Source organism: Vigna unguiculata, chromosome 2 (assembly GCF_004118075.2).
Source record: "Vigna unguiculata cultivar IT97K-499-35 chromosome 2, ASM411807v1, whole genome shotgun sequence".
Lineage (NCBI taxonomy): Eukaryota > Viridiplantae > Streptophyta > Magnoliopsida > Fabales > Fabaceae > Vigna > Vigna unguiculata.
The window spans coordinates 16,570,696-16,642,784 of NC_040280.1; the positions used below are offsets into that span (position 1 = coordinate 16,570,696).

At 30.9% G+C, this 72,089-nt stretch overlaps 3 protein-coding genes across 6 annotated transcripts; all 3 read right to left on the reverse strand.

Annotated features, from left to right (window-relative positions):
* Positions 1 to 12,600: 12,600 nt before the first annotated feature.
* Positions 12,601 to 14,296, reverse strand: LOC114166505. The gene is made up of 3 exons (XM_028051250.1): positions 14,096 to 14,296; positions 13,924 to 14,005; positions 12,601 to 13,012 (listed from the first exon to the last, which is right to left on the reverse strand). Exons 1-3 carry the CDS (start codon positions 14,105 to 14,107, stop codon positions 12,849 to 12,851), a joined length of 258 nt encoding a protein of 85 aa, XP_027907051.1. The 5' UTR covers positions 14,108 to 14,296; the 3' UTR covers positions 12,601 to 12,848.
* A 1,234-nt stretch (positions 14,297 to 15,530) lies between these two features.
* Positions 15,531 to 27,888, reverse strand: LOC114166477. 4 transcript variants are annotated; one of them, XM_028051217.1, is made up of 3 exons: positions 27,505 to 27,888; positions 27,351 to 27,432; positions 15,531 to 15,901 (listed from the first exon to the last, which is right to left on the reverse strand). In XM_028051217.1, the coding sequence occupies exons 1-3, from the start codon at positions 27,628 to 27,630 to the stop codon at positions 15,702 to 15,704; spliced, it is 408 nt and encodes a 135-aa protein (XP_027907018.1). In that variant the 5' UTR covers positions 27,631 to 27,888; the 3' UTR covers positions 15,531 to 15,701. The 4 variants fall into 4 exon arrangements, with proteins under 4 accessions (XP_027907018.1, XP_027907032.1, XP_027907026.1 ...); XM_028051231.1 differs by having other exon boundaries at positions 15,531 to 15,880; positions 27,505 to 27,882; XM_028051225.1 differs by having other exon boundaries at positions 15,531 to 15,883; positions 27,505 to 27,872.
* A 4,151-nt stretch (positions 27,889 to 32,039) lies between these two features.
* On the reverse strand, positions 32,040 to 35,676 carry LOC114168490. The gene is made up of 6 exons (XM_028053331.1): positions 35,252 to 35,676; positions 34,599 to 34,666; positions 34,356 to 34,478; positions 33,422 to 34,246; positions 33,101 to 33,317; positions 32,040 to 32,972 (listed from the first exon to the last, which is right to left on the reverse strand). The coding sequence occupies exons 1-6, from the start codon at positions 35,526 to 35,528 to the stop codon at positions 32,443 to 32,445; spliced, it is 2,040 nt and encodes a 679-aa protein (XP_027909132.1). The 5' UTR covers positions 35,529 to 35,676; the 3' UTR covers positions 32,040 to 32,442.
* Between the last annotated feature and the right edge of the window lie 36,413 nt (positions 35,677 to 72,089).

The window sequence follows — 72,089 nt, forward strand, 5'->3', positions numbered from 1 at the left end:
TAAAGAAGACATGGATATCTTGCAATATTCGAATATTTGAGTGACAAGAACAAGAAAACTCTAAATGAACATATGACAAAAGACTCAAAATCAAAGCTAAGCACATTTAAAGACACTTTCAACATCTGAGGAACAATTTCGGCATGGTAACATTTAGCTCTCGATTTTGGACCAAAATGGTAACAAACAACATGCTCACAACTTCACAAGGCAACCAAAATCATGAGGATGAGACTTAGATACTTAAACCTCCAAGTGAAGTGGGAAAATGGGCACACCAACTTGAAATCTCCAAAAAAGCACAAGAACATCAATGTTAGCACAAGAAAACACCATATTTTAGACAACTTAGGCTCTAGATACCAAATGATGTAGCTTCATTTTAGTTTTATGAAATATGGTGTTTGATATTATAAAGAAAACATAGAGAAAATCTCCACTGGATATTAAGATAGCCTATCTATCTAGATGTAAATGTTCACTTCTAGAGGTTCTAAAGAAGGAGAGTGAAGGCTTGGTCAAAGAAACAACATAAAATGGATAACATAACACATAAACTGAATGAAAATGAGATAAACAAAGAAGAAAGTGAAAGCAAGAGAAGATGAAAATGGAGCAAGAGGAAGCACACAACTCTTAGGTGAGGACACAAAGGCCAATCTTTCCTAGAGATGAGTGATTGATGCCGCCACTTGATTGCTCAAGATAAGGCTAAGAAGAGTCTCCACTCCTTAGAGGGGAGCTCATGGAAATAGGTTGAAACAATATAAAAGCTACTCAAATTAATCAACCTTGTACTTGTTTAGGAGAGTTCTAGGGACCTCTAGGCAAAAACTAAAAGATAAAAAAGGTATTTAAACAATTACAAAGTCGTAGCTTCTAGAAGCTAGGTTAAACTTAATGCATAAGATGACAAAAATGGAGTAGACAAGGTGGACTCCATGTGTGAATTTTGTCGAATCACATGGAGGACCACATGGTACATGTGCTTTTTACTTTATGATTTATGCTTTTCTTTCTCTTCCACATCATGCTTGTTATATGCTTTCCATGTAGACATGCCTTAATATACTTAAATTAGTGTTCACCCTCTCCTAATTACCATAAGCAAACCTACAAAACAAATCAACAAGGATTAGCATGTCAACTTAGGTTAAGTCAACCCTAGTCAAAGGTCAACAAATCAACCAAAGTTAAGTCAACCAAGTCAACTTAGGGAAAATCAAATATAATAAAAGCTAAGACAATGGAAGGGATTAGATAAATCTGTTTGTAAACTTATGGGTACTTGGGCCACCATCCTTGGTACGGGTAAGCCTACATCAAAATGTATAAATTATAATTATATTTGTTGGCACAAGCAAGCTTGAAGCAAAGAATTGATAAAGCCATGTACTTGAAGATCACATGTGTTTGATGAAGATTGATGAAGATCCACTTGAAGATTAAGTTTTTAGTGTGTTAAATATGGAAATAATATGTTAAATGTAATGTTTTGATGTTATATCATGTTGGTAGGCTATGATGTCTTGTTAGTCTTGGTGTGTCTCTTTTAATCTATTAAAATGAGTTTTAACAAGTTAAAAGGCTTGAAGTATATAGCTTCTGGTATGAATGTATTCAATTAGTTGAATTATTTTTCAATCGACTGATTTCATTTAAGTCAAGTGAAATCAGTTGACTGTACAAAAAATTCAACTGATATTAATTAAACCAAACTATATATGTTGTGTTTTCGAGAGCAGAGCTAAGTTTCTGAGTTTTTGAGCACGAAATCTTGTCATTCTTCTAAGAAAAACTCTCTCTCTTTGTAATACCCAGTCGCAATGTGAAGTTTGAAGATCTTGGTTGATCTTGGAGGCATTTTGGCTTGTGAGTAGCTTGAAGAACACATGTATGGTTGGCTAGGGAGAGCCACCATCAGGTTTGGATGTTCTTGTGCCTCTAGTTTTTTTGCCTGATGTGATTTCAGGTCTGTAAGTATGATTCTTGCAGGGTAGTTGTCTAGATTTTTGTGTGATTCAAAAATCTTGTGAGGTTCTTTGTTCAAAAGTCTAATCTTGGTGTTTGATTTGTAAAACTTTTGAATATAGTGGAAACCAGGCTTAGGTTGTCCTGGTAAATTGGATGTAGCTATGTGATTGAGTGAACCAGTATAAAAACAACTGTGTAATTCTCTTTCCCTCATCTCACTCACTTTGAATCACTTTAAAACTCAAGAAAATCAAGTAATCCACTCTTTGTTATGTTTTAATACGTTCTTGTGTAATCTGAGGTTGTATAATAGTTAGAAATATTGATTGGAACAAGTCTTGTATGTAAAAGATTGTTGTTTTATTTTTTGACCGATTGAAAGTGTACTGGTATGCAACTTTTCCATTCTAACTTTCCAGTCTATTTGATTCAATTGAAAAGAGTTTTATCCTTTCGAAAAAGTTTTAAATAGTCAATTCAACCCCCCCTCTTTTCTTGGCTAAAATCACCATTTCAAACCTACAATGTTTGATTTAAGATTTGGGTTTAAGATATGAATTTATATACCTGGAATTAAGGATGACATATATTAATTGATTTCATTTACTATCTCAATTCTGCTTGTCAATATTGCTATACACTTAAAAAAGGACTCATATGTGTAGTTCTGTATTAAATTTGGATAGGTGGTTGACACAATGGCTTGTATAGGATCATTGAACTCTAAAATTGGAATTTTTTTCCGTATTTCAACTTCTACTAAGTTGTTGTTAGGTTCTAGTAACTTACCATCATCAATTTTAAGTATCCAATTTGATAATTCTTGAATCTTGGATGCAATACTGGTTTGTAGTACTTCTTTTAGCAAACACATATTTTTGGTCAATGTTAACACTTGAAAGTGGTCCTATAGATAAGAGACAATAATTGTGGCATGGACAATATCAGATCTAGTCCCTCCAAGTATAATAGGTAGAATTTGCCTAAAGTCACCTCCGAATACTATGACTTTTCCTCCAAAACCTAAATTTGGTTTTGTCATACAGTTCATTATGTCTTTCAGAGTTCTATTTAAAGCTTTAAAACAAAATTTGTGTGTCATTGGAGCTTCATCCTAAATAATAAGCTCGACTTTCTTTAACAACTCTGACGCTTTAAATCCTTGTTCAATGTTACAAACCGATTTTTCTAGTGTTGGAGTTGGTATTTTGAATTTAGAATGTGATGTTCTTCCCCCTAATAATAATAATAGAGAAAGTAATTGCACTTGAAGCTACCTTGAATACAATTTTACCTTTAGATCGTAATGTCGATAACAGGGTTTTCCACATGAAAATTTTTCCTATTCCTCCATAGCCATACAGAAAGAACTCACCTCCTTGTTTATTAATGACTACCTGGTTGATCTTTTTTAAAAAAAAGATTATGTTCACCTATAATAGAATTGTTATTGAAACTTCTTAAATAGTGTAATTTTGGTTTAAATTCCAACAGTAAGAAGGGATAATAATCCTTAACTTGTCATGAATTTGAAGTTTGATTGAAATAAATCTCGATGGTCACCAATGTTATTATTCAATTATGCATATATGAATCTATTTCCACAATTTTATGTAAGAAAGTCGTTTGGGTATGGCATTGTTGGATAGAATTTTAAATTGCTTTTGTTAGATTGCAACAATTTTTCTATCTTTAGTAAAGTTAGATTTTGTAGGACTTATGTACTAATATTTAGTTCTTATAAAAAAAACAATTTAGGATAATAGTTTGTTAGTGCTTCAAGACATAAATGATGTGCTCATGTTATGGATAAAGTTATAACTATTATTGAATGGAGATTACCTAGAAATCCTATTGTATTTCTCTCTCGGTATAGAATTCCATCTGCCAGACACCCCTAAGTTTTGTCCAAAGTTCTTCCGGTTGATTAACACTATTAGATAACATAATGGTAACAAATAGTTTTCTTAGATAATGTCCAGAACTCCAATCTTTGGCTTCTTTTATAACTTCCACATATTTTGCATCTACTAAGATACCTAAAGCTAAGCAAGCTTCTCTAAATGTATAATATACTACATTGTTAAGTGTTCTGATATCTATGTAAGATGTTAGGCCTTTTATGATACTTAGCATTCATCTTAGATAAAATACTTCACCAGTACTTGGAGGCACCCAAATAAATCAACATATGTTAATTGTCTTGCTTCTTGGTATTTTTTATTACATTCCATCCAACATGTAAACATTGATTCTAAAATTGTTGGCTTTGCCATGATATCATCAATTTGGTTGTCATCCTTAAAGTAGATTGTTTGTTCTCCTGGAACATGGAAAGATAGTCTTTCTACTACTAGATTTATTCTATGAATATGAAACAAAAGTATTCTCTAGCATGGTTCACATGGAGATACGTATCTGCAATCAAGATATTGTTTGATTTCATCTATTGGTTCTTTGTTAAAAAAGGATTCATTTTCATTTGGAATTATGGTAGTTGTTATTCTTTCATAACCCTTGTTGATGTATTTGAATAAGTACTTCATTGAAGTACTATGATTACACCATTCAACATTTATATGTGTTTGGTACTTCAACAACAATTATAGGTTGTAAGGAATCACAAAACAATTGTCTAAGGAAACACCATTCTTAGTTATATTTGATAATTGCTCCTTCTACATAACAACAATAATTTCCTTCTAATATGGTAATGGTGCCTTGAATTTTTTTTTGGATATAACTATGAGCATTTTCCATTTTTCATGCAAGGTAGTGATTTGTTTGTTGTTCCACATGGACCGTGAATCATGTTATCTTAAACACATTGATGTTATTCTCGATTATTTATTGAACAAACGATTTCAATAGACATTACCCTATCAATTTCCTTTGCAGTTTTTCTAGTGGGATGCAAAAAGATCAACAAGTGTGCATGAGGTAGATCACGCTTATAGTATGCATGACTGCAAATGAAACATAAAACCTTTATTTTCATAGAAAAAATTATTGAAGAATTATGATTTTAAAGGTACGACTTACATGTAATAGTTTTCCCCAATAAATGATCCCAAGTTAAGTCTGTTAGAAGTTATTCAAAATTTATTTTGAAGACCCTTGAAACTATAGTTGGTTGGTTTGTTGGTGATAACTTTAATTGGCCAGTAATTATTTCTTGCCATTTAGGATTGCATGTGAAAGTTATAAAAAGATCTGGGAATCCTATATAACTACAAATTGTCATTCCATCAAAATATAGTTGGTCCATGAATCTTCTGTTACCGATAAAAGATGAAGGAAGAACCCTTTTTTCCTTTATGTGAGCCTTGATTTTGTGTGTTGTATGCTTCATAGAGGTTAGTATATTTGTCAACTTTTAACTTTTAATGATTATATTTAATGAATGATAATCTTTTAGACTTCATCATTGTATATCCATCAACAATGAATTGTTGAAACAATTGTCTAGATCTAAGCAAAGTTAAGGCTTTTGAGTGTCTTATTTCTAATTTGAAACAGATTCATTCCCTAATTGTTAGTCGGATCCTTTTCTTGTTGTTGAATCCTGAATTATCATAATGATTAACATCATATCTATAACCATCCTCCCCATATGGAAAGAGTAAAGGATATTGAAATCTTAAATAATTGGTGTGCAATTCATTTATTCTTTGTATTTTGCCAGATCGGTTTTTCATTAAGATGCCTCTAGGTAAAACAGTGTCTACTTCATCGACTATGAGAGTTGCTACTTCTGAAACATTGGGGCCATTATATACCTTTGCATCTTTAGTCATGTCTACAATAAATCTCAGTTTCAAGTCATCAAATGCTAGTGTTGGTATCTATCCATTGCCATTCTAAATGATTTGGCATGAACATTAAAGTCATCTAGCATCTTTGTTATTTTGTGACAATTTCTAAATCAATATTTTCTTGATTTCTGAAAAGCGTAAACAATTCAATGAGTACTTATTGGGTTGGATTTACAATAGTAGAAGAAAAATAGTGATGTACCTTAAAGATTGCATCATATTTTGAATATTATTTTCAGTGTCGTAAATATAAAGTTGGGAAAACTTTGGAAGCCCTCCTAGTAGTGGTAAAAGCCTCCCTATTCTATGACAAGATTGACTTTGGATTCGTAAATTAGGGGGTCCTTTTCCATTGTTAAAAGTTGTATCAACTTTTGCTTCAGGTGACGTAAATGCAAACATCATATTATATATTCTAATATGATTTTCATAGTTATTGCTCTCCTTCGATTCGTTATCAAATAAAAGAAGTTGTAAAACAATTGGTGGTTCTAACTAGGCACACACTTCTTGACATAATGGTTGCAGTCTGCTTCCATCGTTGGACAAAAGTATCCAGCTCACATGATTCGAGTGGCCATGCTCCGAGATCTATAATGGTTCTCACATATCCCTTCATGTATTTCCTTATAACATATTTCGCTTGTTTCTTTGTGAACATTTCATAATGCATGGTTGAAGCCCCTCTTGTATAGTTCTTCACCTACTAGGGTATATCATGTTGCCTTTCTTACCCATTTGCTGTCTTTTGAGTTTGGTATATTTTTAGTTTCAAGGTAACAGATGTACGGGTCCATCCATGTTTCTCTGTCGCTATCAATGTTCATGCATGTGTTAGTTTTATAAGTGGAAAGGGTCGACAAGGTTTGCTAGAGTAAGGATCTATATTTCCCCTTCTTTTTGGTACTAGCCAGCTTTGATAGTACATTGGCTTTAATGTTGTCCCCTCTTGGCACATGATCTACTTTTATTTCATCAAAATCATCCACTATGTTACGAACCAAACGATAATATTGAAGCAAAAAGAGGTCTTTGACTTGGTACTCGTTGTTTAAATGGCCTACAGTAAGTCTGGAATCCATTTGACACATCACTCTTTACACTCCCACTTCTTTGGCTAATGTTAACTCGGTAATGATGGCTTCATACTCTGCTTGATTACTTGATGTTTTGAACCCAAAGTGTAGGGAGTTTTCTATCAACACACATGATTAGGTCCTTCTAATACCATTAAGCCCCTGCTTCTTTTGGGTTTGATGACCCATCAACATATAGTGTCCACCACTCTTTTTATGGCATATGTTGTCCCTGTAATTTGCTTGCAACATCTGCCAGACATTGGGCTTTTATCGGTCCTTTGGGTTCATACTGAATATTAAACTCGAATAGTTCTACGAACCACGAGGACATCCTTCCTATCAAGTCAGGTTTCTATAATATCTTCTGGGTGGGGTAATCTATTTTAACGATGACATGATGATTCTAGAAGTATGGTCTCAATCTTCTGACTGTGGTGACAAGAGAAAGGGCCACTTTCTCGACCATTTGATACTGTGTTTCTGGGTCCTGTAGGGTTTTGCTAACGAAATACATTGGTGTTACTTCCCCTCCTTGTGTTGGACGAGGGTCACGCTTACTGCGTCCTCGATTGTGGTGATGTATACAACTAGGGTCAAAGTGGTATCTGACTTGCATAATACGGGAAGGGATGTAAGTATCTGTTTCAACTTATCGAATCTTTCTTGACATTTCGTTCCCCAGATAAAGACAATTGACTTCTTTAGGAGCTTGATCATTGGTTGTGTTTTGTTTGCTAAACGTGGTAATAACCATGATATTATCTTAAGTCGACCTATGAGGTGTTGTACCTCTTTAATGTTGTCGGGGCTTCTCATTCCAATGATTACTTGACATTTTTCTGGATTTGCTTCGATTCCCTTTTGGGTTAGCATAAATCCTAGAAATTTACCATCGTCCACCCCGAAGACACATTTATCCGAGTGAAGGCGCAAATTGTAAGCTCTTAAGGTCGAAGACACCTCGGCCAAATCTTGGGAATGTTGTGTTAAGGTGGGGGACATGACTACAATATCATCCACATACACTTTTACGCTCCTATCAATAAGGTGTTTGAAGACCTTATCCATTAGACGTTGATTACTAGCCCCGACATTCTTAACGCCAAAGGCCATGACCTTGTAATAATAGTTAGTTTCCTCCGTGATAAAAGTTATTTTAAGCATGTTTGACTCTGCCATTAGGATCTGATTGTATCCGGAATAGGAATCTAAGAAACTCAAGATTTTGTAGTTGGCAGCTTTGTCAAAAAGTTGGTCTATATGGGATAGAGGGTAGGCGTATGAGGAGTTTATATTTTTGCCCTCATTTAATATTTAATTTTGGGGATTTAATTGAATTTTTGTTCTTAAAAATTGATTTAATTGAGATTTTTTTATAATTGGGTTTATTGTGCATGAGATACAAAAACATGTTAAAAATTGATTAAAGTTTTATGACACCTTAAAGATAAATCAAAGAATACAAAATTATCAAAGTCACAAAAATACAAGTCTAGCATTGCATGAAGAAGGCAAGAAAAGCTTGAAAAAGTGAAGAAGTTTGGCTAAGCTAAGAAGAGGGAACGAGCAATAAAAATTGGACCTTACGGGTTTCTCTATGTTTTTCCAGAAAAAAGGCTTTGATAATTCATAAATATTCATGATAAAAGATAATTTGGGAAAAATATATTTTTAGATATTTTATTTGATGTTTTTAAATAATCTTATTTAATTATATCATAAAATATCAAAAGATAATAACTACTAAATCTTTTTAAATATGCAAGATCTTCTTAAATCTTTTAAGATCTCTATAACAAACAAATATATCTTGAAGATATTGTATTATTTAGAAGATAATTGGAGGAGGTTACAAATGATTGATTTGGGAAAAGTAATGCAAATATTAGTTGGTGATAATTTATCAAATATCTTTAAATAATTTATTTATTTAATTATATGAGATACTAATATTATCAACCAACTATATTTGTCAAACAGTCTATATCTCTCCAAATATTTTTAAATATTCATAATCACTATAAAGATAAATGATATTTATCTTTATCTTTATTTTAGAAGATATTTGAGAGATTTTAGTAACATAAAAGCCTAGTCCAAGTCCTATATAAAGAGACTAAGAGGAGATAGAAAGAGGAAGCTCGACATTTCGGAGTTTAGGAACCCTTTAGGGGGCCTAATTTCATCATCCATCTCTACTATCTCTTCTTCTATTTTTATTTTATTTTGCATTCCATGGAGGGTTAAGCTTCAAGGGTTAGTTCCACTGTAATTTCTTAACTGGATTATGAGGTTAGATGAATAAATTTGTTTATTCTTTTGATTCTTGTTGTTTCATCTATGCCTTTTGGTTCTTAATAGTAAAAGTACTGATTTTTACATTGTAACAAGTTGACACAGTGTTAAGTCTATATAACATAACAATCATATGAGTCCAAGGATTTTTAAATTTTAATTGATAAGTTACTTTAATTAAATTTAGAAATTTTCATATGATTGAATGGGGGTTTTTACTAATAATTGAGAAATTACTTTGATTAAAACTGAAAACCTTGATTAAAATTAATCAAAAGTTACTTTCGATAATTAGCTTTTTACTATATATAAGTTCTAAAAGAACAGACATGATTATTATTAGTAATATTTAATTAAGAAGTTATTGGTTAAATTTACTATGATTAATCTATAAAGTTCGTGCTTTTGATTGAGAAGTTACTTTGATTAATAGTGAGGACGCCAATAAATTAATTGAGAAGTTACATTGATTAATTTGAAATCTTAAACAAAAAATCAATAACAATAACCTTTAGGAAACCAATGATGAATCCTATTTTGAAAAAGCAGTGGAATCAACCTATTTTCTTACTATTGTTTTTATCTCTTTTCAATTCTATTTCTTTCTTTCATTTACCTTAATCCTCTTATAATTTGACTAACTCTTTTGTATAGTCTTTATAAGAACTAATTTGTTAAAAAGCAATTTTGTGTTCATTGGGAGACGACTTTTAGTTACTTTACCATTTCTATTTTGTTTACTACTTTCTAAATAATACTGAAGTTGTTATAAATAAGTAGTATTAATTTGATCGCGTCAACGATAATGTTATCAGCGTCCTTGGGGCACATTTTGTTTAAATCATTGTAATCCACACATATTTGCCATTTTTTGTTGAATTTTTCACAAGTATGACATTGGCGAGCCAGGTTGTGTAATGGGCTTCTTCGACGAACCCGACATCTAAGAGTTTGGCGGCTTCAACCTTAATCGCATGTCGTATTTCTGCTCTTAATTTCCTCTTCTTCAGTGACACGGGGTGGGCCTCATGGAAGATGATGAAGCAATCTTTGGGTCCCTGGGAGGTCCATGATTGTCCAGGCAAACATGTATGCCTTATACATCAAGGCTCAGCCCATTTTTTCTTCATCCTCTTCGACCATCGTGGATTCTACCATCAAACTTCTTCCTTCTGGGAGAGTAAATTCTTTCATTTCTCCCACTGGTTATATTCGTTCGTCACTCCCTATCCAGGGACCCAAGTCTTCACCTATCATGGTGGTTATGCTACCAGGTGTATGTTCCACATTATTGATTTTTAAGACAAGGCTCGAGAGCCATAAAGGTGCTATGTAACATTCACTTGCCACCTTTTGATCCTATGCATGGTGACTATGTCTTCGAATGCTGATGGGAACTTCATTACGGGGTGAAGGGTAGACACCATGGATCCCAATGTATTTAAGGAAGGTCTTCCCAATAAGATTTTGTAAGATGTGTTGGCTTCAATGACAAGGTACCGAATAGGTAACGTCTTTGTTTGGTTACCCATTATATTTATTAATGGGTGCAAATTCATTAAGATACAAATTCATCACCATTATATTTATTAAATTCATTTTATAAGATACAAATAATAACATGGAACAATTTGGTAGATTTAAATGATGTAATTTGCTATGATTTTGCTACGAATTAGCTAGGGATAAGTTGTTACAATTTGTTATGGATTAACTAGGGATTAGTTAGAGATAAAATCTACTACGAATTAGTTAGGGATAAAATTTGCTATGGAACAACTAGGGATAAAATTTGGTACGGATCAGCTAGGAATTAGTTAGGGATAAACTCTGCTACGAATTAGCTAGGGATAAAATCTGTTATGGATCATTTAGGGATAAAATTTTGCTACGAATCAACTAGGGATTACCTATGAATAAAATTTGCTATGAATCAACTAATGATTAGGTAAGGATAAAATTTGTTAGGGATTAATTAAGGATAAAATGTGTTACGGGTTAGCAAGAGATTTGTTGTGGATATTAACATGTTTTCTTTTAATTCATTATCGAGGCTTTAAATAGTGATTTGCTATGAAAATTGTGAGCAATAGTGAGGGAATAATTCCCTTGCTATTAGACATGTCAAAGTGAGCCAATCGGCTCACACGGGTTGGCTCACCACGAGCCGGGTTGAAAATGAGTGAACCAAACCCGGCTCACTTTCTGGTGAGCTAGAAATTTTGTAACCCGGCTCAACCCACCACGGGTTGGTGGGTTAAGTAGGTTGGCTTACCAACTCACCTAATTTTTTTTTTGTATTCAAATATTTAAATAAATTTTTAAGTAACCCATGAGATGACAATCATAGTAAAATCAAGAATCAATGTTTTGATCATGCTCACCACCAATATATGAAGAATTATTTCCAAGAAATTATCCATTAGTCTAAGAAAGCATGGCTAATATTACAAATTTTCTTTCATGCTATTCAACAAAATATAAATAAAAAACTATACATTTTTTTCATGCTAATTTAGAAAAAATTGTTTATAAGACGGTTGGTTACTTGAGTAATTTACTATAAATATTATAGTTAAAGATTAAAGTATCAACATATATATAACTTGACAATCAAATTAATTAAACATTCAAACTATTCAAATATAATTAAGCAACATTCTAGCATTTAAAAATATGAAATTGTGAACAAATATAATAGGAGTAGTAAATAATTATTAAAAAAAATTAAAAGAAAATTAAAAAAAATTGTAAAAAAATTGTAAAAAAATGTTGGTGGGTTAAGTGGGCCAACCCACCTTCAACCTGACTCGAACCCGTTTAACCCGTGGGTTAAGTAAGTCGGGTTGAGTTCAACCCACTTTTGAAAAAATTGAATTTTTCTCAACCCAACCCGGCTCGAACCCATGGTGAGCCGGGTTGACTCACAGGTTAAAACCCATTTTGACATCTCTACTCGCTATTTAGGCACCTATGATTTGTTTACGAAATAATCTATAACTAATCTCTCGCAAAATCATTTTGCGAGGGATTAACTAGGAATTATTTCATCGCAAATTCGTTATTTTCTTGTAATGACATAAATAAATATTTTCTATTTTTATATTATCTCATGATAGACAACTCTTTAAAATTGATTCCTTAACTTCAAAGAATTTGAAAAGAAAAAAGGTTATTTGACATCGGTTATCACCATTTGACAATCCTTTGTAGGGATAAAATTATCTAAACAAAAGTGAATTTTTGTAATTTTAAAGGAAATGAAAAAGAGAAAGAAAGGCATTGTAATTAATGTGAAATGAGAGTAAAAAACATTGGTGTCAAAATATCATTATTTCTTTTAAAATAAATGAAACTAAATAAAATTATTTTCAATTTTAATGTTTACAATAATTACTCAGATTAGTTATCTGGTCTCTCCACCATGTCAATATATAGTATCACATAAATAGTGCAATAAACACCTTCTTATTACCACTTATTGTAAAAAAAAAAAAAAAATCCAAGAATTATACATGCAAATGGTTTATCTTTTTTTAATTATCCTATTTTAGCTCCTTCAAATTCAACAACTTCAATTTTGAAGTACAGTTTGAGAAGCAACCACATTTGCAAGTAATTAACCTATTATATACACTGTCTCATGCATGGCATGGTTGTTATTATTCTCTCTTCTATCTGCTTTCTATTCTCCTTCGTTTTCAACTTCAGCTTCCATTTCTTGAACTTCAAGGATCTCAACTCTTCTGTTCATCTTCTTCTTTATCTTTATTGCAACATCAGCAGGTTCAAATCTGCCAAACACACATACCCTACGCTGCTGCTTCTCTATCAAATGGTTCTCTATTACTTCAATATCAAATAACAAAGTGGATGTTAAAACATTTCATCTTTTCTTTAGTAATAGCAAGACTTTAATATATGTGCATTACCAATCTAAAAATATCATGGATTTTAATTTGAAATTAATTGTTGTAAAGAAAAAAAAAAGTGGTGATACTTCAAGTTTGGTATAAATAAGTTTAAAAGAAAATCCTCGATTCTTTCAATTTTCAAAATTATATTTTCAATCCCTTATAAGAAATTAACAAAGAGTTAGTAAATTATGAAAAGTGGTAACTCTTAAGTATGGATAATAATTGGTTTTGGAGTTTGTTAATATATATTTAATCTCGTTATATTTTGAAAAATGTTGATATTGTAAATATAATTGATGGGCTACTGTTTGTTGGGTTAAATATGTTTTTGTCCTTCAATTTTTAGTGAAAATTAAAATTAGTCCTTCTTAAAAACTTGAATTAATTTAGTCCCTCGTCGTTTTTTAAGTTTATTTGACGTTTCAAACGTGTTTCTCAGGTAACATTAATGCGAAAATGTGTCATACGGTGTAAACAAACTAAAATATTATACTGAAATGTGTTTGAAATATCAAATAAATTTAATAAATTTTTGTTAAAATGACTAAATCGACGCATTTACATAGTTGAGAGACTAAATTGGTTCAAAGTTTCCAAGAGAGACTAATTGCAATTTTTACTAAAAGTTGAAGAACCAAAACCATATTTAATCCTTGTTTATTTTATCTTCTAAAATGAATCTTCTAAATTTAATTTAAAAGATAGAAAAAAATACTTTAAAGATTAAAAATATTGAAGCCTTGAAGTATAAAAGTCACCACACATGCTGAATGAATATATATTATTTAGTGATAATAATAAAAAAATGATAATTAATTTACAGCATTCATTTAAGTCATTTACCTTTCATCCGTAGAATGATTCTCCTTAATTTTCTGCAACAAGAATTGCAGTCGACGTTGATTCTCATGATCATGCAACAATACTGCATTTGTATAAACAACATTAAAAAACCAAGAAAACCACTTGACCTAAAAACTGAATAATTTTTTTGTGGGGTAAAACAAAAACTTACCTTTTCCGACATGGGGTGGGAATTGATGGAACCCACGATTGATTTTTACTTAGGATGAGCCAAAAGGCAAATGAAAAAGAAGTTTGTAGAGTGCAAAAGAATATGAAACATGAAATTATGAATATGATGGTGATCTTGGATCAACTTATATTCATATTCATATTCATTTTTATTGTGTATTTTTGTGATGGAATCTGATTCCACATGGAGTTGGACTAAGCTATATAAGGTAGTTGTTTGTGTTATAAGACCTTTTATCCTTCACTTTGCCTTTACACTTAATTCATTTGAAAACAACATGGCAAGGGGAAGCATCTCTTCATGCACATGCTTTGCATACCCTTTTGAACAATGCTAATAAAATCTCCAAAGAATCTCTTTATTTGTTTCCTAAGTTATTTGATAAACAGCATTAAAGCAACACCTCACATATAAACAAACTATACTTTTGTTGCCTTTTTTGTAGAAAGTTGTGACCTTTACCCAATCGCAAGGTGCTATTTATGACTTACACAAGTTATATATTTAAATGTACAAATAATATTGTTGACTTGTTTCAATATGTAAATTTAATGTGAGAGATTATATTATAAAAATCATCTAAATATAGAAACTATACAAACTATTAAATCTGGAAGTGCTTATATTTTTTAAAATTATCAAATGGTTTATGTTTTGATCTTAAGTCTATTGGGATAACACTCTTAGAATTATTTAGTGCATCTAAAGTATTATATGTAACTCAATCATCTTCTGATTTGGTTCTTAAAAGTGTTTCATATGGAAGAAAATGTCTAAGATGATTGTAAAAGGAAAATCTATTTAAATTATCATATTTGGGAAGGAAAACTCTTTTAGCCATCAAGTGGAGATTTGCTCTGATACCTTAATAGTCTTACATTACTTAAGAGTCAAGATCAAAAGTAATTTAAAAATTTGAGGTCAGAACATTAACAATATTTGTGCGAAAGAAAACTTCCTTAATCTTTGAATTAGAGTTTCTTTCGATACACTCAATAATCTCACATTATTTAAGAGTCGAACTCAAACATAATTTTTAAATACATTTTCCTCCTCCAACCTTTTTATGTAACTTTTAATAAAAGAAAACTCTAACAAGATTTCCAAACTCCAAATGAGACAATATCTAATAATACTAAATCATCATCATTATGTTTTTTTAATCCACTGAAATTTCTTTTCATACCAAAATCTTAACCAAACTGTGAACACCAACAATACATTGATTCTAACCAAATCGATTCAAGAAATTAGTAATATATGCTAATATTGTATAAAGGCACATGCACATGAACAAGGTACGCAAAAAGGATGATTATTCTAAAAGAAAAAAAACGATTTAAGCTTTATGTGACCTAATTTCAACCCACAAGACAGAAAAAAGTATTAGAATAAAAAGTTGAATGAGGTCCTATTTGAATAAAAAATTAGTGATAATTTCTATACATTTAATAAAGAAATCGCAATCAGATTGAGTGATGAATACACTTCATCTGTGTCAAACTCATTATGCAATCAGCAAAGTAATTGAATCATGAACCCACAAATTTTTATCTGTACATTGTGAAATGAATCTACAAAAATATTATGAATATTTGTTCAAGCACCGGGAAGAACGAAAGATCCGTTTGATGATGGCAATTTTGGGGAGTGAATTCTTGTTGATCTGAGTAATTTGTCGAGTGCTAACTTTCCCCATAGATGCTGATTTGAAAGTAAGTGTCACTTTCTTTTCCAAAACATTAATCACTACGGACTCTGTTTCTGCTGAAGAACAAAAAAAACCTATCAAGTGTTAGTTAGAACCATAATTATTTATAAGAATTTAACAATTAAAAAGTATATTTAATTTTTCAATTATAAAACTTTTACTTAGTAGTATTGATTCAACACTTGGATAAAAAGTTAATTTTAAAAGTTATAAGTATGAAATTATTGTATTGTTTGATAATATAATGAAAATATAATGGTAGGTATAAACTTATTAGAAATTACGATAAGAATAATCTTTTTGTGATTAATCTGTTAGGGAATTGATGACAATTTTCGGGGTTTTTTTTTACCAGGCAATTCAGTTGGCCTAATTACGGGAATAGGCATTATTTTAAAAAATTACAATTATAGGCAAAATGTGTGGGGCTTGATATTTTCTCATGAAGAAATCGTTAGGTCCCATGCGTTTTTGGGTCAAATATGGTCAATGGATGAAATCGTGTGGGAGGACGACTTTAAATAAGAAATTGTGGGGGGTAGCACGTTTTCACTTGAAATCGTGCAGGGGGAACGTTTTTCTATTTGTAATCGATTACCTTCCTATGTAATCGATTACTGCATGCGTTGCAGTATTTCTGGGTTTAATGTAATCGATTACATAGGTATTATAATCAATTACAGTCGCAATTTAAAAAAAAAAAGTTTGATTAAATTTGAATTGGATTCAAAGGCAATCATAATAATTTTTATTGATTTTATAGAGTTTTATCGTCCATCAGAGAATAAAGTATATGAAATTGTAGTGGATGAACGCATAACATATGGTAGTCATAAGATTTATTTATGTAATTGAAAAGTAAATTCATTGAAATTAAAAATGAACAAATTATTGGTGAAATGGGCATTGGCTCCTATGATGACCCTCAGTCTGAAAATAAGAACATTTTATTGGTTTCTCTGTAATCAGTTGATCCATTTTGTTATGGATCCTTGTCGTTGTTGGTCATTTGAAAGCCTTGCACCTAGTTTGTGGGTCTTGAATGAAATTAGGACTTGTATATGTTGACCAACAGTCCTCATTTCGTAGTGGGTGAAATTGGACTTGATAAGCCTTATTTATGTAATTAAGGTTGTAAACTAGATCAATAAAATTTGTAAGTGGCATATGAGCAAAAGAACAAACAGTTATGACGTGATGACACGATAGCCGACTAGCTTGGAAGTGACCACAATCACACCACCAATCATTTAATCTGACAGTGAATGAGATTTGTTTTTGCTATATTGATAGGGGGTCGATATCTCTTGCACCTCGAATTCATAATTATCTCGATCGTAGCGTTGAACATGACAATATGCGAATTTTTAGTGATTTTGTTGGAGCAAAGCAATGACGTCTTCTAGATATTGATGACCAGCTCTTAACATAGAGTATGCCTTCAAGCCACGTTCAACAAACCAAGCATTTATGTTTTGAAATGTTATTTTTAATAGTGCACAAATAGGTAATGATCGAGCCCCCTTAAGCATAGAGTTCATGCACTCCGCCAAGTTTGTTGTCATGCGGGTGTACCTCCGCCCCCCATCATAAGCCTGAGACTAGTTATGTAAGGGGATTTTATCAATTCAAGCTACTCCTTGCTGGAATTGGGACCTCATAGCTGAAAGTTTTGCTTGCATTGTAGGTTATTTTACTTCGTAAGCTGTGAAAAAGAAATATAAAATTAAATGAAATAATTTTTCGTTTGAAGGGAAAAATTTATGCATGTGGAATGTAAGGTTAGGAAAATGTCGTACTCAAGTTAAGGAAATCTTTCTTGAGATCTGCATTTTTGAACCTGTTGTTGAAGTTGGAAGCCAAATAACGTATGCAGTAGACAGAGTGAAGATTGTCTGATTCCCAGTCAACTTCTTTCGAGCGTAAGGCTGACAAAATGTCCTTGCCTCTATTAGTAATTAGGCATAGATTTGGTTGAGGAGTTACGTGCTCTCGTAGTAGTTGAAAAAACCAAAGCAATGTCTCTTTTGTCTCACCTTCTACTATTGCAAATGCCAAAGGAAATATGTTTCTATTTCCATCCTAAGCAATTGTAGTTAGCAAGGTGACATGATATCTGCCTATTAAAAAAGTTCCATCGACTTGAACAACAGGTTTAGAATACTTAAAACCTTCAATGCATGGTCCAAATGCCCAGAAGCAACGTTCCATAATGTATTTGGATGTCGCATCCTCAACATCAACATTAACTGGAGGACCAGAAAGTTGGAAAATTGTCCCAGGATTTGTCTGTTGGGTAGGTTGTAACCATCTGGGAACTTCATTATAAGATTGGTCCCAATAGCCATACTCCATGGTAATTGTTTTTTCTTTCGCTATCCATGGTCTTCTATATCTCACCGTATATCCGTAACGACTTTTTATGTCTACGACCAAGCTTTTGATGTGAATGATTGGGTTTGTCAGGACCAAATGAAAAACAATGGAAGCAATTTGAGTGGAATCCAGATTGCAGTGATCCTGTGAAATTAAAGTAGAGAAACATGTATGTCTAACGTCAATGAACTTGATTTCCTAATGATGTCTGATTTTACTGTTACAAGCCCTCAAACACCATTGACATCCATCATTGTAATGGATGCATCATGCAACGTAAAGATGGGGTTTCGATTCTAAAACATTGAAGCTATATCCATTGGTGATGTGATCATGTTTTATTGAAGACATTGTTATCTCTTTTGAATCGAAGTGCATCTGTTCCCGCAGTTCGACTTCCCCATATGGATTGTAATCCATAGTAGGGACTGGAACAATTTCTTGATCGTGTGGATTGTCTTTATCAAAATCATCAGAAGTAAACCCGTCCACGATGTCTGGAATGACAGGCTTGTCTTCGATTGGATTAGACGAAGAAGATACTCCATAATTCCATGAACTCATTATTTTAACGTTGGTATGGAAATGTATTGTAAGAGGTTTGAGATGTGAAGCGAGTGGTGTATGCAAAGAAAAATTGGTACAAAACAAATGGTGGTGTTATTGTATATAAAAGGACTTGAAGGAGGTTGATATAGCATTATTTACGAAAAGCGTACGAGTATCCGGAACCGAAATAATGGGTTGGGGTGCGAATAGGAAAAAAAATTAAAACCTAAAAACGTGCTACCCCAAAACGTTTTCACTTTGAAAACGCCCAGCCCCCACACGTTTTCATATGGAAAACTTCACCCCATACGTTTTCTACTAGAAAACGTCTACCCCCTCACATTTTCTAATTTGAAAACGTTTGGTCCCAAGACGTTTTGTAAATGAAAAACGTTGGGCCCCTGCGTTTTCTTCTTACATGTTTATATTCCCATGCTTCAATGTGATTCCATGCACGTCTGCTGCACCATTTCTACTTCAAAGCTGCCATATTATTATTCCAAATTCACATTTCTTCACACATGTTATTCAAAATTCATGCTTGCTTTTATTCTCTTCCTCTGTATTCACATTACCTGCAACATTGAGAATTATGATGGGAATCTTTCAGACCACTATTATTGAAGAAAAAGTTATGTGCGGTCAAGAGAAGAAGGCGTGTGGGGGTATGCATGCACGGTAGAGTAGAATAGGTAGTCATGAGTGAGAGAAGTTATGCTTTACGTGAGAGAAAGAGAGAAAAGAAAAAAAATGTACCCATGTGAATGAATAGTTGATATAGTTGTTTAAATAGGCATGGTTGGTGCAGCACTAACTTCACATCAAAGAAGGCTTCATATCTTTGCATTTGTATTTGGAATTGCAGCACAATAACAAAAAATTCTCACTCGTCAATCTCACAGGTTTGGTCAAATTTATGAATTTATTTTTGTGTATGATTCTTATTGATTAAGTTTAAAAGATATTTTGTTAATGTTTTCATCTTCTTTTACGTAGTTCATTGTGACTGAAAATAACAACCTTCCAACAAACATGTCAGTCTTGCATCATCACGACGACCACATCACAAACCAGATTTGGGAATGAAACGAGAAAGTGCTACAGCCAAGACGCCATTCAATCTGGATTTTGAAACATACAGATCTGATTGACCATAGGGTTAGAATGTTAATTGATCAAACTGGTTTTGGCCACGTTTTGAAAGTTGATAATATGGAGATTAACCACCTCATGGTAACAGTGCTTTGTGAAAGGTGAAGAATTGAAACTCACACCTTCCACATACCACTAGGTGAAACAAATGTCACCCTGGAGGATGTTTCACTCCAATTGGGGGTGCCAATAGATGGCGAACTCGTTACCGATTCTAGTTCTGGAAACCTGTTGAAATTGTGCCAAGAATTATTAGGGGACATTCCACCCGAAAATATGTTCACAGGGAAATTGATAAAGTTGTCATGGCTAAATAGCAAATTTCGGGAATTACCAACGGACGCCAACCTAGGAACAATTGGACAGTATGCACGCGCTCACATCTTGATACTAATTGGCAGTATGTTGATGCCAGATACATCAGCTAGTCTCGTGCATTTTATGTATTTGCCATTGTTAAGAGACTTGGCTCATGTTTCAAACTTTAGTTGGGGATCCGCAGTGTTGGCATGTTTGTATCGTGCATTGGATTACGGTACTAAGCTTCAACAAGACAACATTGGTGGATGCATGTTACTGTTGTAGTGTTGGGCGTGGGAGAGATTCTCATGTATCTCTTCAGAAATACAAACACTCACGGATGACGAGATTGTGACTGGCCTTGCATTCCCCCTAAGCGTGAGGTCGTGTCGACAAACACGTTTTGTCTTCCATGACCAAACAACTGTGGTTTAGTTCCGCAAAAACTTTGATAAAATTCAACCAAAACAGGTTCATTATCACCAGTGCACTACTAATTTATTTGTACAAATTCGCTTTGTACAAATTAGTAGTGCACTGGTGATAATGAATCTGTTTTGGTTGAATTTTATCAATTTTTTTCCGGAACACAACCACGGTTATTTGGTCATGGAAGACAGAACGTCTTTGTCGACACCACCTCATGCTTAGGGGGAACGCAAGGCCAGTCACAATCTCGTCATCCGTGAGTGTTTGTATTTCTGGAGAGATACATGAGGATCTCTCCCACGCCCAACACTGCAACAGTAACATACATCTACCAATGTTATCTTGTTGAAACTTAATATCATGATCTAGTGTATGATACAAACATGTCAACACTACGAATCTTCAACTAAAGTTTGAAACATGAGCCAAATATCTTAACAATGGCAAATACATAAAATGCACGAGACTAGCTTATGTATCTGGCATCAACATAGTGTCAATTAGTATCAAGATGTGAGCGCGTGCATACTGTCCAATTGTTCCTAGGTTGGCGTCCGCTGGTAATTCCCAGAATCTGCTATTTAGCCACGACAACTTTATCCGGTTCCCTATGAACATATTTTCGGGTGGAATGTCCCCCAATAATTCTTGGCACAATTCCAGCAGGTTTCCAAAACTAGAACCGGTGACGAGTTCGCCATCTATTGGAACCCCCAATTGGAGTGAAACATCCTCCAGGGTGACATTTGTTTCGCCTAGTGGCACGTGGAAGGTGTGAGTTTCAATCCTCCACCTTTCACAAAGTACTGTTACCATGAGGTTGTTAATGTTCATGTTATCAACTTTCAAAACGTGGCCAAAACTAGTTTGATCAATTAACATTCTGACTCTAGGGTCAATCAAATCTGTATGTTTCAAAATCCAGATTGAATGGTGTCATGGCCGGAGCACTCTCTCGTTTCCTTCCCAAATCTGGTTCGTGATGTGGTCGTCTTATTGACGCAAGACTGACATGTTTGTTGGAAGGTTGTTGTTTTTAGCCATAATGAACTACGTAAAAGAAGATGAAAACATTAACAGAATATCTTTTAAACTTAATCAATAAGAAATCATACACAAAAATAAATTCATAAATTTGACCGACATGTTTGTTAGAAGGTTGTTGTTTTTAGCCATAATGAACTACGTAAAAGAAGATGAAAACATTAACAGAATATCTTTTAAACTTAATCAATAAGAAATCATACACAAAAATAAATTCATTAATTTAATCGAACCTATAAGATTGATGGGTGAGAATATTTTGATGTTGTGCTGCAATTCCAACTACAAATGCAAAGATATGAAGCCTTCTTTGATGTGAAGTCAGTGTTGCACCAACCATGCCTATTTAAACAACTATATCAACTATTCATTCACATGGGTACCTTTTTTTCTTTTCTCTCTTTCTCTCACGTAAAGCATAACTTCTCTCACTCATGACTACCTATTCTACTCTACCCCGCATGCATACCACCACATGCCTTCTTCTCTTGACCACAAATAGCTTTTTCTTCAATAATAGTGGTCTGAAAGATTCTCATAACAATTCTCAATGTTGCAGGTAACATGAATGTAGAGGAAGAGAATCAAAGCAAGCATGGATTATGAATAGCATTGTATGAAGAAGCGTGAATTTAAAATAGTAATATGGCAGCTTTAAAGCAGAAATGGTGCAGCAAACGTGTAGGGAATCACATTGAAGCATGGGAATATAAATATGTAAGAAGAAAACATAAGGGGCCCAATGTTTTTCATTTACAAAACGTCTTGGGGACAAACGTTTTCAAATTAGAAAATGTGAGGGGGTAGACGTTTTCTAGTAGAAAACGTATGGAGTGACGTTTTCCATATGAAAACGTGTGGGGGCTAGGCGTTTTCAAAGTGAAAACGTTTTGGGGTAGCATGTTTTTAGGTTTTAAATTTTTTTTCCTATTCGCACCCCCAACCCATTTATTTCGGTTCCGGATACTCATACGCTTTTCATAAATAATGATATGTCAACCTCCTTCAAGTCCTTATATATACAATAACACCACCATTTGTTTTTGTACCAATTTTTCTCTGCATACACTGCTCGCTTCACATCTCAAACCTCTTACAATACATTTCCATACCAACGTTAACATAATGAGTTCATGGAATTATGGAGCATCTTCTTCGTCTAATCCAATCGAAGACGAGTCTGTCATTCCAGACATCGTGGATGAGTTTACTTCTGATGATTTTAATGAAGACAATCCACACGATCAAGAAATTGTTTCGGTCCCTACTATGGATTACAATCCATATAGGGAAGTCGAACTGCGGGAATGGATGCACTTCGATTCAAAAGAGGCAACAATGTCTGCAATAAAACATTATCACATCACCAATGGATATAGCTTCAATGTTGTAGAATCAAAACCTCATCTTTACGTTGCACAATGCATCCATTACAACAATGGATGTCAATGACGTTTAAGGGCTAGTTACAGTAAAATCAGACATCATTGGGTAATTAAGTACATTGTCGGTAGACATACATGTTTCTTTACATTAATTTCACAGGATCACTACAATCTGGATTCCACTCAAATTGCTTCCATTGTTTTTCATTTGGTCTGGACAAACCCAAGCATTCACATCAAAAGCTTGGTCGCAGACATAAAAAGTCGTTACGGATATAGGGTGACATATAGAAGACCATGGATAGTGAAGGGAAAAGCAATTACCATGGAGTATGACGATTGGGACCAATCTTATAATGAAGTTCCCAAATGGTTACAAGCTGCCCAACAGACTAATCCAAGGGCAATTTTCCAACTTTCTGGTCCTCTAGTTAGTGTTGATGGTGAGGATGCGACATCCAAATACATTATGGAACGTTTCTTTTGGGCATTTGGACCATGCATTGAAGGTTTTAAGTATTGTAAACTTGTTGTTCAAGTCGATAGAACATTTTTAATAGGCAAATATCATGCCACCTTGCTAATTACAATTGCTTAGGATGGAAATAGAAACATATTTCCTTTGGCATTTGCAATAGTAGAAGGTGAGACAAAAAAGGCATTGATTTAGTTTTTTCAACTACTACGAGAGCATGTAACTCCTCAACCAAATCTATGCCTAATTACTAATAGAGGCAAGGACATTTTTTCAGCCCTACGCTCGGAAGAAGTTGACTGGGAATCAGACAATCTTCACTTTGTCTACTGCATACGCCATCTGGCTTCCAACTTCAACAACAGGTTCAAAAATATGGATCTCAAGAAAGATTTCCTTAACTTGAGTACGACATTTTTCTAACCTTACATTCCACAAACATAAATTTTTTTCCTTCAAATGAAATATTATTTCATTTTATTTTATATTTCTTTTTCACAGCTTACGAAGTAAAACAACCTACAATGCAAGCAAAACTTTCATCTATGAGGTCCCAATTCCCACAAGCAGTAGCTTGGATTGATAAAATCCCCTTACATAAGTGGTCTCAGGCTTATGATGGGGGCTGGAGGTACACCCACATGACAACAAACTTGGCGGAGTGCATGAACTATGTGCTTAAGGGGGCTCGATCATTACCTATCTATGCACTATTGAAAATAACATTTCAAAACATAAATGCTTGGTTTGTTGAACGTGGCTTGAAGGTAGACTTTATTTTAAGAGTTGGTCATCAATATCCAGAAGACGCCACTACCTTGCTCCAACAAAATCACCAGAAATCTGCATATTGTCATGTTCAACGCTACGATCAAGATAATTATGAATTCGAGGTGCAAGAGATATCTACCCCTCATCAATATCGGCCAAAACCAATCTCATTCACTGTCAGATTAAATGATTGGTGTTGTGATTGTGGTCACTTCCAAACTAGTCGGCTACCGTGTCATCACGTCATAGCTGTTTGTTCTTTTTCTCATATGCCACTTACAAATTTTATCGATCTAGTTTACAGCCTTGATTACATAAATAAGGCTTATCAAGTCTAATTTCACCCACTGCGAAATGAGGACTATTGGTCAACATATACAGGTCCTAACGACCAACAACGACAAGGATCCATAACGAAATGAATCAACAGATTACGGATAAACCAAAAAAATGTTCTTATTGTCGCACTGAGGGTCATCAGAGGGGCCAATGCCCATTTCGCCAATAATTTGTTCATTTTTAATTTCAATGAATTTACTTTTCAATTACATAAATAAGGCTTATGACATTACCATATCTTATGTGTTCATCCACTACAATTTAATATACTTTATTCTTTGATGGATGATAAAACTCTATAAAATCAATAAAAATTATTATGATTGCCTTTGTATCCAATTCGAATTTAATCAACTTTTTAAAAAAAAAAAATTGCAACAGTAATCGATTACAATACCTATGTAATCGATTACATTTAACCTAGAAACATTGCACTCATTCTGTAATCGATTACAATATATTTGTAATCGATTACATAAAATCCAGAAAAACTGCAACGCATGCAGTAATCGATTACATAGGAAGGTAATCAATTACAAATAGAAAAATGTTCCCCCTGCAATTTCAAGTGAAAACGTGTTGCCCCCACGATTTCTTATTTAAAGTCTTCCACCCCCCACACAATTTCATCCATTGACCATATTTGACCCAAAAACGCATGGAGACCTAACGATTTCTTCATGAGAAAACATCCAGTCCCCACACATTTTGCCTATAATTGTAATTTTTTTAAAAATGCTTATTCCCCTAATTAGGCCAACTGAATTGTCCAGTAAAAAAACCCAATCTTAAATAGAGTCTTTCAACTATGCTTTTTCAAATCACAATACTAGAACTTTTAAGACATTGTTCAACGCTGTGAAAAAAAATTGTGGAAGTAAAAAAGAAAAAAGATAAATAAGTGACAAATGATAGAAAAAGAAGAAAAGTGTAAAATTTAAATGATTATGCATTTGGTTTAAAAGAAAATAACAGAATCAGTGAAAAATTATTCATATGCACTTTTTATTTCTCACTTTTTTGTTTCTCAATTATTACCCCTCATCATTTATCTCCTTTACAATGTTCCGTGTGACTTCATAAGGACTTTTACGCTCTATTATATATAAGATTTAATTAGAAATTTAATCTTTATATTTAAATTTATGATTTATTTGGTTCTTATAATTTTTTTTTTTACTCAATTGTGTTCCAGTACTTTATTTTATTCAATTGAGTAATATTATTGTTTAAATAAAGTTAATGTGATTTCTTCTCTTATATTAGACTTGACTTTGTTTGAAAGGTGTCGTGTGTTAAAATTTGAATCATCTTTTATCTTAGAATGAATCATGTGTCAATATCAGATGTTTAAGATAAAAGATGATGTACATTTTAACACAAATCAAATCCAAATTTTAACAAGTGATCTTTTCAAACGATGACAATGCCAATTTAACAGAAAATACCATATTTTTTTTTAAAACTGTAAAGACTCAATTGAATTTGCTTTTAAAAATGTAAAACTCAAATATAAAGACCAAAATAAATCAAACATCTAAATATAGAAATTAAATTACTAATTAAACTTATCTTAAGTCATTTCAACTATGTTTACATATTTCTTTTCACAAATCTTCTCTCTGATATTATTTTTCACTCTCTTAACCTTTCAAAATCCACCTATAAACACTAATTTAGATATTTTAAAATATATTAAAAATTAATATTAAGATGAGTATATTTTGAAAGTTAAATAGAGAGATAACACTAAAAATCCAACAAAAGTCTAAATTCTTTTTTTAAGTCATTCAAATTCATCCTAAGAGAATTGAGTTGAGCATTACTTATCCTAAGATAATCGAGTTGAGCATTACTGAGAACCAACATTTTGTTGATGTAGAAGAACAGAAATATAAAAACAAAAAAAAATGAAATTCTATTATTTAATGTTTAGGTGAATTATGGTAGTAGACTAAACCATAAGCATGTGATGGTTTTGTTGTTTCTTGTGTCTTCATACCCAAAACTGACTTTATGACTCAGGTGAGACAGTGAAGGGTAATATCAAAACTACATAGAAGATATCAAATACCCAATTAACAATACCACGGGTAGTTGAGAGAACCAAGAGCTTCCACAAGAATCAAGAACACAAGATTCCAAAGGTGGAGTTAATAAGAAGTAAATAAGAATTATAAATACAGTACGAATTAAATTAAATTAAAAAAAATATTATGACTATGATTTTTTTATTTTCATTTTTTACTTCTTAATTTGATTCAGTATAAATCATGAATTAATATATTATTATTTTTTAAAAAAAAAATACATTAATTAATAGAAAACACTAATAAATTACGTCAATACATAAAAAATAAATCAACAAAATAGAAATTATAGTATTATTTTCCTTAAATAAAATTACTCTCTCACGTATACTTCCAAAACATGCCAGACTATACCTAGGTGGAAACCAAGAAGGACCACCTCTTATGATGTCTGTCTCTCTCTCTCTCTCTCTTCTCTCGTTTCCTCAAGGGAATCAATTCTCCTGTTCTTCCTATGGAAGTTTTCTCTATGGAATCAATAAAAATATAAAAAAAATAATAATAATGTTTTCCCCTTCAAAATCAACCAAAATTTTTCTCTTGCCAAACATCTACAACTAACTAAACTCCCTCTTAAAAGGAACAGTTCTAAAAACATAACAAAAGAGCTTACCATTCATTTTTGCAATAATATCAGAAACCCTTCTCTGGCACTTTTCACATTGCATGTCTGCAGAGAGAACAAGCTCTTGAACCTGCTTCAACCATATCAAACCATCACCTAAAAACTCCACAAATCCAAGGCCAAAAGTAAAAACTACACAAACCTGAGGCATGGACAAGGACTCCATAGAAGCTAGACTAGTTCCACTCCCACCAAGAGGAAAACCCTTTGATTTTTTCACACCAATAACTTTTTCAACCTCCTTTTTAGCACCATCTTCAAAACCCATACCTGTGATTAGGTGTGCAACAGATTCATACAGGAACAAGACCTCATAAACATATAAATATTTAACAGGTTTGCAGCATCAATCCCATCCTGTGGAGAAAACGATCTATGAACAGCTTCTATTGCAGTGATGGAGCTACCCCATCTCAATCGTTAAGTAGTTGGTTGAAAAAGAATAAAATTTAAAAAAAAAATTGTACAGAGCATAATGGCACAGTATGGTAAAGTGAAAAAGGTTGTATGCCAAATTGACAGAGATTGTTCTTTCAGTAACGTGCACAAACAGCCCCACATAGTGCTTCATTTTTTATTTTTTTTTTCTTCACGATAATTATTCCCTCAAGCTTGCTTATTAAACCAGGTTGTATGCTAATTCAATGAATCAATTAAACTAATAGTGTTTAAGGGGGCTCTTGGCTCAGCATCAAGAAAGCGACTAAGCAAAAAACCAAGCCACTCTACTGTCGATGGTACTATGATGCCCGTGTCTTAAACAAAAGCTAAATTACTTTTTTTTTTAAATGTTAAATTATTTCTTTAGTTTTTTTTTATTTGTAAGAACATAAAAGCTTTGGATAATTATTATGTTAAAAAAACCTAAATAAACAATAAAGTTTAATTAAGTTAATTTTTTTAGTCTTTACAGTAATCAAGATCATTTAAAATTTTGCTTGTGAAAGGTCCATCATCATTTTTTATTCTATTACGGTGAATAAATACAACCGCTATTCCGAATAGAGTTAATGTTTCAAAGATTTTATCATATATAATCAATCAAGTTTGAATCGCATTGATACACTAGTCTTTTATTTGTGACTTCCCTGATCTCTTATTTTTAAGACATGTAATTATTTTACTTTTTGATTTTTGTTGAAGATATCGATCTTCTCTTTTGAAGACATAATTGCTAACATCTCTCACCCTTTATCGTATCTACTCATTCTTATAATAGTAAACTACCTTTCTTTTTCGTGGTCTTTGCTATTAAAAATTAGTTTGAATATTATTTTTCACAGGAACTTTAAGGAAAGAAAATAAAAAGAAGAAAAAAAAATTCTTGTTGAATATTAAAGATCACGAAAGGACGCACACTCAAACAAGAAAAAAGTTATATGGATGTAAGGAATTACACCCATATACATTAGTCCAACTCTCTTTAAGTTAGTTAGACTCATTTGTATATATAAAATAATTACCACTAACTATATAAAATAACAACAAAAAGTTGTTGAAAAGCGCACTAATCGTCTTATGGCATAAAGATTAGTCAGGGTAAGTCACAATCTCGTGGCTCTTGGTTGTTATAATCTCAAATAAAAAGAGTTGTGTTATAATTATTTATTTTAACTTTTATTTTTAGTGGTAAATGTTTGATCAAATAATTGATATCAAAATTAAAATCATGAGTTTGATTAGAAGCAAAACAATTGTTAAGGGAGAGATTATTACAAATAAAACCAATTGTCTCAATGGGACAATTATTGAGGAAGATATTGTTGCTGGTAACATCAATTATCACTTGACATACATCAAGTGAGTCAAGTCACAATCGAATTGTAGTCGTTATGCTCTTAAATAGAAAGAATTACATTATGACTATTAGTTATAACTTTTGATCTAGTGGTAAGCTTGACCAACAAATGTCTAACTTATTAGCTTACTAATAGAATAATTGTCTAATAGCATTCATGAAGAGGCACAAATGTTTAGATGATACAAAATATCATTATACCGTAGGGGTCAATCTGCCTACAAAAGCCAATCGGGGCTCAGAGAATTTTGCACAACATCGATCAATTCAAGTCAACAACACTTCTCCTGGATACAATGATCACTACGGAAATCGTAAAATTAAAACGACCTAATTCTACATAGTAAGCACACTAAAGATCGGTGTCACGTCGATGAGTGGCGACACACATCAGTACCGCGTGAGCTATTCGTCAAGCGGTGAAGCTCAAAATGTTAATAATACGACGGACAAAACATAGTGGAACGATCCACCAACCTTTAAAGTTGTGAGTATGGAAATATGAAGATTTATACGTCAACAACATCGATCAGTCGAATGTTTCGAGTAGTATCACCTAGTAGGCAGCGTCGGGAGGTGACAAGGTTAAATAGGTATTTCTGTAATTAAGATAAACATGTTAATAATCAAGTTTAAAAAGAATTAGACCTTAATTAGGCCAACCCTAATCAAAAACTTATATAAGAAACTATAAATAAGACTCAAAGGTAACTTAGAACTTTACTCTCGCATTTATTATAACATTAATTGTTTCCATAAAATGAACTTTTACTGACTTAAACATCAAAGTCTTTTTAGTAGGTATTTCAATCGATCAGAGGACTGAATGAATAACACTGTGTTGGAGAAACAGCTGAAGTGAAGACTTGAAAACTAAACAAACTGTTATGAGTAAATGTTGAGTCCTTACCAACGAAACGATTGGAATCTCTATCAAGCACACCAATCGTACACCGTCATTAGATTATCCACAACATGAAGAAGAAACAAGGAAAAGTTCAATTACTTTCCATGTTGGCTTTAGTTCTTCCAAATAATTATGGAAAGATGATTCTTACAAGTAATCAACATTGAGAAACTTCAAACACTTGCGCCTAGGAATGGGCTTGGTGAACATATCAATTAGAATCTCCTTTCTACCAATCTTTTGCTTCAACTCACTCTTCAGTATGAAAAAAAAAAAATTATACTTATGTCAACTAGAAATAGATTCTTCATTTTTAGCTTCATAAATAATGTAATCTAAAAGAGACAAAAAAGAAAATTAGGGATGCATCTTCTTCTCTTGAATTCTCAAAATAAACTCCTACTAGAGAGGGTGTCCTAACACCTTATACCTTCAACGAAACAAGGAATAGTTACAATTATAATCAGCTCCATAACAAAACAATGGAACATCTAACTATTTAGCAGAACAATTATCTAATAATTTCCATAAATATATGCAAAGAACAATTATCTAATAAACATCATAAATATATGCAGATATTTCTGGCGGTAGACAACATTTACCAAAAAATCTCTATATAGTAACAGTAATAAATGTTGTTATTAGACAATTTCACCAGATAAAAAGAAAAAGGCAACACAAAATTCAATATTTTAAAGTTTAAATTATTTATGAACAAACTAAATTGTAAAAAATCTATATATAAGTTTTTCTAAACTTTTATGTTTCACTTTTATATATTAGCTCATTTTAACTTAAAGAGAAGCGAAATTGATTTTATTCTTCAATTATTTTTCCCTTCTAAGAGCACTTTTTAATAAAGAAACTGGTCCAAATAACCTCAAACATCATAACCAAGACTTAGAAAAATATAAAAGTTACATATAAGCTATGTTTGTAAAGAAAAGATCCTTTATAATCACTTATAAGAGAGAAAAATATAGAAGAAAAAGTAAATCAATATCTCCATTAATTAAAATTAACTTATGCATAAATTAGAAATTAAACTTCAAGAAACTAAAAAGAGTAATTTAAATTTTAATAGAAAAGCTGGATTAATTTTTTCCTTTTTATTTTGATTTACTAAAAATATTTATAAAGAAATGTTTCCAAACATACTCCTAATTAATTCACAACCAACATGACCTTATTTTTAAATTATTACTTCTTAAGGTATTAAAATCATGCAAGAGATCGTTTATGAATTAAATATTTATCATTTTAGTAAAATTGATTTGAAAGAAGAATTATTGAAAAGAGGGAGGGGTTTAGGATAAATGTTCCAGGTGCCCTTGTTAGGATAGCCCTTATCCAAAGGTTTACTTGCTTAGTGGTAAGCATTGGATCCACGACCTACCTAAAGTCAAACAAGTGGCTCTTCATTGTGGACCAAAAACATAAAATACAAATAAATAAATAAAAGGGTTCCCTCCTTATCCCATTTCGTTTCATTTGTCTATTCGAGATGGTTCTTTTAATGTAGTCGTATGCATCAACACGGCACAGAAAAGCTGAACAACTGTTCATTAGTTTGCACCAGTTTTCTAATTTCTAATTCTCTTCATGTATTTCTCTACTAGGCGGCTATTACTAATTTACACTATTTTGACTCACAAATGCGCTAGTTCTATTCATCTTCATAAATATCCTCGCTATCACTGTCATATTCATTACCTTACTTTAAACTCTTCTTACTTTATTCCACTCTGCATTAATCTCCGCGTTAATAATAGTCATTGTCTTCTGCTATTTTTAATTCAAGTTACCCAACCCAACACACCTGATACTAAATTCAACCAAGTTGACTAGTTTTTACTTCATGGATCAAAACAAACTATGTCGGCTTTCAGCTACCTTGATCAATCCGAAACTAACCCACGTCAATGAACCATTCAAATTAGTAAAATACTTGATGAAATTTAAAATTTCATAGATCGAAAACATTAACTTAACATTCAGCTCAAAATAAATATAAAAGAACAAGCAAATTTCAATTCTTGTAGGAGAAAGTTACACAAATTACATTAGATAATTTTACCTATCCTATAAGTCAGAGCCATCCTCGGTTATTCCACTACGTTACACTTTTCCTACGCCAAAACTTGTATGCATCATCCTTGCCTCCTTGGGCTGCTTCTATTCGTTTCAAACACCCAACTGGAATGAAGCTTCGATGCCACAAACTACATAAACAAACTAATGAAAGGTGGGAAAGAAAGGGACTAACCTAAGGTAAATTTTCTATGTTAACAAGGGACATGGATGAAGAGACCCAAGAAAATCTGGGCTTGATAGGCATCGAAAGGATGCCGCTAAGATATGAATCAATGGAGTCACCTACACATAACCATGCTAGTCAAAGAAGGCACAACTGAAGAAGTGAAAATGGAAGGATCCCCTCCTGCATACTTGCAGTCATCATGATCAACTTTCAAAGATGCTGGGATCACAAAACTGTCAGGAGCATTTGATTTCAGAACCTTTGGCGACCTTTTCCGATGGCTTTCAGGGCACCGTGGCTTCTGATAAGAGGTACTACCACGTCTCCTCTTTCTGGTGGTCGTCCACCTTAACTGCAATAGCACATCATCCTTCAAAAGGTCTGAAACCATTACGGGGGTTTTCGGTCTATCCCTATCAGAATTCAAGCAATTATCTGATGGCTTAGGTTGTATTCCATCTCTAGTCGATGCTGCGATTGATTTGTTTTCATTGGATTTGGACGAGTTTTGTGGTGTTTTCAAGCTTGATAAAACAGACGCCACCAGATCAGGCCTTTCCCTCACATTCACCCACTCATTCCCAACCCAATCTTGAGCCTGTCTTAAGTTACCAGAACCAAATACTGACACCACATTTTCCCCTGCAAAGACATTATAACAAGGATTAATCGTAATTACAACATATTAATGAAGTAAAACGACATCAAATAGTTACAAAGCTGACACCTATACTTAAGAGGAAAAACATCGTACGAGTAAAGAGCCATACCTGGGAAATAAACATGATAATTAGCTTCGGAGTCCCTTTGAACAACTAATCCTTCCCACCATCCATCATGCCACCAGGCATCAACAACGGAACCAACATCACCAACCCAGGATAATTCACGTTTGTCGGACAATGGTGCTGGCCGGACTATGGTCCTCCCATGCATTCGAAGACCCAGACTATCAGGCACTGAAATTCTGGAAGCTAGAACCCATTCCTTAACCAAAGAAAAAAAAATAAAAGATTATATTAGACTCCCCATATATGCACAAATGTTGTACCAGTAACCACTACAAAGACAGAAAGATAGTTTCAAAGTACCTCAAGCTTCTTGGTTTCATCAACCGCATCTTGAATGTCTCGATATTGCACCTTGACTTTGTATTTGTGTCTCTTGACAACAGAAGCTGTAAACCAACATCCTCTCATCCCACTGTCTTGAGAAAGGACCTCAACTTGGGAACCTACAAGTAAATGCTGTGAACAATGTTCATTCTTCCCTTTAATGGTTGCTGTCATGTTTCTGTGCCCGACCCGCTTCAAGGAATTGTTTCCAGAACTGATTTTTGCATTATTCTTAATGTTATTCAGATTTTCCAATTTAAGGGCAGTTAAATCAATTGCATCTTTGGCATCATCTTTGGCAAGGCGCAGCCTCTTCTTAGGTCTGATCGAAATAGTTGACATATGATTTTCATCCGGTTCCAGAGCATCATCAGATTGCCCAGAACTCCCACTACACTTTGAGTCTAATTGGGTATACATGTACCTGAGTATTTCTTGTTTCCAATAACCCTTAATTTGAGTTATATCAAAGGGTTTCACATCATCATTATCAAACTGGTGGATGCACACGAATGGTTCCAAGTGGGTTCGTCGGGCCTCATTCCGAAACTTTTCGTAGTGTTGTGGACTGAGGACGAAAGCCAATCCATCTATGCATTCAATACTCAGATCTTGAAGATAAAGAGAAAAGAAAACCTCTCTGTCACTAAAACTGTGAGGCAAAACAATACCAACCTCATCAATTTTGTGAAACCAGCGCACCACAACCATCTTGTTGCCTCTGGAATCCTCATACAGGTCTTCCAAGTAGGCAACTAGACGCTTGTTCTCTTCTGCCAGAACAAATACAAAATCATGAACCTGAAAACATTCAAAAACACCGGAAAAAATTCCCAGAGTCAGATTGAAAGACATGCATGGCTAACAAAAAAGGATAAATAAGAAAGGCAAACAAGAGAACAACACTCACGGATATCTGAAAACCATTCCTCTTATAGGCCTGATAGTGCTTTCTTCTTTTCCTACATGTCCATGGAAATCCTATCCATGAAAACTCCTTCGTACAATTCTGCATTTTCTGCAATTGAGTATCCTGAATTACACGAAAAAATAATCAGAAAACAACAGAAAACGAGATTAAAAGCAGGTAAACAACCACAAGTACCAACATAAATTAACAGAGGGGTCGGTTATATCAGAATATATTCAATACCTTCAAGGCTCCACTTTCAGATTCACAGCCATGTTTTCTCACCACAACCGCATCCCCAGAAGACGAATCTGAAGGATTTAATGCAAATACAACAAAATCAATTTCAATTACCAAAAGAAAATACAGTATAAAAGAACCAGTAGAACTAACCAAAGAAACCTTTCCGACGGTAGGATATTCAAACCATAGAATACAAAAGAGAATTAAAAGAAAATTCTACAGGGTAGAACAAATAAATAAATTAACCACGCTATTTCAGATCCAGGTCGAGGAAATCTCGCCCTGGTAACACCTTCCAGAACCTCAGAGATCCCAGAACCAAACCAATCCATACCAGACCGAAAAACCAATAATAAACCTAAAATCAAAGAACAAGAGAGAAATTAAAAAGAAAATATTTTTTTCTCTCAGTTCATAAAATCGAAAGAACACAGAAGAGTAGCTCACTCAAACCAGAGTCCTACATCAGAACCCCTAAATTTGTGAGAGACCCCAAAACCCAACCAAAAGCTACAAAAATTTGTTAAGAACACGAGCTTCTTTACCATCTTATTTCGCAAATGAAACGAAAACGAAAAACCGAAACTTTTTTTCAATTTCAATTAAAAAGGAGAAGGTGAAGAAGAATCAGAAGCGTGAAAAGGAGAGCGAACCTGAAACAACCGCGTCCAGCCAATCCACAACCTCTCTTCTCGATTTGAGCTTGACGTAAGGCCCCAACGACGGGTTTCGAATAGCGTAGCGATAGGACATGTGTCTTAGGGTTTTTTCCTTTCCGACGACGGCCAGATCCGCCGCACCGCCGCGTCGTTTCAGCAGGTAGTGAACCTCCCTCCTCCCCTTGTCGCTCGATACCAGCACCTCCTCCCAGCTCACGTACACGCTCTTCTCGCACGACGTCGTTCCGGCCCAAGACGCCACTCTCTCCATCCAAACGACACAACCCTCTGCGTTTCACCCTCACCCAAAACGCACACCTCAGAGAAAAAAAAACGAAGGCTGGCTCGGGAAAAATAACACAAAGGAAATAAAAATGAAGAGGGAAGAAGAAAAAGAAGAAGATGGGGGAAGAGAGAGAGGGTTTGAATTGCGATTTATAAAAACGTTGTTTGTCCGAGGGGTCTAGGGTTTCGAGATCTGAGAGATGGATCCGACGGTCGAGATTCGTTCTGACGCAGGAAAGGCGAAGGAAGTTACGCGGAAGTCCGTAGTTACGAAAATGCCCCTGAGAGTTTTGTTGAACTGTGGTTCTGCCATTGGTTTTATTTTTATTGTTTAATTTTAATTTAATGACATGTTGGAAAATGGAGGGAAGGGAAGAAAACTCGGTCTTTTTGTGTGCCAGCTGGAGGTGATACCAAAGTGAAAATGATGTTAATGGATGTGTTCTAGTATGGTTAGAATTTAAGGAAAAAAAAACAGTTTTTCGGTACCTTGTTCGAATTAAAAAATAAATTTTTTTTTTCTTGTTTAATTTCAATTTGAGTATGTGTACGTGTTCAGCCCAACAAAAATATTTAAGGATATGGTCATAAGGCTAATTTAACATTATTAACATAAAAATAGCTAAATAATATTAATAAAGATATTTATTAGCTCAATCATTGTATTATATGGTCAAATATAGTTTGATTATATGACAAATTGGTATCATTAATAACTTTTTATACCAAATGTCAACCTAATATATGGTTAACCTTGTTTTATAATACATTAATGTTATTATCTTATTAATTTATCCTATATGCAATAAGTTTTTATTATAATTATTGATATTCCTAATTTTATAACATATTTTATAAGGTTCAAAAATTTCATAAATAAACGATTTTTTTTATGAAGTAACACACGTTCTCTTGTACTTACTCATATACTTATAGATTCAAACCTATTTTTTGGTCCTCAGAAACATTTTGTGATTAAATCGATTAAAGTATTGTTAACACATATGGAAAGGTAGGTATGCAACATGTTTTATTTAGCTGATTTGCACTGAATTGTGAGTACAGTGCTGATTTGCGAATGGTTTTCGAATTTTGGAATTCTCTCGACTTGCAAGGAAAGTCAGGTCATCTCGTTAAATTTACGTGATCGTCCATGTGATTTAACTCATTACAAGTTAACTTTTATTTACTTTCGTTAATGAATAATAATAATAATACTATAATAATAATATAACAATAAAAATAATATAATTACAAATAAATTAAAAATTTCAAATTTCAAATAACAACTTCAATTTCATTTTAATATTCTTTCTTCTATCAAAAATTAAATTTACATTACATTTATCATGAAGAGCAAAATTATAATCATACAATTTTATCTATTAAAAATAAAAATTAAATAAATATTATCAATCAGATCATACATAAGTCTACATAAGCTTTCCATTCACATCCAATTAAATCACACTATCATAAACTTTCCATTCATCTTCACCTTGAAATTAACTTACATCAACCCAATTCCAGTCCCTCAAATTCACATGTCAATCCAAACACACCATAAGAGTCATCAAGTCACAGATATTACCACATGTCAAAAGGTGAGTTAACTTTAGTCATAAATTTTTAGGTTTAGTTAGTCAGATGATATCCACTTTTGTCCGGATGTGTCAGTTTGGTAGCCACTTTTAAAAACATGTCAATTATGTCCCAACTTTTGAAAAAATGCTTCAATTAGGTCCTCTTAAAAAAATATTAACGGCGTTAACAGCGTATCACGTGTCAATTTGTGATTTTTTATTTTAATATTTTATTTTTAAAAAAATATCTTGTGTCAGGTCCCTGATGTAACATGTGGCACTATTAGTGCCACATGCAAGGTATTGTCACTTGTCAATATCACTACCAAGTGTCATTATATTGATTTCAATTTAGTCCCCACATGTTTATTTATTTAAATTTAGTCACCACATATGTCTTTTTTATTCCATCTAGTTCCAATTTTTTTTTTCAAAATAAAACAATATTTTAAGAGAGACACTACTAGAAATTCTCATGTTACATGGGATTTTTCTTGCAAATTTGTTAAAAAGATTTGCATGAAAAGACACTTTTTTGCTATTTTTTTAGGAATCATAATTAGCAGGTAATTCCTTCGTAGATAATCATTTTCTACAAAATTATAAAATTTGCAAGTATTTCCTACAAATTTTGTTGTGAAAGTATTTTATACAAAATATTTTGCAAAAAAATTGGTAGCAATTTCTTGCAATTTTTTTTCACAACAAAATTTGTACGAAAAAAATTTAAAAACAAAATTGATAGGAAATATGAGTTTTTTTAGTAGTGAGAGACAAAGACATATTCATGGACTAAATTGAAACAAAGAGACGTATGTGGGGACTAAATTAAAACAAAAAATATATTTAAGGATTAAATTAAAATAAAGACAATAATATTTAGTAGTGATACTAACACGTGGAAGTACCTTGTCACGTGGTACTCTCAATGCCAGATATCATACCAGAGACTTGACTCATGACAATTTTTTTAAAATAAAAAAAAATAAAAAAAAAACACATATTGACATATGGCACACCGTTAACATTGTTAATGATTTATTTTTTTATTTTGAAAATAATTTAATTGAAGCATTTTTTTCAAAAGTTAAAACATAATTAACACATTTTTTAAAAACATATATAAAATTTACATATTTGGACAAAAGTAAGTACCATTCGACCAATTAAGCCTAAATTTTTATATAACACTTGTAAATGGAGACCATCTTAATTTTATTTACGTAGAGTAGAGTTTTTATAAATTATAAATTTTTCCTTTGAAATATTTAGTATAAATATATACGCGTAGTTTTAATCTTGATGTATCTGATTCATTAAATTGGTTATTCATTGTCATTAATTATAATTTAATTAGTAATTATAAGTTTTAATTTTAAATATATAATCGTGAAGGGCATTCATTATTCAAAACTATTTTCAATTTATTTACATATTTTTACCTAAAATGTAATAAATGTTAGAAATTAATGATGAGATGTGTCCTTATTATATTTTTAATGGAGTTTTATATAATGAAGATGTACAAGATAATATTCAATTAATGTACATAAAAGTATGCAGTAAATTTATAATGTTCGGAAAGATAGAGACCAATAGTTAATATGGTAGATCCTTAAAAGGGAATAGTTTAGGATTTTTTTTTTCAAACAACTTTATTGAATTTGACTTCTGAGGTAGGAAGGCGAGAGTTTAATTATTTAGGTGACTCTATTTTGAGGAATATAGGCATCTATTAGTTAAGTGTATTTTAAGTTAAAAAAATATGTGGAGAAAGGAAAAAATTGAAATTGTATGTTGGTCTGAACAATATAATACTATAACTTGTTAATGTAACATTCTATTTAATAATATAAAAGTATTAAATAAAATATAATATAAGGAAAAAATAGGAGAGCAAAATATATGATTTATGTATTATAGTAATCCTAAAATATATATTGGAATAAAAGTAGTATATATATATATATATATATATATATATATATATATATACCCAAAAGGATAATAGAATAAAAATTTAAGAAGGTACAAAGCTTTTCAAAAAGTATGAACAAAACAAAATATACCACTCTTCCTACTAAACATCCATGTCACCATCTCCCTCCTAAGATGTTTCGAGATGTACATCTCCTTATACTCACACCATTAAGGTTGGTAGAAAATATTTAATTGAAATATTTGATTCTATAATTGATTTATTCATTCCTTAATTATAGCCTTTGGATTGATTTAATCATTCCTTAATTGGAGGATCTAGACTATATGTAATCTTTATTTATTGTATGTTTGCTATTTACCAATACATCGGAAAAACAATTATATCAATCTTTACATGGTACCAACCATACTTTGATCCTAAATTCATCATCATTCTTTTGAATTTTTTCATGGCCCATGATGCATCAACCTCTAATGGTGCTTTATCCTTCAACACCATGATTCATATGTTGAATATTTGCCCCACTCTTTAAACTTTATATTGTGCCATTGCTAACTGCTTCCCCTCCTTCAAGGACAAGCTTATCCTTATACGGTCATATTGATGGCTCTACTCATGCCTCTCATGTTATGTTAATCTTTGTCGATGGTTCTCCATCCTTTACTGTCAATCCAACATATACCTCATGGAAACAACAAGAGCAACAACTTGCTAGTCTCCTCATAGCTTCCCTCACTGAAGAAACCTTGTTGAAGTTCTCCATTATGTGACTTCTCAACAATTTGGACTACCCTTGAATCTCTCGTTGGTGGTGATTCTAAACAATGGGAGATCGTGATTCACAACCAACTTCTGCATCTCAAAAAGAACCTGTCATTCATGCGTGACTACTCCAAATCCTTTCGTGCCCTCTATGATCAACTCAGTCTTATGGGCTGACCTGTAAATGATCATGATAAATTGCACTTCTTCTTGCAAGGATTGTGTCCAAGTTTTACTAGCTTTGGCGCATCTCAATTGGCCATGTGCTCGTCCCCACCTTCAGAGATTTAGTATCTTTTGTGAAAAGCTTCAAATTTTTAGTATGCAACATGAGGGTAAGCTAATATGCAAATAATTATCATGTATCAATTGAATATGTTGCCACGTCATACCAATTAATTCAAAACAGTTATAAGCACACAATCCATAAGATAAAGACTCTTCTAGACTCAATCATCTGGATAAAATGCATTGATGTTGGACACCTTGGAAATTTTGCACTGGTGATGGAAAATCTTTCACTTGACAAGGTTAATCCTTTTACTATCATGAGAATTCCAAACTACTCTTTAGATAAGGACCTTCTACTACTCTCACCACTTAATTCATCCTCATCTATATGAGTATGAATAATTAGTGGAGTGTTAGGATCACTTCCATTGTGTCCCTACTCCAATGCGTACCCTAAGCAAACACATATAAAAAAGATTCCCTCCATGTATCCGAAATTCCCTATATCATTCACCATTTCATACCTTATTGTATTCTAAAAGCTCATATTGTCCACAAATGTTCAATATATTACAATAATCACCAAATCACATTTGATAAAATTCCACACAAGAAAAGATAAGATATATGATATTGCCCAACCACTAGTCCAAAGGTGCCTCTAGAAGGCTATCGCCCAACGCCAGTCAAAATGGCATCTAGGGCTCACCTAGCAAAACCACCACTAGAGCTCCCAGGATTAAATCCTCGATAAGGCACCCAATGGCAAGAAGTGACGCCCAACGACAATCCAAACAAAGAGCCACTAGATTAATGACATCAAGACAACAAACTCTCTGACTTTGGTGTCGCTCACTGAGGAGAACCATCACCAGCGACATCCATTCCAGAGAAGTGATAACGTTGTCGTTGATGTGATCAATTAATACTACTTATCTATAAAAACAATATTGATAAAATAGTAGCCAACAAAATAGGAAGGATAAAGTCAACCCTAAGTTGTTTCCCAACTAACACGAAATTGATTCCTAACAAATTAATTTTTATAAAAACTATAAAAAAGGGGTTAGTCAAATAAAATAATAAAATAATAAAATAATAAAAGAAGACTAAAATAAATAGATAAATAAATGATTAAATAACAAAATAATAAATCAAAAAATAAATAAAATTGCAAAAAGATAAAAATAATAATAAAGAAAATATGTTGATTCTACTACTTTTTCAAAATTAAATTCATCATTGGTTTTCTTAATATTATTGTTATTGATTTCTTTTTTAAGATTTCAAATTAATCAATGTAACTTATCAATTAATTTGTTGTCATCCCCACTTTTAACCAAAGTAACTTCTCAATCAAAAGAAAAAACTTTTTAGATTAATCTTAGTAAATTTAACTGAAGTAACTTCTCAATTAAATATTACTATGCCTAATCATGTATATTTTTTTACCTCTTATATCAAGTAAAAAACATACCAAAGTAACTTCTTGATTAAAATGTTCACCTTTAACCAAAGTAACTTCTCAATGATTGAAAAAAAATTATATGAAAGTTTTTAACTTTACTCAAAGTAACTTCTCAATTAAAATAAAAAACTCTTGGACTCATGATTGTTATGTTAGGTAGATTTAACACCATACTAACTTGCTACAATGTAAAAATCAATACTTTTACTTGATTAAGAGACAAAAGAAATAGATAAAGATAAATCACAACAAAAATGAAAAGAACAAACAAATTTATTTATCTAACCTCATAATCCAATTAAGAAATTATAGTAGAATCAACCCTAGAGGCCTAACACTCCATGGAATGTAGAAATAACATAAAAATAGAAGAAGAAAAAATTGAGGGTAAGACGTGAATAGGCCCCTCAAAAGGTTTATAAACTCCCTTTGTTTTTTCTCTTAGGTATATAAAACTTGAACTAGACTTTTGTGTTGATGAAATCTCCTTTCTGATACTGTAATATCTCTCAAATATCTTTAAAATAATCGCAAATATCATTTATCTTTCTAGTGGTTATGAATATCTAAAGGATTTGGAAATATTTGACCAGCTTTGAAAATATTTGAAAAACATTGTCGGTTGATAATTGTTGACATAATTAAGTAAATAAATTATTTAAAAATATTTGATAAATTATGAACAACTAATTTTTGCACTAATTTCCCAATTTAGCCCTTACAATCACGTAATATAAATTTGAAGAGAAATGCAAAGATGTCAATATTTGAATTTTAGCCCCTCTTATTTGACCCAACTTTGATGGTTCAAACTACAAGGAAACCTACTAGGAGTAGACTAAAGAAAGATAATACTAAATCCTCCAAAGTAAAAACTTTTAAAAATTAAAAGCCTTTTCTAAAATGCGAGAGAATTAACTAATGATAAATGCTTTAATGTATTGAGGAATTAACTTTTTTATTAGTATATGAAGTTCAAAGTATGGAATGATTTCCGTGAAGAAAATCATGAATTTTTTTAATATATAATGCGTTTTTATGTAATTTTATCATGTGTTTGGTATGGTCTTCCTTGTTTTTATTTCTTTTTTTTATTCTTTAATAAAATCTTCATTTAATGGTAGTGATGTCTAGCATGAAATCATTTGAAAATTATTTTGATTAATTTGAGTTCTCTTATTTCTAAATTATTTTGGTTAATTTTAATAATTATGTGTTGCATTTATATTTTTTAGGATAATTATTTATTTTACTTGCCTTTCTTCTTTTGTTATTTCTATTTATTTACCTAACCCTTTTAGTGTAGCTTTTATAAGAACTATTTTATTAAAAATCAATTTTGATATCATTGGGAGATGACTTGGTTTAAATTACCCATAGTAATAATTCTGGCTACTTTCTTATCAATACTGAAGGTTTTATAGATAGATAATATTAATTTGATAGCATCAACAATAACATTATCAAATTTAGCATTGTTGTTAGGAAACTATGGTTAAATTTTTTAACATTTTGGTTCTTATTTGATTTTTATTATTTTATCACTAAATTATTTTCTTTTAAATTTTGATTTTTCTTTTTTTGAAGTTTTGTTTGTGGAATTTTATTGGAAAAATCGTGAAACTAGTTTGAAAACACTCTGACTAAGGAAAAACAATGTTTTTAAGTCTTTTTCAAGTGACTAGACATGTCTTTCCTCATAATTTTCTTAATAACCTTTCAACTTATTTCTTTTTTTTTAAAGAAAAAAAACCTTTTACAAAACAAAATAATATAAAATTTACAAACCATATATTTCATATGGTTTTCAACAACAATAAATTAGCACACTTACAACTTCACATGTTAAAGGAAACTATCTATACATGAACTAAATGAACATCAAATGATTATAGCTAAGTAGAATAGTCACTTATAATGATTAATATATTTTCATATGTTCACCTATAAAAAAAAATAAAGAATCTTCAAGTAGTATATCATCAACATATCATACCAAAATAATCAAATATGTCACTTAAATGAGATAGTGTCACTTAAGCAACTTATCTTTCTTGAGTGATAACCTATCACTTGATAAAATGAGATAAATAGAAATGAGAATAATTTTAACATATTTTTTCTTAAGTTACAAATTTGTTCTTAAAAGATAAAATAAGAAAAATGAAAATCGGAACAAAGTAAAACAAATTCAACAATTCACTTTTTTTTTTATTAATTCTATTTTTTTCTTATTTGAAATCTGAAAGAGCTTGTTTACATGAAAACTTGTATAATAACTAATTCAAACTAAGAATGACCGGTCTAACATTTCAAATCAACTTTACATAAATATATTAATTTCATTGTGAGTCCATCAAATTTCAAATTAATGAAAACTCAACGTTAATCCAAAGTAATGATATATTCCAACAAATCGAATTTAATATAAAAATGAATAAATTTAATTTAAGTAGCTAGCATTACTTCACAATTGTTTGTTTCTCGTATAGTAAGAAAACACGAACTAAAATCACTCCAAACTTCTACAAATATAATAGTACACTTTCAAATTAACAACAACAAAAAAACATTTATTAAAAGATGAACTAATTGAAAGTATAACATTTTTCAATTAAAATATTCTTTGACATACTCAAATAAAAACAAAAAATCACTACAACAAAAATTGTTTTAGATAACAACACAACATTGTGAGTTAAATAACAAAAATCGTAGGCTAAAGTTTAGACAACAATTTTTTAGGCGTAATTTAGGTGAGTGTAGTTGTAGATAATAGGTCACGGTTTTCAGTACAACAACAATTTTAAACTTGTTGTTTAAAATCCTTATAAAAGGAAACGATTTTGATGTATGTGTTTTTCAAATCTTCACATTTTCAACACTGTGAGTTCTTGGCGTTTTCAGTCTAAAATCAAAGGGAGAGAAGAAATTCATATTTTTGCGTTTTTTGAACTAAATTTTGCATTTTCAGTTAAAAAATGAGTGAGAGAATATTTATAATCTAAAAGCTTTAATTTTAATTTTTAGTGTATTTTAGACCATATTTTTATGGATTGACTCACACTTTTTACAAGCAATATTTATATAAATGTTGCTTAAGATAGTTAAGTCACGTCTAGAAAAATGTTGTCTTTAATGTGTTTAGACCACATATTTATACTCGTAGTCTCGTTTAGTGTTGTGTAAAATCATTTTCGTTGTAGTGAGAATTGTGATATTTTAGAGAAAAAAACTCTATATTAAATTTTAATATTAATAGAAACACTTTATTCTTAATCACCTTTTTAAAAGTGGGATCTATATAAAACATTATAAACAACTTCATGGAATAAAATGTTAGAAGAGAATTAGCGGGGGAATGAAGAAGAGATAAGAAAAAGAGGAAGAAGAAAGAAAAGGAGGGAAAATAATAAAAGAGAAAAAGTAACGATCAAAAAGAAAAAAAAAACTTGAAACAGATCTTACACCACCATAGTTAACCGTTAATTCCCAATTGGGAGTTTAATATTATTTAATTGCAGATCTAATTTATTTGTAACATATCAGCGTTGAAGTTACTGCCATTACCTACATTTCTGAACAAGAAGGATTAAATATAAATAAATAAAAACAAACACAGTGATCAAACGGAAATTAAACTAAATTAAAAAATAAATATAAAAATTTATAACTTTGGTGAATGGATTTTTTTTGTCTTTATCTTTATCTTTCTAAATTTTAAAAAATAATATGATAAAATAAATTAAAATATTATAAATTACACAAAATTTGCATATTTTAACAAAAATAAATTGATCGCCGTTTCAAATCTAAATAATAGAATTTTTTAAGACAGTAAGTTTCATTAGGTAATTTTTTAATGTTTTTGTATTTTATAAATTTAATGAAAATTATATCTAGAAATTAAAAAAATGAAATTATACTAAAAATTAATAGGTTAATTTTGAAAATAAGTTAGGCATTAAATGAAAAGTAAAAAAAATGATACATAGAATATGAGAAATATTTGTAATCCTGCTTTATTTATTTAATAATAGCGTTCTTTTGCATAATGCAATGAAAAAAAAACCTAACTTAATTTAAAAATATTTGAAGAGTTACTTTATTATAATCAACTAAAGATAATCATCAAACACTTTATACATTAATGTTAAGTGTTACATAACTACTTCATATTAAAATAGTTATTTTCTAAATACTTTTTCAAACGGAAAATTAGAACAGTTAATATTAACTATTTAATAAGTTAAATTCAACTCATCCGTAAACTAGTGTGAAATATAAAAAAAAAATTATATATGATAACATACATGTTTTAATATGAAAGTCATGAAACTTATATTTTGATAATAATAAATAATAACATATTTTACTAGTTCAATAAAGTTGTTTAGTGTAAAATAGGTATTAAATAAAGTATAACATAATGCACTAACTCACCCTACAAAATCGGCTTGTAAGGTGATATTTGTATCACTTATATATATATATATATATATATATATATATATATATATATATATATATATATATATATATATTATTGTCTTATCTCTAGTTGAAACACACTCTCTCACACGCCAAGGTATATATATCTCGTGCGTGAAACTAGAAATTAGTGGGTGGTCCGTTAGCGACCCGATATTAGGTGGAACAGAATGTCCAAGAAAGTTCACTAGGATAGACTCTAACCTGGCTATGATATCATGTTAAAAGTGAGTTTTAAGCTTAACTCAACCCCACAAAACTGGCTCGTAAGGTGAGTTTTGCACCTCACTTATATACTATGAATTATCTTATTTCTAGTCGATGTGAGACTTCCAACAATATCATATAAATATTTTAAACAAACTGTTGTTTCGAGATCTCATATGAAAGTAGAGATTATTGTTTTAGATATGGCTACTGCTGAAGCATTATTAACTAAGTATATACCTCCTACTTTAATGCATTATGACAATCAGGTTGTTATATTTAAAGTTCCTAGTAGAAATGTGAATGAAAAAAAAAGGCATCTAAGAGGGACATAAATACTTTAATACTTATGACAGTCAGGTTGTTATATTTAAAGTTCCTAGTAGAAATGTGAATGAAAAAAAAATGCATCTAAGAGGGACATAAAGTTATTAAAAACTTATTACTCATGATATTATTTTTCTCGACTTTGTCACATTAGAAAAATATTACGGATTCACTTACTAAAGGGTTGATGCACCAACAAATACTTGATTCATCTAGGAGAATAAGACTTAAGCCCATAAATTAGTTGCAACAAAGAACTCCCATCTCCACATGAGTGGCGATGCCATGGAATGGAGTTCAATGGATAACAACGAAGTTGTTGTTGGATAAAGTACACCAATTTATTTGAATATTTTATGTCTATTTTTTATGGCAAGGTGTACTATAAATTGTGACAATAATAAGGTTAATTTATGTGCATTGTTATGCTTATTTTAAAAAATACCTTTTAATATATCCAATGAGAATTATTGTAGGAGTGTGAGTCACAAGCCACCCTTTGAGGGTTTCCTTAGTGAGTATCATGGTCAGGCCACCATTATGAAACATGGGCAAGTCTCTAAGTGACACTCATGAAACAAGATACATGCATAAAGGAAGGTTGCAATGTAGCTCAAGACAATTAAATCTCTACATTTTATCGGGTGGAAGTTAATAAGCACTAGGTATAAGGCTTAAACTCGGAAGGTTCTTTATGCTAAAATACAATATTTTGTTTTAAAAGATTATATATCATTTTTAATTTTTTTTTAATTATGTGGTGGATTTTTGGAAATATTTAATATCATTTAAAAAATAAATAATTAATTAATTAAAATAAAATCCTATTGTTATCGATGTTTTAAGCAATATTAACTTTAAAGGTAAATGTTGTTTATGTTAAACAATTTTTTATATTTATTTTATTTATTATCAGTTACTATTTGTTTAATTAGATTAATTACAATTGATTTCTATGTTTCTCTCTTCTACCTATAAATACCACCTAGGTGCATGGAGAAAAGAAACAACAAAAATTACATCAACTCATAGTGTTTTAGTCTTCTACTCTATATTGTCCTTTAAGACATTGACGTTCATAAGATTCAGAGATCCTTCGCTGCAGTCAAAGAATTTGACAGGTTGTTTTTTCTTGGGAGAGAAATGCATATAATTTTATTTTGCCCTGTGTTGTGGAGTCGTTTTCTCTCTAAGTACAATGTTCTGCGTGTCTCAATCCAACCATGCTATTTGTATTTCTTTCTTCAATTATAATTGTATCATATTTTTGTTCGTTTGTTTGACTTGATAAATCTTCTATTATTTATATCTATGTTATTATTTATGTTTTATTATGTTTTCTAACACTTTTTCTACTTTAGAGCATAACAATTTAAGCACGCACCATTAGATTGTAACTTGATCTACTTGACCTCCATCACAAGACAATTGATGCCATATGCAATAATATATCTTTCAACAATTGTCCCACTAGGAATCAAACTTTTTGATTATGACTTGGTTTACGTCATAGAATAATTGTGCAACCCATAACAATTTCCAATTTCTCTCTAAACAGTTGCTCCTCTGAGAATCAAACTAGTGACATTGGCTCTAATACTAATTATTAGATCTTTTAATACATGAAGAGTCTAACGCTTAGCATATTTTGATCAGTCATTCTTCCACAAAATTCATGCCTAATAAGGTTCTCAAACGATTAAATCTCTTTTCATGAAGAGGTTTGGTAAATATATTAGCTAATATCTCATCTATGGGTACAAATGGTATCAACAATATTTTTTAACATAACCTCTTATAAAATGATATTTAATTTCAATATGTTTGGTCCTAAAATGCAATATTGGATTTTTGGATAAATTAATTGCAGTACTATTATCACCAATAATAGAAATGTTACTCTCATAGATGTTATAGTCTTCCAACTGATTCCTTATCTATAGTAATTAAGAATAACAACTGACAATTAATATGAATCCACTCCTACTTCTACTATGAATAAGACAATTATTTTCTACTTGCTTATCCATGAGACTAAATTCCCTCTTATAAAGTTAGTCACAGTCTCCATTGGTTCTCTCTCTTTCTACCTTATCATCAATGTAGTTTGCATTACAATAACCCTTTAAAGCTTTCTCTTATCTTAAAGCAAAGTTTGAAATTAATAGTGCATTTTAAATATCTAAAAATATCTTTAAGAAGAGTTAAATGCACTCCCCTTGTAATAAGAACACATGTTAGAATGGTTATGTCATATAATTGCATAAGATTTAGAGTATTTGTTTTCATCAAAATTGTTAGAAAATCTACAAGAGTTATATGTTTATTGATATTCTTAAGATTAGATCGTTCGGTCTTAACACTTTTAAGTTACTTATGTCGGATTTTTTTAAGGTACATAAATTTTTTCGTGTAAATCTTGTTGGAAGTCTCACATCGACTTGAGATAAGGCAATTTCATTGTATATAAGTGAGGTGCAAACCTCACCTTACAAGTCAGCTTTATGGGATTGAGTTAGGCTTAAAACTCACTTCTAACATGGTATCAGAACCATTTTTTTTAAATAAAAAATCCCTATATATATATATATATTGTGTATGTTTAAATTATATTTTGAAACACATTATACATTATCTAAACCCTTTTTTGGAATGATCGTATAGTGAATAATAATTTCTGGTATTTGACTTGGTTGAATAGGAGGTGTCCAACCTTCCGTAAATTATTTTTGATTGATTGAAATTTTACAAATATTAAACATCAATTAAATGTTATTTATTTGTTACTATACCTATACCTAGTATAACATGTATATCATATGAGAGAGCTGAAAATATTGTAAATCTATATTATTTTCTTTTTTATATAAAACTTTTATGCTAATTTTATAAGTTAAATATTATATGACTGTTTTAAGGTAATTTACATGTACATACATTTATCTCTCTATGCATGCGTATAATAGAGGCATATGATCTTATGCATATGCTAATCATCTATTTAATGTTAGTGTTACAAAACATGATAAAATTTCACAGTCGTTGGGTACAGAAACATCAATAATTGCTTTTCAGTTTTCACACTTGCCTGTTCCTAATATTTCAACATTCAAAAAACGCAATTCAAATGTAGTGTAACCTTAGTCAAATTTAGTCTATTAACACACGTGGGTTGTATTATGTGAAAAAAAAAATAGTATTTTTACCATTATTAAATTGTTATATTAGTAATAAAAAATTAAAGGGTATTTAATTTACAAAAGTGAGGTAATATTTTTTAGGAGATCCACAACGTTAAGAATATTTACTTATTTAAATTTTAGTGGGTTTTGTGGGTCATTTTTATGTATAATTTTTCTCTTCAATGGTATGATAATTAAATTGAAGATCTTAAGTTGTACATGAAAATAATTTATTTCTTCATATAAGTTGCTCGTATTAAATGATGTTAATTAAAACGTAAACCGTAACGTAACATTTTATCTATTCAACTATGAAATAGATAGATTAGCCACTACTCTTCTAATACGAAAAAAATATATGCATCATATTTTTCGCAGTTTCAAATAAATCAGTATTTATAATGTTTCTCCTGCGTATTTTTAACTCATAATTTAAATATATCAGTTTAAATATAACTTCAATGACATTAACAAAAAAATCTTTTAGTTGAGAATCAGAATTCTAATATATTTATTTATTGGTAAGAAAAGTATTAAACAGTGTTGTCTAATAAATTGACACATCTATTTCAAAAGTATTTTTTTTTGTTAAGTAACACTTATTAGAACTACTGTTACTCCTTAATTAAAACGGGTTCCATTTTGCATTTCATGATTTCATTTGTTTCTATTTGATCATTTTGATGGTAGCATGATTCTAACTATGGGATATCAGCAGGATAGATAGGGTATGAGTAGTAGCTCTTTCGTACTCTATTCGTTAGATAAACATTCTATATCCATACCTATATCCGTGCGGGTATCCATTATACGGGTACATGCATATTTTTTAATATCCACGAATATTCACAGGTACTCACGGGTATTTATAAAAAAAAATTGTAATATTTAATAAAAAATTTAAAGTATAAATTCAAATAAAAATACAATGTATAACCTTTATAAATTTCAAACAAATTGAAAATAACTCATTTAAATAGTGTTGAATGACAGTTTACAAATAAATAAAGTTTTTTTAAAACCAATTGATAAAAAATAATCCATTCAAAATCAATGTATTAATGTTTTAAATAATTTTTTTTTAATTTAAATTAGAGTATAGCTGGTACAGTTATCTAGGGGTATGGATACTATGATACTCGTACCCGTCTCTTAACATGCGGGTATAAGAAATATCCGTATCCGTTACTCGCAGGTATCTATTTTTAATATTCATTCTCTACCCGTTACGAGTTTTATTCGTGGATACCCGCGAGTACAATTTTTTTTTCATCCCTAATCCTAACAACTTAAGAGAAGCGTGACAAAACAAGTTAGTTATACTCATTTTAATCCGCTCTGTCCTTGACTCGTCAAAAACTGATTGGATCGAGTTGGCCTACCACTATAAAATAGACTAGGAAATGCAACTCGTCGTTTCAGATCAGACATGTGGACTAGTAGGCTGATCACCTTTTTTTAATTTTTAATTTTTTATTTATAAAATTTATTTATATATATACTTATAAATGAATATTTAAAGTATATTTAATTATATAAATATTTTTAAATTTTTAATTAATTAATTAATATTTTTAAATTTTTAATTAATTAATTAATATTTTTAATTGGATAAATTAAAATAATTATTATATATATAAATTAGCTTATTAAAACTTAATCTGCAAGGACTAGTGATTCATCATTCTGGAAGTTAATATGTTCCCATTACCACAGTTCAATGAGTGTTTTCCAAGATAATATCTTACCTATCATTAATGGCAAGTCAGATAGAAGAGGATTTGTAATACCTCGTACATAATATAAAAATAATATTATTTATTACTTATATATATATATATATATATATATATATATATATATATATATATATAACACTTTTTTGTTGACTTAAATATTTAGTTTATATCCTTTAAAAAAAATAGTTTTTTTTTTCTGTTAACTGTAAAAATATTTTTCATAATTTTATATAAGTCCCTTAAATTTCTTAAAATTACAAATTGACTTTATATATATATATATATATATATATATATATATATATATATATATATATATATATATATATATATATATATATATATATATTTCTAATGCTTGCAAATTGGTCTTTAATTAATTTTTGGTTGTATTTGCAATTTAGTTCTTGAATATTTTTTTAGTAATAGCTATTTATTCCCTTACTAATTTTTATAACTGAAATTAGATCCTAATAAACTAATTATGTTGACTTTTACTTCAAAATTTTAATGAAAAATATTCATTCAATATACAGTTATTAAATTTACAAAGATCCTTATTTCTTATTTGATTGCTAATATGAATTTAAACTAAAATTTTTAACATTTTTTAATTTTGTTAGTAATTCAGTTGAAAAATTCATCACTAGTATGAATCAAAGAAAATTTTCTAAAATTTTAAAAAAATTAAAATCAAGTTAAGCCATCGATGATCCATAGAAATAGATGTTAGAGTGTATTAAAATAATGTGATTTCTTTTGTATTGATTTTGGGTTTACTAAGGGGTTAAAGAGCAAAATTGTGCATTACAAATCCATGAACTCAAGTAAGAGGATTGTTTTACTCATGTGACATGGCAAATTTAATGAAAAAGATACGTTTGAGTACAATTTTTTCTTTTATTTCAATGAAAACCTTCCAAATGTAATTACTAAAATTAAAGACATATTTCTTTTTATAAACTATCTTTCTCCTTTTGTGCAAAACTTTATCTATAAATACAAACACATCTTTTGCCACAATTTCCTACAACTAGAGAAAGAAAGGCCTAATGTAAGCTTTCTCTTTTCTCCTATTTTTTTCTTCTTCTCTTGTTTTTTGTTTCTTTTATTACTGTCTTCTCTTCTCTTTTATTCTTTTCTTAGTTATTTAAATTCATTGTCATATATTTTCATTCAATTAGATCTAGAGTTAGGATTTATTAGTTCTTATGCTTCTTAAGTCCTACTTTATAAACTATGGTTTTCTCTCATTTTAAAACTTCTTGTGAGGTGACATAAAAAAGGGAATACATCATTTTGAGCTTTCCATTTCAATCTTAGAGTTATTTTAACTTCACCAAGTAAGGGAGGTTAATCCCAAATCTCCAACTCTTTATTTTGGAACATTTTCTCCAAGTATACAATTGGCCTTTTTATTAACCTTTATGTACAAAATTTGCAAATTCTAAGTTCATAAATGGATTATTTGGGTATGAAAACCTAGGCTTAGGATTAAAAAATCACCTCATTTGAAGTTTGACCAAAAGTTATAAATAAAACAAGTTTGTTGTTTTACTTATAAAATACATATGCAAAAATTATGTTTTCTTTTATGGTTATTGTTTTCGTTTTAATTTTCTTGATTTACACTATTTTTTATTGGATAACAACCTTCTATAATAATTTAAGTTAACTAATGGATGAAGTATTTAAATGTATACACAAATCACTAAAATAGTTATACACAATACATATATGAATTGTTTAAAAAAAATTGGAAAGTTAAAAATGCACCATCCTACCAAATTTTTTTGAATAGATTTTAGTTTCAAGAATTGTATGCAAAGTTAAGTGGAAGAATGATTGCAATATAAATTACAGGAAACGAAATTGGGGATAAGAAAATAATTATATTTTTAAGGACTATATGGATAGTTACATAGATACACTGGTATAAAGTCCAGAGAAAGGTCATGTAGAGCTAGGGGAATAAAGGATGGTGATGTGGTTACCTTGGATTGAGGTATACAATTAGACGAGTAAAAATAAATTATAGGCCTCACATTTTATTATCGACCATTTTCTTGACTATACTTTTAGACAAGAAAAATGGTGTAGCGCACACGTTATATCTATGAGAGCGTACTACCTACTAGCACTATTCGTATTGACATAAGATCATTATGACTTGGAAGGTATAATGGCAGCGTTTAAGGGCTCCAAAGTACTTAAAGTTGACTATGCGATGAGTCAAATGATGAGTGTGTGTGTGTGATTACTAAAATAGTGATAATGGTAAGTGTGAGATCTTGAACTCTAAATATACAAACATGATTTTCTTTTTGTGATAAACTTAATTTCCTTTTGGCATGATTCATTATGATTAATAAGCAAATTCATTTGAATAATTTTGTTGTAAACTTTAAGATGTTATGATGAAGTTTTAGAGATAAAGGAAATACTCACCTTTATTTTCTGTTTTTCAAAGGAAGAAAATGAAGACTTAACATGAATCAACGAGATTAGTCTACCTTGACTTTTCATGTAACTCCTAATTTTGTTAAATTTGTAGCTGTTTAACTTGTTCTGAGATGCATTTCCAATTAAGAATTATCTTTATTTTATTGTAAAGGTATTAACAAACTTCTCTTACATACATCTATATGTATATTAACATTTTAAAAGTATAAATATCATGTATATGTTTAACAAATGATACGTTTAAGTGATGTATTTTTATTTAGTCTGGTATTTGTTAAATGAATACAAATTATTTTTCATTATAAAAATAAATGACACATTAGACAAGTATACATCTAGTAGGACCAATTTTTTGTGGTGTTACAAGATTTATACAAAGCAAACTTCTTATTTTTAGACTTTAAAAATCTAGCTCTCATCAATAAGGCTCAGGGCATGGAACTATAGGAGAATCCCAAGCCAATCTAAGCAAGTAAGCTTTATTTTCCATAGGAGTATTCATCACCTGAACTTCATCATCCTTCTCGCTACAACACAAATTACTCCATTTAACAATAATTAAACCTTGCTTGTTAATATCATGAGTCCAAATAAAAATTCTAATCCAACTATCAACATTCTCAAGAAGACTAGTTGGACATTTGTAAATTTGAAAAGTATAATCAAGAGCACAAACAATTATAAAATTCACCAATTAGACATCTAATGAAGACCCCTTTTAGTTTTAAGATATATAGTGTTAATGATGAAGAAAAGCCAAGAAAAATCCCCAATGGACATTAAGATAACTAAGAGGTTATTTACATGTGAAGGTTTAGTTTCAAGGATTCAAGAGAAGAAGAGAATTTAATTAAGTGAAACAAAAAACAAGAATACTAGTTGAAGCATAAGGTCGAATATAAAATGCATCATAAGAACCAAAATAAGAAGAAAAATGAAGCAAAAGATGAAAGACTATAAAGGAGAAGGAATAATGGTGATGATAATTGGGTGTTGCTGCCACTTGAACCTTAGGCTCAAGATAAGACTAAGGGGAGAAGACACTCTTAAGAGAGCTCTCACAAAGGTGGCCAAATGTTACTTAAAGTATTCAATCCTTTTAAAAGTCTAAGAGACCTCCTTTTATAGGTGATGAAAGGGGTCTCTTTGCAAAAACAAAAAGCTAAAGACACTAAAGCAAATACAAATAAAAAGGTTCTAGAAACCAGGTCACCTCAAAGGAGACTCCTTTGGTGTGGGACATGACCTAGCTTGCTCTCGAAGCCTCTCCATGTGCCCTTGACCTTCTAGAAGGGAAGGTCAACTCCATACTCTCCAATAGAGGTGTCAATTTGGCCTCTAGCCCATGGGCCAACCTTGGCCCACTCTTCATTAAGCCCCCTTTTAGGGGAGTCCCAAATGAGAGGGCCAAAAAAAGGTCCCACCCCCCAAAGCCCCATCTTTAGTGAGTTAAGGCCAGGGCTAAGGTAGGTTAGGCCGCCCAAATAATACTACATTAAGTCAGAGTCAAAGATCAAGTCGAGCGACCCGATGGGTAGAAGACCTAAACAGGCTCGATGAGCTAAACATGTTTGATGACCCGGACAAGTCTAAAGCCCCAGACGAGCCCGATGACCCAGACGAGTCTGATGACCCAAACATGGTTGACAACAACGACGGGCCCGAAAACCAGGATGAGCCCGAAGACCTAGTCATGTCCGATGATCCGGACGGGCCTGACGACCCAAACAAACACGATGACCTGGACAGGCCTGATGATCTGGATGAGCTCAACGATCCAGACAAGGCTGACGACACGGACAAGCTCGATAACCCAGACGAAACCGATGGGCCCGATGATTTGGATGGGCATGACGACCCGGACGGGCCTAACGATCCATACGAGCCCGACATTATGAACAAGCACAACGATTTGGATGGGCTCGCTGAGTCGAACGAACACAACGAAATGTACAAGTCCGACGATCTGGACAGGCCCAACTACACGGACAAGCACGATGACCCAAACAGGCCCGTCGACCTAGACCTACCTGAAGACACAAAAAAGCACGATGACCTAGACGGGCCTGATGACCCAAACGGGTATGACGACCAGAACGAGCTTGAAGATCTAAACGGGTCAAACAACCCAAACAAGCATGACAGACTCGTCTTGTTCATCGGGCCCATCAGGTTCGTCGGGCTCGTCTGAGTCATCATGCTTTTCTGGGTCTTCGGGCCCGTTTGAATCATCCCCGACCCGTTCGGATCATTTGGCCCGTTCAGGTCGTCGGGCCTGTCAAGATCGTCGTGCTTGGCTGGGTCATTTGGCCTCTCTAGATAGTCGGGCCCGTTCGTCTCATCATTTTTGTCCGACTGGTTGCGCTCGTTTAGCTCGTGAGGCACGTCCGACTCGTTGTGTTTGTCTCGTTCGTCGGGATCGTCTGTGTCATTGTGGTTGTCCGGCCCGTTCAGAACGTAGGACCCATTCAGATCGTAGGGCCCGTTCGTCTATTTCGGCCCATCAGACTCGTTCATGTTTTCATTCCCGGCCCATCGGACTAATTCATGCTTTTAAATCTCATAAAGGATGTACTTTATGAGAGTTGTGTTATTATCCAATGATTAATCAAATTATGTTTTTGGTGGTGGTAAAGTAGTATATAATATTTACTTTAAATTAGTGATTATTATGTTAAGATAGGACTAACAATTTTGCAAATGACTTTAATATTTAAAACTAAAAAATAAAATTTTTTAGTATGATTTTATATTTTAAATGTGGGAGGTCAACTTGAAACTAGAGAGAGTAAAATTTAAAATATGAATTTCATATTCTAAATTAGGGAATGATATTTAAAAGGATGAATTAGTGAAGTCGATATGGGTTTCATATTCTAAATTAGGGAATGACATTTAAAAGGATGAAGTAGTGAAATCCGATAACTACAGTAAACATTCGTTTAAGTCCGCATTTTGATCTTGAGAGTTTGATGCAGATTTAACCTGGATGCAGACTTATAAAATTTAAAAGTCATATTACACTATGTAATTTCAGGGTCATATAATTACAATATAAAATATTATGAGTGTTGAGAATTTGTAAAGATTATAAAAATATGAGAGATATAAGATATATGAGGAACTTGTTATTTTATTTTTTTCATATAGTCTCTCTCTATAAATATAAATAAATAAATATATATAATCAAATGGCTTTACGTGATTAGTTAAATGACACATTGTATAATTTTTTTTTCTAAAAATAAAGTCACAACAGAAAATTTTTCCTTTTCAAATGTGGATTTAAACGGGAGACAAACTTAGATGAGTACGGATATAAACAATTTCTTCCTTATTTAAAGGTAGAAAACAATGAAATGAGAAAGTTAGGAAAGGAAAAACCTATTGCAAAAATTGAGGAAGGTTCTTCTTATGAAATGCCTTTAGTAAGCACATGTTATACCACTCTCAATATTTCAACAAGCAAATTTAGTGGACCAAATACGCACGAGGTTTTAGAATCTTATTTTAATTTATTTTAACTATAATTTAGAATTTTTAAAATAACACTTTTACATAAAGTACAACCACAAAAATTAGAGACGCCTACAAGTCTAAAATAATGGACAATTATTTTAGAAACAGGTACCAAACTTGTAATGAGATAAACGTTTCGATTTGAGGCTAGTGGTAGATATTTGAACATTTTTAACATTTAATCATATTTTCTTTTTAATACAAGGATGCTTTCATTATTTTGTAAGTTATAAATTTAACACAATTTTCTCTTCTATTCTATCAAATAAATCTTTCACAAACTTTTCATTCATTTTTATTGTATTCTTTTTAATCTAAACAATCTTATTTTTCACTTGATTTCTTTTTCTTACTTTTTTTTTAAGTTAATGTCCCCTCAATTAAAATGAAACTAATGAGTTTTTATTTTGAACGTGATGTGAACTTTTTATTTAAGGAGCACAAACCTCTTTGTTAGTGAATTAAATTTTAGAGAACTTCTTAAAAACTTTTAAGAAGTTTGATACAGTTTTTTAAATCTCACTTCTTTGTCTCATTTATACTTAGTCTTCTCAAAAAACTGTTAATTTTTTTTTACTTCATACTTTTCCAGTTTAATTAGTAATTTATCCTTAAATTTAGATTTTTATTTTGATACTATATTTTATTTTGACTCAGTTGAGTATGTATGTTTTAAAAAGATATTTAAAATTTAACATGTAATAAACTTAAATTTTAACATATGATATTTTCAAATGATAATAATACTAATTTGTCGGAACAAAAGATAGGATTCAATTGAATAGAAAATAGATAAAAAGACAAAAACAAATCAAAATTCTAAATATCAAAAACAACCTACTAATTGAATTTTCTTTTTTATCTTTCTATTCAAATTTCATTGCATCCATTTTTTTTTTTTAATTTAGATCCAATATTCTAAACGATGTATAGTATATCCACTGCATTTAGAGTTCTAAGCTACTAGAAGAGAGATTCCAATTTATAATTATATATTTGTTTATTCATTCCACCATTAAAGCAGCCACTATGCAATAGATTTCACCTTACATATTTTTAGGTTCCATAATTTTATAAACTCAAAATTTTTTAACAACAATAGACAATTTTAAATTAAAAATAAAATTTATGCGAAATTATCAATACATTTAATATTTTAAAACTAATTTTGTGAAGTAGATTGTTTTTGACATGTGGGTCTACTACCTCTTCATCAACCCACCTTAAAATAGAATGGATCAAGATTTTATCCACCTTTAGGTGACATATTCACTTTTCCTTTGACTTGATGGATGAAAATGAGAAAAATTAATAATTTTGTGAATGGTAACCATTATATTGAAATTTATATAGACCAAATTGATGTAAAGTGTAATTTTGAACCAAAATAAAGTATAATTGACATGACATGATACATAATTAATTTGATGGTGAGGTGTGGAGGGTAGCATGAATCTATGGAGAGATTTTTTGTTTCCTATTTTGAGTTTTGTCTTTAGCGTTCAGTTATGCATGTCAGAGCATGTTGTCTTCTTCTTGACCGTTTCACTTTATTAATGTCAGTTTTTGTTGGATATTATTTCCATGTAATGACAAAGCGCTGATTGAGGTTGCGTTAGTCAAATAACATTCTATCATTGCATTATTGATGCTTATACATTTCTATTCAATTTCTCTTCCTCAACTCATTCCATAATAACTCACTTTAATAAATTTATTCGGTGTGCAATATTTTGGTATTCGGATAAAGACTCAACTTAATTATGTTTGGCACAAATTTTAAGATATTTGAAGATAATTATATTTTAAAAAACTATTTTTACTAAATAATTTGGATATAATGATTTTATATAATAATGGATTACTTTTAGAAAAATTTTAAGCAATAATATATATAAGAAAGTTATAAATACAGTTAATTATGATAAATTATACTCAATAATTTATCATAATACACTTATTATATTATTATTTAAGTGTTGTAGAATATTATGTAATTAGTAGATCTTTCTTTAGAATCTCTTGATACAAGATAATAACTCAATTTTTTTAAATTTTATTCTCCATTTAAAAACGATCATTATAAGAAAATGTCTTATTAGTAGTTAATTTTAGTGACCAAAAGTCACTATAATGACTAATTTAAATACCAATTTATAATGTAATAAATTATTGGTTACTAAAATAGTAACTAGTATGAATAAAAAAATATAATTCGTCACTAAATTGGTTTCTAAAATTAGTTATCATGATTTTGGCTACCAAAGGAAATTTGTTACTAAAAATTAGCTACTTAGATTTTTCCTACCAAAATGACTTAGTTACTAAATTGGTCTCTAATTAATTAGTGACCAATTATAATTTTTTATTTATAATAGTGACTATTTTAGTAACCAATAATTTTTAATTTTGTAAATTGGTATCTAAATTGGTCACTATAGTGACTAATAACTTTTGACCACTAAAATTGGTTACTAATAAGACATTTTCTTGTAGTGAATCTTTCCAAAAACAATTTGCCTAAATCCGATAAAGAAAACATTATACTCATCCAATGTGTATTTTTGGACACACATAATCAATGTATAAAATGATTCATCTAATGTTTTTTGTTATACTTATCTAATCAATATATGGACGAACTCATCTAATGTGTATTGAAAAATCCGTCTAATATTTTTCATTATACTCATGTAATCAATGTATGAACAAACTTGTATAATATATATTGTAATATTTATCTAATCAGTGAATGAACAAACTTGTCTAATGTGTATTGATAAACTAGTTTAATTTGTGTATGGAAAGACTTGTATGATGTATATTATTAGAGTCGTCTAATCAATATATAATGACTTGTCTAATGTGTGTTACTATACTCGTCTAATAAATACATCGACATACTCATCTAATATGTTTTTTTGCTTTACTCATCTAATCAATTATTTCCTATAATTGTCTTATAATTTTTGTTATACTCGCCTAATCAACGTATGAAATGACTTGTCTAATATTTTTTGTTATACTCATCTAATTACTGGATCTAATGTGTATTGTTAAACTCGTGTAATTTTAATGTTATATTCTTCTAATCAATATATGGAAAGACTTGTCTGATGTGTATTTCTAGACTCGTCTAATCAATACATTAACAAACTAGTCTAATAAGTATTGCTAGACTTGTCTAATTGGTATATGGACACACTCGTATAACGTGTATTGTTAGACTCGTCTGATCAATGTATATTCAAACTCGTGTAATGTGTATTGCAAGACTCATCTAGTCAGTGAGTGAACAAACTTATCTGAGTATATTAATAAACTCATATAATTTGTGTATAGACAGACTTGTCTAATGTATACTATTAGAGTTGTCTAATTAGTGTATGGACATACTCGTCCAATATTTGTTACTAGACTCATTTAATTACTGTATGAACATAGTCATCTAATCATTGTTTGTGCAAACTCATTTAATGTGTATTGTAAGTCTCGTTTAATTGGTGAATGGACGACTCATCTAATGTATATTAATATACTCGTATAATTGGCGTATGGACAAACTTGTGTAATGTGTATTGTTAGGCTTGTCTTATCAATGCATGGACACACTTCTCTAATGTTTGGTTCTATGCTTGTCTAATTAATGTATGGACAGACTCATCTAATGGGTATTCCTAGACTCGTCTAATCAATGTGTGGAATGATTTGTCTAATGTTTTTTTGTTATACTTGTCTAATGATTGTATGGTCAAACTCATGTAATGTGTATTGTTAAATTTGTTTAATCCGTGCATCGACAAACTCATTTAATATTGTTTGTTATACTTATCTAATTAGTGTATTCTTAGACTCATCTAATCAATGTATGAAATGACTCGTCTAATATTTTTTGTTAGATAATCTAATTAAGGTATGAACAAATTCGTTTATTTTGTATTGTTAGACTCGTCTAATGGTTTATTATACTCGTCTAATCAATGAATGCACAAACCCGTGTAATGTGTACATTGTTAGACTCATCCAATTTTTTTGGCTATATTTGTTTAGTGTGTGTTGCTAGACTCGTCTAATCAATGTACGTCTGGTAAATATTTATAAACTCAATTAATGACAGTATAAATATATTAGTGGTATATTTTAAATAAATTATTTTGTTAGTTTTTATCTTTTGTTTCGGTCTTACTTAAATCTAAAGCTTTACATTTTTCAAATTGAAAGTAGTAAAAAGTGAATTCAAAGAATATAAAATAAAATTTGTAACATTAGAAGTGTAATTTTTTTTTATTCCAAATATATAATTTAAACGTTTGAAATGAACTATTAAGTATACTTTTTATTTTTTCTATTATAAATATAGTTATTTAAAACCTTATACCAATTTCTATGTGTAACATCCTTACCTTTAATAAACTGTATTATCTACTTTACCCTTACTTTAAAAATAAGTTAGAAATTTTGTAAAGACCAATCTAGTGACAAATATAAGTTTTTATTCATAAAAGTGACTATTTTAGTAACTAATAATTTTTAGTTTCGTAAATTAATATATAAATTGGTTGATATAGTTAGTAACAATTCTTGGTCACTAAAATTGGTTAGTATTTAGGTATTTTTTTGTAGTGTAAGAAGAAAACAAAACTAATAATATATATATATATATATATATATAGATAGATATAGATATATTAAAAAAAATGAATGAATCTTTTGAAAGACGAGTTAAGATAAAAAGTAAGAAAAAAAGAAGAAGAAGCTAAGCTAAAGAAGCATTATCTCTTCATTAATGGAAGTATTCATGAATTGGAATTCAGAATGCATTATAATTTGGCCTATAAATTGATAAAATATAAAAGAAGCCAAAAGAGAATCAAGTTACTTAATGAAAAAAGAAAGAATTAAGATAAGGTATGCTAAGATAAGGAGATAAGAAGGAATATTTTGCATTTAATGCACATGTCATGGATTGGGTATGCTAAGATAAGGAGATAAGAAGGAATATTTTGCATTTAATGCACATGTCGTGGATTGCGTATGCTAAGATAAGAAGATAAGAAGGAATATTTTGCATTTAATGCACATGTCATGGATCACGTATGCTAAGTTAAGAAGATAGAAAACAATATTTTGCATTTAATGCACATGTCAGGGATTACTTCGGAAAAGTTTGGCTTATAATTACCTAAGAAAGAAAAGAAAGGGATAAGGCTTATCTCTTTATTAATTAAGGGAATCTTTGCATTAATTAAAAGTAATCATAATAATTTAGAATAAAATGGACATATTCTTTGCTTATAAAACGATGGAGTGAAAGAGAAGATGTGAAGAAATAAAGAAAGAGTAAGTTACATGGGAGAAACACAGAAAGAAAGAGAGAAAAGAGAGAGAAAGAACAAAAGAGGAAAGAAGGGAGAGAAGTTGGAATAAGGTAACTGGAGAGTGATGTTAAACTCTTTTTATGTTAATCTTGTGTCATGTTAATATTTATATATTATTTTATTTACTTTCATTTAAATTATTTTCAATCGTTATCCTCTTCATTTATATTTATTTTATCTCTAGTTACGTACTAGACTATTTATTTATTTTAATTTAAATTAATCTTACCTTCAATTACACATTGATCCTATTTATTTATTTTATTTTATTTATCTTCGGTTACACATTGTTCCTTCTTAATTATTTAATTTAATTTACCTCTCCCTCTCGCCGTCATATGCACTGATCCTGTTTGTTTATTTAAGCTAATTTATATTTCGTACATGGTCCTATTTATTTATTTCACTTAATTTATTTTCAGTTATGCACTGATCCTGTTTATTTATTTCATCTTATTTATCTTCAATTATGAACAAGTCCTTTATATTAATTTATATTTTTGTTATTATATTTGTTTATAACGTTCTAATTCATATATAGTTATTTATTTATAGTTCTTATCTTGATTCTTATTTTATTTTACTTTATCATTAAAAAATATATAAAAATAAAAAAATTAAATATTATTTTATTTAGTTAAGTTGGATAAAAGAAAGTTATCTATATGTTTTATTGTTAGTTTATACTCATTTTTTTTTGTTGGGATGATATATTATTGGTCAATAATGACATATCTTGAAATTCATCATATTTTGTGATCCTTAAAAATTTCCAAGAGTATGTTTGTTCAAAAGAAAGTCTTGAGTTTGGTTCCAATGAGTTAAGGTCAAGCCCATGTATGAGTATTTGTATTTGGGAAGTCTTTGTTTGGTACACTATGGGGATGAAAAGTAGAGACCATGTCTAAGGAAGTTTTACTAAGTGGGTGGATATCCGGATAGTTCAAAATAATGGCTTGACTAGCACATTCACAGGCCAAAATTGGAACTATCTGATACTCACTCAACATCACGAAAGTTAGGTAGGGAGTGTATATATATATATATATACTTTGTGGACTGATAAATGGCTAATTTTTTCGAGAAAGAAATGATTATGATTGTACCAATTTTTTTATGAGAAATACTCAACTTCCTAATCACTTCCTAAAAGTAACTTTCGGTGTTCATAGTTGATCATCAAAAGTAGAATATGGATCCATATTTCTGATAAAATAAGATTGAGTCTTGTGGTTTTAGGTGCAATTCTAGCCCCTATATTTGTATTGTTTGCCGAGTTTACTAAGATAAGACCTCACTCCTTTCAATTTTTTCTTTCATATGTACCCATTGTATGAGTAGAAGAGGAATATGCTCAGTAAGAGTTGTTCAGAAAATTTTTGGAAGATCTTTTAAAGATTGATTCGGGGATAATTTATAATTATACCCTTAGGAGATATTAAATATATAAATGATCTTCTATTTTGATGTAGAACTCTTAATATTGTACAAAATATATATTTTTGTAATATTTTAGGAACAATTACAAAGATATAAAATATTGAAAAATATATGGATATGAAGTTATGTTAATATTAATGCTATATCCAGGAAAATCTTATAGTACCAAAAACAATTATTCAATATTTTTTAACCGAATAATAATTGTTTATATAATAGTCGGGCATCACATTATGTACATATGATTAATACTATTTTTTTTAATTATACAATATCAATTTAATTTTTACATACTAAAGATATGAAAAATATTCAAAAATAAGAATATTTGTGTTATACTTTACTATAAAAAGATATATGTAATTTTTTGTTCACAATTTATTGTAAGACAAAATTATTACATGACTATTTTTCATATAACAGTGAAAACAATTTGTATTATCAATAAATACATATTACTGTTTTAAATAATATAATTTCAAGAAATAAAAGTAAATGTATTTTTCTAAATTTTATTTTATCAAATGACAAAGTAAATAGAAATAACAGAAGGATAGAATTAAAAATGAAAAAATAGTATAGAAAAAAGAATCAAAACTTTAAATATAAGTTTTTTTTTTATCTAATGTTTTTTTTTTATATTTGTCTAGTGTTTATTGTTAGACTTGTCTAATCAATATACACATAATATATATTCCTAAACTCATCTAATGATAATGTAAATACACTAGCACTACTAGAAATTCTCATATTATATGGAATTTTTCTTACAAATTTGTTAAAAATATTTGTAGGAAAAAACTTTTTTCTGTCATTTTTTTAAGAATTTTAATTGACAGATAATTCCTTCGTGGGTGATCATTTTCTACAAAATTATAAAATTTGCAAGTATTTCCTACAAAATTTGTTGCGAAAAGTGTTTTATACAAAATATTTTGTAAGAAAATTGGTAGCAATTTCTTGAAAATTTTTTTTCACAACAAAATCTGTAAGTATTTCCTACAGAAAAAATTTCAAAACAAAATTGGCAGGAAATATGAGTTTTTTTAGTAGTGTAGTAATATATTTTAAGACAATTAGTTTGTTAGCTTTTACATTTTTTTTTTGTATTATTAAAGTTACGACTCTAATAATTTGAATTCAAAAATAATAAAAAATGTATTCAATGAATATAAAACAAAATTTATAATAGAAAAAAGTGTGACTTTTTCTGTTATAAATACACTTTAGACATTTTTAAGGAAATATTAAGCACAACCTTTTAATTTATTTTGTGACAAATATAATTATTTAAAACCTTGCACGAAGTTCAATGTATATATGATTCATGCCAATTTTATATTAAATGATATTATTTTAATTATTGCATAATAAAAATATGAAGAATATTTTTAAATGTCTAGAAAATAGTATTTTAGAATTGATAGTGTGTTAAAAATAGTGATAGTCGATTATTTTAATATAAATAAAAGTTTTATAAACGAGTTTCTTTATTTGAAAACACACACTTGTTAGCACAAATGATTTTATGCTTGAAGATTTGATAAAGACATTGCATAGTGACGTCATGGAGTTATGATCAATTGATGAAGAGATGAAGACTTGAAGATATGTATGTTGATCAAGCTTGGTGCATGTGCTAAATCTGAGTTTTGCATGAAGATCACAAAGTTTGAAGCTTGGAGCTCTACATGAAGACATTTTGACATTGTATAGGTGTCTAGGGTCTGGTTAAAGTCTTTTAGCCTATTAAACAAGTTTTTTAACATATTAAATGGCTAGCTGCTATAGTTTTATAAGTTACATATTCAATAAGCTAAATTAACTTTCAATCGATTGATTTCACTTCAGTCAAGCAAAATCAACATATAGAATGGTTTTTCAGAGAAGCCAAAACAATTGTTATTTTAAGCATCAATCACTATAAATTTTGGAAAATTCTCTCTCTCTGGATCACACAGATGTGCAGCTGTTCGTGAAGAATCTTTGATTTTCTTGGAGCATTTTTTCTTGGTTTAGAGACTTAGAGAAAGAGGTTTGGTTGGATAGGTAAGCCATCATCTAGGTTTGGTCTTTCTCAATTTTCTGGGTGTTGCTTGGTGGTTTCCAGGTCTGCAAGTGAGAGTGTCGTTGTGCTTTGTTGAGATTCTTGTAGGATTCAAGAGTCTTAGTGTTGTTTTGTATATTTTGAAAGTATAATATTGGTGGATTGTGTAAATCTTTTGAAATAGTGCAAATTCAGGCTCGAGTTGCCTTAACCAATTATATGTAGCTCAGTTTTAAGTGAACCAATATAAAATTCTATGTGCACATGTTTGATCTTTCTCTCTTAGCTTGATATTTGATAAAAAAAAGTTTCAAGAAATATGCTTTTAATAATCTTTATATGGTTCTTGTGTGATTTGATATAATTTGAAGCTGCAATTCTGTTTGTATTGTTGATTGGGATCAATCTTGATGAGTTGTTAAAATTGTTTCTGATTTTATCATCAAATTCATTTTTTGCATAATTTCCAAGTATTTAATCGAATGTTTATGTGTTTTAATATGTTTAAATATATTGATATGTATGGTTGACCCTCTATTTAATGAAATCAAATTGTTAACTCTAATCGATTGCAAATGCATGTTCCAGTAGTAATTGCATACTAAGTTCTTGATCATTCTGATTCAATTAAAAGTGTTTTTACAAGTTGAACAAGAACCAAAGTTTTCAAAAGGGCCAATTAACCCCCTTCTTGGCTAATTACATTTTCATTACTTATAACATTCTCTAGAAACCAATTTTCTGGAGCTCTCTCACTTCTCTAAGCTTTCTCACTCCCTACTCCCCTGTTTGAAATTGGAGACCGCTAGAGTGACCCTTACAGTGAGCTCTTCTTCCTGTTCAATTAGTTTCTTCTCTAGAGTAGTTGGTTTTCTACCTTTTTTTCTCAATCTGTTTGTTCTCTTCTTCGCATGTGAGTACCTCTAGCTTGCATGTGGTGTTCAAGTCTTCTATAAGAGTCTTTGTTGATCAGTGGTTCTAATAGTGTGACCTGATCATGTTTGTGTTGTTCCTAGGTATAGATAGAGCATCTTGTGAGCTTGAAAGGAGTTTGATGTTCTTAAAGTTATTTTAGCTGTCTCACAGGTATGAGGAGCTAATTGCACTCTTTATAAATCATAGACATGTTAAAATTACTAATTGTATGATTATATTATGATTTGCCTGAATGATTGAGTTGTGTGATGAGTATGATCAGTTTAACTGAGGTTAGGTTCCTAAATTGCATGAATTGGTTGTATGATGAAATGTGAGAATGTTGTCTAAATTTTATTGCAATTATGATGAATTGAGTTTATGTATGTTGTATAATTCGTAATTGGTGTGTCTTGAACTCTGTATGTGGTATTGACTTGGACTGGTATGGTTGGAATAACATAAAATTGCATATTTGCATTTTTTGCAAAATTATGTAGACTTGCTGGGTGAGGAACTATATCGTTAAGCGAGTTTAAAGTCTGAGAGCCACATACTTGGTAGTCGTTAGGTGAGGATATTATTGTTGAGTGACTCCAAAGGTAGAGAGTTCACTGACTTGGTTGTCGCTAGGCAAGACATGTCTTGATTGAGCAAATTTTGGGTGATTTAATGATGGCATACCCCCTTAGCCATGGCCAAGCACACTCAATAAGAGTTGGAATCATCTGTGGAAGGTGGGCCCTAGCTCCTATCATCATGGGTCATTAGTGAGTTCTTATTAGTAGTGGCCATGTGTCATGCTCCTAATGGATAGGATTTTTCCTTGGTCTCCAAGTTAGAATATTAGGGTTTTACTTCTACAATTTGGAGACACCTTTAGGGTTACCTTAGGCTATAAATAAGGTTCCTCTTCCTATGTAAATCACCCTTGATTTGAGTAAAGTTATATTGCCAATTTTGTACCATACTACTCAACTTAGGTACCAAGATTAGAGCACCCCTTATAGGTTTCCTCTAGCCATCCTTCCTCAAGAGTTGCCCAACCTCTCTTGAGAGCACACCAAATACCACCATAGCCTCTTCCCCTTGCTTGAGTCATATAGCTTGAAGGAGGAGCCATCATACCATCACATCAAAACTACCTAGCTTGAGTCATATAGCTTGGAAAGAGCTTGTTCCATTATTTGGTAATTAGAGCTTAGGTTATTTTTCTTTGCCTTTGTGTTTTTTTAACCTTGTCTTGTTGTATCTATCTTGGAATGATCCAAATCAACCTCTCTTACACACAAAATAAAGCTTGTAGTAAACATCTTCGATTTTCAAAATTAAAAAGCATCTAGCTCAATGCTCTAAAAATTACACAGCTAGAGTCAAATGAAAATCCTTTGTGTCTAGTTTCAAATGAAGATAGAATCAACTCATTGGGAGTTGTATGGAGAGAGTTATAAGAAAAATAATTAGTAAAGGTTAGAGCTGCAAAAAATGTGTGATCAACATTTTTCAGGTTCTATTGGGCAATTTTGGGCTACTGTTTTGGCCTTCAAAATGTTCCTAAATGTGTTGGATAACATGTTTACATGTGCTTAGCTTTTGTTAAGTCTTTTATTCATATTTTCCATTTGGTCATATCATATGTTTAGGTCATTTTTATTTTAAAATCATTCCATGTTGTCTAGAGTCATGTCTAATCCTTTTTATGTCTCTACTTCTTAGTTTAACTTTGAAAAATCACAAAAAAATATATGTTCATTTTTAAAACTGCACCATATATGTTCCTTTTTAGTGCTGTTATTTTGCATATTTGAGTTCATACTTGTTATTAGATTATTAAAAAGTTCAAAGAGTTAGGTTTCCATTATGTTTGCTTGAGTTTCATATTCTATCTTTTTAATCAAGTAGGTTTCTTTCCATAGTTTGTGCTTCTTGTTCTCAAGTGAAAAATATATTGCCTTTGTGTGGAGTAGTGGTCACTGTTTTGGTGCTGGAAAAATTGAGAAAAAAGTTTCCAAAGAGTTAAAAGAAAAATAGGAAAAAGAAGTGGTAAAAGAGTTAAGAAAAATACATGAAAAATATGCACTATGATCACTACTACTAGCTTTTGGTGTGCTTAACTTGCTTGATTTTGAACCTGTTTTGGTGCAGTAAAATATGTATTCCAGCAACTACATGTCTTGGGTTTTAATGCTAAAAGAGTGACCTAGTGCACCATTAGCTTATAGACAAGAAGCATACATGTCATTCTAGTTGTTTTTTATTTTGTTCATCCATTCTAGTGCATTTCCTTAGGTCATTCTCTTTGTGTGCTTAACCCTTTTTCTAGCCATTTATTTTCTTGTTTGTCCTTCTTGGTACTCTTGGTTTTGTCATACAAACTCTCCTTTTGAAGTTAGCCTTCTTTGTTTTTAACCATTTTCTTGTTTTCTGTCTTGAACTCCTTTTGTTTTTTGGTGTAGGCTCTCTTTGGAAGTGAACCAATCCCTTGAGGTAGCATCTTAAGGTGTGGAAACCTTGAGTGGACTTGAAGCCTTGGTTAAGGAGACAAGAAAAGGAGGAGGGAAACACTTGGATAGTAACATCACCTTTGTGTGTATTCATATTTTTTTTCTCTATTTTGAGTTGCAACTTGTTGCTTTGTTTAGTTTCTTGTAACTTGGCCTAATTAGGTGTCTTGGGGGAACCTTTGGTGTTTAATCCCATCTCTTAATTAAAACCTTATGTTCTATAGTGAATCATTTTTAGTTGGTGAGAGTTTGAAGGTTCTAAATGCCTTCTAACCTTACCTTTAGGCCGTATAGATTAGATTTATTGCTTTCTTTATTTGCTTATAGTTTAGTGTGTGTCTAGCTTTCTTTTCAAACTTAATTCCCATTGAGAAGTTTGGTATAAGAAGGCTTGAAGTAAACTTTGGCAAGGAAAGACTTGATTTTTAAGTAATCCTTGGTGATTCAGCTCTCTTTCTTAGAAGTGAACTTGAGCATTCTTACAGCCTTAAGTCTCCTTAGGAATTTCTTTTTGAAAGAAAATGTTTCTTAATCTAAAATCCAAAAGTAAGATGCATAAATATGTTTAGGGATCCTTTTTAGCAAATTTGGAGAAAGCAAGATGGCATACAAATAGAAAATGAGAAAATTAAAAGAAATGTCCAACTTTCCATTCTAGGGAAGGAACTTAGAATTTAAAAAATATATATGAGAGGATACAAGAGAAGATTAAAAGAAGAGAGGAAGACATGAGAAGGAAGAAAGGACAAAGAGAAAAAGATGAGAAAGAAAAAAGATAGTTAGAGGAGGAGAATTTGCATGTGCATTTGAACTGTAAAATGACGTATGCTGTGTGAATTTTGGGATTTAGGTCTAATTATGCTTACTTAGAAATTGTGGTTGTTTTGGTATTGCAATTGAGATTATTGGTACTGATGATTGTGGGGAAATTTGAGTTTGGTATGTTTTTGGCATTTGTGAATGACTATTGGACTGTTTAAACTAAACTAGAATGACATAATTATGTAGAATTATGTGATGCAGAATTATGCAGACTCGCTGGTCGAGTGTGTACTTGTTGAGCGAATCCAAAGTCAGAGAGTTTTTGACTTGGTATTTGCTGAGCGAATCCAAAGTCAGAGGGCTTACTGACTTGGTGGTCACTAGTCGAGTATATACTTGCTGAGCGAATCCAAAGTCAAAGGGCTTACTGACTTGGAAGTCGTTGGTCGAGTATGTGCTTGCTGAGCAAATCCAAAGTCAGATAGCATACTGACTTTGTGATCACTGGTCGAGAATACACTTGTTGGGTGACTTTTGGAGAAATTTATCTTTGTGAATTCTAGTGATTCATTCGTTGAGCAAGCCATCTAGTTTTTGGACGAGTGGGATCTGAAGGCACTACTCGCTGAATGAATGGATGATTTGGCTGAGTGAATACATAAGAGTCTAGTAGTCATTTTCCATGCTCAGTTTGGTGTGTTGTTGCAAATGTTGATTATTGCTTAGGAAAGTTTGGTTGTAAGAGGATGATTTGAGATTGGGTGATACTAATTCAAGGAGGATTCATAGTGATTTATAATAGAGTATGCATTGGCATATGATTTCAATTTGGAAGTTATTCTGATGCTCTAATAACCATTCAATTCTCAAGTAGAGAAAGATGGGGTATGTGGTGAAAGGAGTAGAAGGTCCTAGTCTAGGGGTTTTTTCTTGGCCAAAGACGTTATCGAAATAACCTTGTGTGTATCCGGATAATTGAGTCATATATGAGTCTTTGTATGAAATATGATAGTATTCATTTATGATTGATATGATTAACTAGGTATGATTGATAATTGTATTCTTTTGAATGGATAAACCCTTTTTGTATAATTAGCTTACCATTTTCTCTATGTTGTTGTTTTGTCTTGTGTTCTCTATTTGGAATTATCACCTGATTGGTGTGAGCAGATGAGGAAGTAGCTGCTAAACTAGTCCATAAAGAGGAAGATGCAACAATTTAGCTTGCATTTAGAAAATCTTTTGAAAATAAGCTTTTGGAAAACACTAGTTCTTCAACTTAGTCATGTGATAGTCTGTATTTCAGTATATCTTATATGGATGAGTGTAATATAGTAGTTACATGTTAGTACCCTATCTTAAATGCTTATTAATTATGAAATGTTTTGTTAAACAATTTTAGGCTATTAAATGAGATGGTACAATTTCTGCTTAAATGTCAATCTGGAACACCATTTAACAACCAACAAAAATTAATGTCATTAGATTTAAATGATTATATCCATTAAGTTTAAAAAGCTGAGAATCAAATTATATCAAAGTTTATGACATAGACATTCTCATTTTACATCCATGTCTAGGGACAAA

Excerpts from the sequence above, each read along its gene's own strand:
- LOC114168490 (XM_028053331.1), bottom strand. The coding sequence starts at position 35,528 with ATGGAGAGAGTGGCGTCTTGGGCCGGAACGACGTCGTGCGAGAAGAGC. Across the intron at positions 34,479-34,598 it reads CTGAAAGTGGAGCCTTGAAG|GATACTCAATTGCAGAAAAT; the intron begins GTATTGAATATA and ends CGTGTAATTCAG. Across the intron at positions 33,318-33,421 it reads ATGAAACCAAGAAGCTTGAG|GAATGGGTTCTAGCTTCCAG; the intron begins GTACTTTGAAAC and ends TCTTTGGTTAAG.
- LOC114166505 (XM_028051250.1), bottom strand. Across the intron at positions 13,013-13,923 it reads AATCATTCTACGGATGAAAG|TAATAGAGAACCATTTGATA; the intron begins GTAAATGACTTA and ends TTGATATTGAAG.
- LOC114166477 (XM_028051217.1), bottom strand. The coding sequence starts at position 27,630 with ATGGGTTTTGAAGATGGTGCTAAAAAGGAGGTTGAAAAAGTTATTGGT. Across the intron at positions 27,433-27,504 it reads AGTCCTTGTCCATGCCTCAG|GTTCAAGAGCTTGTTCTCTC; the intron begins GTTTGTGTAGTT and ends TGGTTGAAGCAG. Across the intron at positions 15,902-27,350 it reads TATTATTGCAAAAATGAATG|GTTTTTTTTGTTCTTCAGCA; the intron begins GTAAGCTCTTTT and ends AACACTTGATAG.